The 72,089-nt window shown below is 44.5% G+C and overlaps 1 protein-coding gene across 1 annotated transcript; it reads left to right on the top strand.

The window, feature by feature from the left end:
• The first annotated feature begins 16,066 nt into the window (after positions 1-16,066).
• On the top strand, positions 16,067-66,773 carry SLC22A18 (solute carrier family 22 member 18). Its single transcript, XM_040410659.1, is given in 11 exon segments — positions 16,067-16,262; positions 20,270-20,367; positions 24,079-24,224; positions 34,177-34,197; positions 34,200-34,308; positions 50,482-50,597; positions 50,695-50,796; positions 53,166-53,266; positions 62,031-62,132; positions 63,784-63,904; positions 66,301-66,773. Coding segments are annotated over 11 exon segments (1,215 nt in total). The 5' UTR covers positions 16,067-16,151; the 3' UTR covers positions 66,489-66,773.
• The last annotated feature ends 5,316 nt before the right edge of the window (positions 66,774-72,089 follow it).

Raw genomic sequence — 72,089 nt, 5'->3', positions numbered from 1 at the left:
AACAAGTGTGTAGTGAATTTTTTTTCTTTTTATTGTCCCTTAAAATCCTATATATATCAGAAAGTGGGATTTTTCGTTCTTTTTGTTCCAGGAGATCTCTTTTCACACATCTCTTCGTCTCGATTTGCAAAATGCTATAATCTGGTAGTATTTAATTTCCTGCAAAGAGACGTATCTAGCTTCCGTGCTATGTAACATGTGTTTTAAGGTATATACAGTACAGACCAAAAGTTTGGACATACCTTCTCATTCAAAGAGTTTTCTTTATTTTCATGACTATGAAGGCATCAAAACTATGAATTAACACATGTGGAATTATATACATAACAAACAAGTGTGAAACAACTGAAAATATGTCATATTCTAGGTTCTTCAAAGTAGCCACCTTTTGCTTTGATTACTGATTTGCACACTCTTGGCATTCTCTTGATGAGATTCAAGAGGTAGTCCCCTGAAATGGTCTTCCAACAGTCTTGAAGGAGTTCCCAGAGATGCTTAGCACTTGTTGGCCCTTTTGCCTTCACTGCGGTCCAGCTCACCCCAAACCATCTCGATTGGGTTCAGGTCCAGTGACTGTGGAGGTCAGGTCATCTGGCGCAGCACCCCATCACTCTCCTTCATGGTCAAATAGCCCTTACTTTCAAAGTTTTCCCAATTTTTCTGCTGACTGACTGACCTTCATTTCTTAAAGTAATGATGGCCACTCGTTTTTCTTTACTTAGCTGCTTTTTTCTTGCCATAATACAAATTCTAACAGTCTATTCAGTAGGACTATCAGCTGTGTATCCACCTGACTTCTCCTCAGCGCAACTGATGGTCCCAACCCCATTTATAAGGCAAGAAATCCCACTTATTAAACCTGACAGGGCACACCTGTGAAGTGAAGACCATTTCAGGGGACTACCTCTTGAAGCTCATCAAGAGAATGCCAAGAGTGTTCAAAGCAGTAATCAAAGCAAAAGGTGGCTACTTTGAAGAACCTAGAATATGACATATTTTCAGTTGTTTCACACTTGTTTGTTATGTATATAATTCCACATGTGTTAATTCATAGTTTTGATGCCTTCATAGTCATGAAAACAAAGAAAACTCTTTGAATGAGAAGGTGTGTGCAAACTTTTGGTCTGTACTGTATACCCAGTGACCTCCATGTTTGAAATAATGTATTTGTTTTCCCCATGCTAAACTCAGGATGATTCCATAGGGGCATGTGTTTAGATGCTAAAAAGGTTAGCCCAAACATCTTCCTCACTTCTTTCCATGCTACTACCGTGTCTCTGATCACCACCGATCATCTCACTTCCGGACTCAGTTGGGCCAACTTGGAATGTAAAAGGGCTCCCAGGTCCCATCCCTCCGCTAATTCTTTTTCCAGTATAATGTTTGAATAGTGTGATGTCTGACCCAGCCAGTCTGTACAATGCCGAAATAGGCTCGCTAGGTTGTACCTCCTTATATCTGGTAACTTTATTCCCCCTTTATCCAATGAGTTCCGGGGAGTCTTCATGGTAATTCTTGGTCTTTTCCCTGACCATATAAAATCAGAAAAGGCTGAGTTCAAAGATTTAATGTTTAATATAGGTATGGTTTACAACGGGTAAAGTAATTTTGGAAAACTGATCATCTTTAGGGTACTTTCACACTTGCATTTTTCTTTCCCGGCATAGAGTTCCGTCCTAGGGGCTCAATACCGGAAAAGAACTGATCAGTTTTATCCCCATGCATTCTGAATGGAGAGAAATCCGTTCAGGATGCATCAGGATGTCTTCAGTTCAGTCTATTTGACTGATCAGGACAGAGATAAAACCGCAGCATGCTACGTTCTTATCTCCAGCCAAAGAAAAAAGGGAGACTTGCCTGAATGCCGGCATTTTTTTTCCATAGGAATGTATTAGTGCAGGATCTGGCATTCAAAATTCCGGAATGCCGGATCCGTCATTCCGAAAGAAATCGAAACATATGACAAACGGACAGACGGATCCGTTCTTGCAATGCATTTGTAAGACAGATCAGGATCCTGATCAGTCTTAAAATGCAATCAGTTGGCATACATTTTGCCAGATCAGTTCCAGAGGCAGAACTGCTTGCCGGATCACTCTGCCGCAAATGTGAAAGTAGCCTTAGTAAGTGACCTCTAGCTAATAGTGATAATGGTAGCTTTTGCCATCGAGTCAGTTCCTGTTATGTACAGGGCTGTGGAGTCGGTAGATAAATGTTCCGACTCCGACTCCTCAGTTTTATGTACTTCCGACTCCGACTCCCCGACTCCGACTCCTCTGTATTAATATGCGAATGTATTTTATACATTCCTTGAGGGAAAGAAACGCAACCTACCACAGGACTACTGGCTGGGAAGCTGCTTTCTCCTTTGTGTGCTGATCTTCTGCTGAAGATAGGGCAGTGGGAGGATCCAGGAAGGGGCATTTATTCTAAAACATGATTTTCCTAGGAGAATCCCATAGTCATGTTTAAAGTTTAAGCTAACAATCGGAGTTTACAAGTTTTTATAGCCTTAGCTAAATGACAGCAGTTTTTCCAATGGTTTACAGCTTCAGTCTTGAACTATTGGCCCTCCATTCCCTTCACTTATACAAGTGTCTCACTCTCTAGTCCTGCAAAAAAACATATTTTTTTAATCCCTTATCAGGGAGAGGCTAGGTTACACATGGACGCTGCGTTCCCTGTAAAAGCAGAACACAACACTATGGAAAGTATAAGTATTGCAGCTCCTAATTGTGCGTTGCGTGCCATATAGTGAAGCACATGAAAAGCATGCTTCTTCACGGTCACTTAACGTGTTCGTTTTGCGGTTACGTGAGGCACTGCATGCATTGGTCTTTATTCTTACAGTAGAGAAGTCATTAATTATAACTTTTTTATTCCAATCTAAATTTAGTAGGAGTCGGAGTCGGAGTCGGAGTCGGTGCATTGTTTGCCGACTCCGACTCCAGGTACCCAAAATTTCCCCCGACTCCGACTTCTCGACTCCGACTCCACAGCCCTGGTTATGTATCAGCGGTATATAATTGAGGGAGTATAACGAATGAGGTGTGCACCCTATCTTAATCCCCAAGTATGTAATGTGGGTTTTAACCAATGAGACTGCACAACCCCGCAGACTGGTCTCCTTCACCCGATTTCCCGGTCTTATATGTAGTAACTCACATTTTCCAGGGTTAACTTTAAATCCAGAATATTCTCCAAATTCCTGTAAAGCCTCAAATATCTTGCTTATATCTCTAGATGGGTTGGCTAGGAACAAAATTATATCATCTGCAAAAAGGGACATGAGCCCCCATGGATTCCCCCAAAGCTATCTGAGGTTTCCAGATAACGTGCCAGAGGTTCGATCGCAAGACTAAAGAGTAGGGGAGACAATGGTAGAACTATCTGCACCTGCGGGGAATTGTATAATGCTCCGAGGTATGTCCTGAAATCTCCGGTGATATGCATTTTGTCCGGTACATCTCCCAACCAATTCCAAAAATAGTTAGGCGCGCGCGCGCCGGTGATCCTCCATCTGTCTTTGCTCTGTTCACATAATCTAGTACAGTAAGGACTTTGCTGAGCTTCCTTTCACAAATCCCACCTGGGGTGGCCCTATTAAAATGGGCAGCATATCTGCCATTATTTGGGAGAGAATTTAGAGATTTACATTTATGAGAGATATTGGGCGGTAAGATGCTGGTTGGGATGGGTCTTTCCCCGGTTTCGGCAATAATTTGATGTACGCCATGTTATTTGCTTGACCTTTCAGGATTTTATTATAACTATCTGTTTTGAGCTATGTCCTAGCTATGAGTATTTTTATAAAACTCACCCGTATATCCGTCCGGTCCCGGAAGCTTTTCCAAGTTTCAGTGATCTTATATTAGGGATACTTCTTCTATTGTGATTGGTTTATTAAGGTTTGCCAGTTGAGTGACTTGCACTTTTGGGAGAGGCACGTGATCTAGATTATTTTGGGGGAGCCCCGGGCCGGTGGGTCTCTGGAGTATAGGTTTTGATAAAAGGTCCTGAAGATTTCTAAAACTTTTTCAGGTTTATTGTGAAGGTGCCCTTGAGAGTCCTTTAGTGATGGTAAGGTAATTGGTCCCCTTATACCTTTGGCCAGTTCCCGAATCTGAATAAATTGGATTCTTTCTGTGACCTGTACATGTTTTCCCTTTTTAGCCAAGACCCAATGTTGCTTATGTGCAGCTGTACTGGCGCTTTGTGTATGATTTCCTGAGTTTCTCCGTGACCTCGTCTAGTTTTAAGTTTTAAGGAGTGTCCATACGAAATTACCCTACCTCGTATCATGGTAGAGAGGGATCATCTGTGTGTTGCACATTATCATTAAGATACTCCATGTACCACCCCTTCAACAACTTCTAAAGGAATGATGGACACCGCCATATATAATCCGATCCCCTTTGGATCCTTTCTCTAATATTGTCTGATCAGCTCCTAGGGATGAGCTAAGATTATTGAAGAACGTTTCGTTGTCCCCGTTTGGGCCATAGACATTTACTATGCATAATTCGCCTGCCGGGGATTTAATATGAGCTTTGTGCCATCTGCCTTCCGTGTCAGTCTCATGTTTGAGTAATGTATAATCAAAACCTTTATTAAAGAGTATTAAGGGGCCCGCCTTTCCTAGCCATCAACGGCGACCCTATCACCTTTCCAACCCACATCTTCTCCATGCGATAGAAGTCTCCTTCCATCAGATGTGTCTCCTGCAACATAGCCATGTCTGGTTTAAGACGACGGAAGCCAAGGTCCTTCCTGCGATTATACTTACCTGGTTTGTTGGTCTCCTGCTCGTGTTGTGACTTCCCGTCCGTCTCATCCCTTGGTCTTGGCGTTCCCTCCTGGTTTTGACTTCGGCTTCTTCCTGACGATCCTCCGCTTGCTCCTCTGGTAATTTGCTGCTCTCCTGGTTACAGACTCGGCTTGTTTGACTGCTCTGTTGTGTGTTTTGTCCGTCTTCCCTGCACTTATCCTAGTTGAGGGTTTTGTCGACCAGTTGTTCCTTGCCACTAGGACTTGCGAGGCAAGTAGCCAGGAACAGGGGTGCGGGTTGAGCTCAGTGGTCACTTCCCCACTCCCTGTGTGTGTGTGACAGCAACCCCTTAACTTTCCATGAAACAATCCGCATAAAGGATGTCCACACTGAGAAGATATGGGGAGGAACGGCCAGAACACATCCAGATATCAGTAATATCCCAAACCCCTGCAAACATAAAATAGTTGAACAATAGAACAATAAACTTCAAACATCTATTCAATGCAATCAGTGGAGAAAGAAGGTTCATCCCCTGCGTCGAACCTCCATTCATTTCCATATTGACTTCACTTTTTTCCCACACGAGGGCGCTATTGCGCTCGTATCGCCCTTACCTTCTATTTCCCCATTTCCTGACCTGTGTTATGTATTACCGCCATTTTAACAGAAGCTTTAAAAGTCTAACTCTTTACCTATATTCGGTATTAACGTAAAATAAAAAATAATATGGAGAGGAAAGCGTATTACGGTATGTTATGCTGCGCATACTACGTTAGGTCTATTTAGTCTGACAGGAGCTCTGTGGACATGACACTTGACATATATTCGGCGTTAATATAATAATTAATATAATAATTCAAAAAATTAAAAATAAATTGGAAAGCATATTATGTTGTGTTGCACATATTACGCTAGGTCTGTCCTTAAGATCACAAATCTCAAAGTTCACCCCTCATCAAGGTTATAAATGAATACTTATGATGCATAAGTAAGCTCGGGTCAGTCCGGCCATCTAGAAGCTCTCGTTGCACGCTGCGTCTTTGGGCCTTCTTGCTGCTCATGGCGGCGTTTCGGGGCGTGATTCGGTTCCTCTGGCTCCGAGCTTGTATTTGCTCCACGTGGAGGGTTGTTCGGCGGGAAAATCGGTCTGCGCCTTATTTCTTATTTTTTTGCCCATGGCAAATACAAAACCGTCCATTCGATGCCCCAGGACCTACGGAACGTGATGGAGCCAGTAAAGGCTCCAGTTGCCAGAATTTGTCGCTGATTTCGGTCAGGGATCCGGGAGCTGCTGTGCACCGCTGCCTCACACGGAGGCGCCGGAACCGGAAGTCGAAGCACCACTTTTAGGAAGTTCCACTTTTTCTGACCTAGAAGTTGGGTGAGGTGGAGCTTGATTTTTTTTTACTATCTACACTAAGTTTTGCCATGGCTGCCAATGAGATCTGTGCAGACCCCTCAATCTTAAGCGCCACGTACTTTTCCTGACACATGTGAATGTTTTAGAAAGACAAACATTGCAGAACAGATCTATGTCAAGATCATGGACTTGGATTCAGGATGGGAGCCTGCGGGGTCAAGCCGGACCTCACTCATCCGAAACTCATCAATCTTGGCTGCCACCACTCGTAATATCAGGCTGACGAGACACCTTGTATTAAATAACGCCCAAGTACCCTCCACAACTGCTAGCATTCACAGGTTAATACCACACTATAGGAGACGCTTCTTCTAAGGCCATGGAATCGTTAGAACACAAGAAGGCTCTTATTAAAGTGCAGTTTTAATATCAAAAAAGGTCAGTGCGTGTAAACAATGGGGTTATCATAGAAAATACTACATAAAATATACAGACATATAAACAGTGTAAAATAACAGTTTGGAAAATAAAAGTGATAAAAATAGAACTTAATACGTTACGGGACGGTTACGTCCGGTTGCCCGGGGAAGCAGAAATATTGGTCAGTCCATCAAGCTAGTGATCCCCAAAGAACTGACAGTTTTCTTTTCTCCATACATGTGTTAAAAAGGGTCTGTCGATTCCCCCATAACCCCCCAGGAATGTGATGTCAGAGGAGGCCAGAGAGTATGGTAATGACCATTTACGATAACTTGCTTATCTTTTGGGGTATTTATCCTACCAATTTCATATTACCTCCATCCACCCCGTCCTAATGCCCCGCACACATGGCGGAGGTAATGGCAGGATAGCTGGAGTTATCTAATTGCTCCCTGTCACTTAGCCGGGATCTATTTGACTTTGATACCATGAAGCATATACATGAGATCTCAGGAGGAAGCACATGGACCAAATATGGATTAGGCCACGTATTTCTTTGATGTATATTGCAAGATACAGGGTTTCATGTGTGACCTCGGCTGGAAAGGACCATAGCCTTTTCCTGACCCCCTCTAACGGTACTGATCTGTATAAAGCTTATATATAACATCTTCTCATTTTATAATAGGGTCTCTGTGAAGTTGTTCCATCTTACTGATTTTGTGGCTATGTAATTCACATAACCAAAGTACCAATGGCCATTAGGATATCAAATCTTGGGCAACCCAATTAAATCACTATGAAAAGAAACCTTATTACTACATTGCTCCCTGGGCAGCATTATTAGCTCAGGTCAAGTAGGCTAAGAGACCCAGCACACGGGTCCATAAGACCCCCTAGTAGGTACCACCATATGACCCTATGGTAAGCCGTTCTGTTTACCTCTGCACTGTGAACCATTGCACCAGCGAGCGTCATCTTCATCTATATGTTTACCTGCTTATGGGCTTTCATTTTATCTGCAAACTATATTAAAAGTTAAGTATTAATAAGGTCACCCTTTGCATTTCTATGGCTACAATCTCCTGACCTGGCTTTGGGGAAGGGAACATGGACGAGGTTATGACCCAATCCTGGAATGCAAAGGAAGGGGTTGACTACTCCTAATGATAATTTTGATATCTGGATACCTCTATTACCACAATCTATATTCAGCTCCAAATCCCATGCAGCCCTTCATGCCATGAGTGATAAAACTCTGTCTGTCTGTAGCCACCAGTAGAGGGCGCTCAGTACCTATGTGTTTATACAACTTACTGAACTGTAAAGAGTTCTATGCAGTGAGCTCCCCCTGGTGGTGGCTGCAGGAATCACACCATGGCTATGTGTCAGGAAGCAGAAGAGTAGTTCAGTCCTGGAGCAGGCCTGCCCTTATAGAAGGTACTGGTGTAGGACAGCTGACTGGTTTTGCCCTGTATTACGCTGAGACTTTAATGCTCATCTCATGTTGTTATCTCATCTGACACAATGTATCACATGTCGTGTAGTTATTGTATGTTCTGCACAGACATGATATGTCATTATTGCAGATGATTTATTGATCATAGATGATATTATACGTCATATTGCATCTATAGCCTGGGTGGAAACGTTGCATACAGGCAAATAAAATGTTACATTTGTTTGCATTACAAGTCTTTGGAGCACTGCCATTCCTTACTGCGCTGGATCTGGAGATTGGCACCCACAATATAGTGCTGCTCTCTCAATGTGCCCCTTGGTTGGAAGGATGATGACGAGGACTGGCACTGGGCGAACAATGGTGTGCGTGCCAATCTCATGATCATAGACAACCCGGGATGGACCTCAGGAAAATTCTATATCACCAATACCTAATGGAAACATCGCCTTCTGGAGTCCATTGGAAGCTATTCAGCAGGGATTTAAAGGACTTGTATCATCTCAGAGAGGCCGCCCTCCATTCACTTCTATGGGACTGGCTGGCTCGGCCAAGTCCGTAAGCCCCAAAGAAGTGAATAGAGTGGTGGCTGCACTTGCGCGGTGCGCTCTCCATTCATTTCTATGGGACCGCCGAAAATAGCCGAGTGGAGCAGAGGAATGAATGGAGGATGGCCATGCATGCGCGGTACGCCCTCCTTCAGTTTGCGGGCTCCATTCTAAGGATAGGTGTGGGCCCCAGAGGTGGTACCCCCGCCTATCAGACATTGGGAACATATCCTCCCATTGACTATAATGGGGGCGGGCCGGAGTTCCACACATGCCGAATAGGCGGCCGGAATAAAACTACGACATGTGAATGGGGCTGGAGCGGACCTCCGGCGGCATGCGTGCACTAACGGCAGCACGGATCCGGCAGGCTGTTCACCCGCCGGACCAGCCTGCCGGAGAAGACTGCCGCTAATGTGAAAGTAGCCTAATAACATCATTTATTTTAGTTATCCATTAAGGGTACATGCACACGCACAGGATTCATGTGCGGAGAATCCGCACTGAAATCCGCAGGTGTTCGCAGGCAAATCCGTGCAGTCAATCTGCATCAATTGGTGTGGATTGGCATGCGAGTGAATGGAGAATGGAGAAAGTCCGGTCAGGAAAATTCAAATAAATTGACATGCTGCAGATTTTAACCACTTAAGGACCACAGGTTTATACCCCCCTAGTGACCAGGCTCTTTTTTACAAATCGGCACTCCACAAATTTAGCGGTTTATTGCTCGGTCATGCAACTTACCACCCAAATGAATTTTACCTCCTTTTCTTCTCACTAATAGAGCTTTCATTTGGTGGTATTTCATTGCTGCTGACATTTTTACTTTTTTTGTTATTAATCGAAATTTAACAAAGTTTTTGCAAAAAAATGACATTTTTCACTTTCAGTTGTAAAATTTTTCAAAAAAAACGACATCTATATATACATTTTTCTCTAAATTTATTGTTCTACATGTCTTTGATAAAAAAAAAAATGTTTGGGGATAAAATAAATGGTTTGAGTGAAAGTTATAGCGTTTACAAACTATGGTACAAAAATGTGAATTTCCGCTTTTTGAAGCAGCTCTGACTTTCTGAGCACCTGTCATGTTTCCTGAGGTTCTACAATGCCCAGACAGTACAAACACCCCACAAATGACCCCATTTCGGAAAGTAGACACCCTAAGGTATTCGCTGATGGGCATAGTGAGTTCATAGAACTTTTTATTTTTTGTCACAAGTTAGCGGAAAATGATGAATTTTATTTTATTTATTTTTTCCTTACAAAGTCTCATATTCCACTAACTTGTGACAAAAAATAAAAACTTCCATGAACTCACTATGCCCATCACGAAATACCTTGGGGTGTCTTCTTTCCAAAATGGGGTCACTTGTGGGGTAGTTATACTGCCCTGGCATTCTAGGGGCTCCAAATGTGTGCTAAGTAGTTTGAAATCAAAATCTGTAAAAAATGGCCGGTGAAATCCGACAGGTGCTCTTTGGAATGTGGGCCCCTTTGCCCACCTAGGCTGCAAAAAAGTGTCACACATGTGGTATCGCCGTACTCAGAAGAAGTTGGGGAATGTGTTTTGGGGTGTCTTTTTACATATACCCATGCTGGGTGAGAGAAATATCTCGGCAAAAGACAACTTTTCCCATTTTTTTATACAAAGTTGGCATTTGACCAAGATATTTATCTCACCCAGCATGGGTATATGTAAAATGACACCCCAAAACACATTCCCCAACTTCTCCTGAGTACGGCGATACCACATGTGTGACACTTTTTTGCAGCCTAGGTGGGCAAAGGGGCCCACATTCCAAAGAGCACCTTTCAGATTTCACAGGCCATTTTTTACACATTTTGATTTCAAACTACTTTGCACACATTTGGGCCCCTAAAATGCCAGGGAAGTATAACTACCCCACAATTGACCCCATTTTGGAAAGAAGACACCCCAAGGTATTTCATGATGGGCATAGTGAGTTCATGGAAGTTTTTATTTTTTGTCACAAGTTAGTGGAATATGAGACTTTGCAAGAAAAAAAAACAAAAAAAACCCCATAATTTTCCGCTAACTTGTGACAAAAAAAAAAAAATTCTAGGAACTCTCCATGCCCCTCACGGAATACCTTGGGGTGTCTTCTTTCTAAAATGGGGTCACTTGTGGGGTAGTTATACTGCCCTGGCATTTTAGGGGCCCAAATGCGTGCAAATTAGTTTGAAATCAAAATCTGTAAAAAATGCCCTGTTAAATCCGAAAGGTGCTCTTTGGAATATGGGCCCCTTTGCCCACCTTGGCTGCAAAAAAGTGTCACACATGTGGTATCTCCGTACTCAGAAGAAGTTGGGCAATGTGTATTGGGGTGTCTTTTTACATATACCCATGCTGGGTGAAAGAAATATCTTGGCAAAAGACAACTTTTCCCATTTTTTTATCCAAAGTTGGCATTCGACCAAGATATTTATCTCACCCAGCATGGGTATATGTAAAATGACACCACAAAACACATTCCCCAACTTCTCCTGAGTACGGCGATACCACATGTGTGACACTTTTTTGCAGCCTAGATGCGCAAAGGGGCCCATATTCCTTTTAGGAGGGCATTTTTAGACATTTGGATCCCTGTCACGGAACCATGAACCAGACGTACAACAAGAGATAAGAGAAAATAAGAAGGCTTTATTGAAAATGAAGCTGTAAAGCAAAAGTCCAAACGGATGGTGAAACCGAGCAGAGTCTTTGCGAAGCCAGAGGTCAGGAACCAGAAGGGTAGTCAGACGAAGCCAGGATCAGGAACCAGCAGGGTAGTCAGACGAAGCCAGGATCAGGAACCAGCAGGGTAGTCAGACGAAGCCAGGATCAGGAACCAGCAGGGTAGTCAGACGAAGCCAGGATCAGGAACCAGAAGCAGCAGCAGTCTTAGAAGCATGTGTACACAAGAGGACCAAGCAAGGAACTGAAGCCACAGACCTCCTATATATATGAGCTAGGGCATCCAGCTCCTCCCAGTGGGAAGGAGGAGCCGCAGGGTGGAAGGCTACAAGAAACCAAGATGGCCGCCAGCACATGTCAAACGAAGGAGAACAGCAAGAAGGTAAGACCATGACAATCCCAGACTTCTTCTCACGCTTTACGGCCCCTAAAATGCCAGGGCAGTATAAATACCCCACATGTGACCCCATTTTGGAAAGAAGACACCCCAAGGTATTCAATGAGGGGCATGGCGAGTTCATAGAAATTATTTTTTTTTGGCACAAGTTAGCGGAAATTGATTTTTTTTGTTTTTTCTCACAAAGTCTCCCTTTCCGCTAACTTGGGACAAAAATTTCAATCTTTCATGGACTCAATATGCCGCTCAGCGAATACCTTGGGGCGTCTTCTTTCCAAAATGGGTTCATTTGTGGGGTGTTTGTACTGCCCTGGCATTTGAGGGTCTCCACAATCATTACATGTATGGCCAGCATTAGGAGTTTCTGCTATTCTCCTTATATTGAGCATACGGGTAATGAGATTTTTTTTTTCCGTTCAGCCTCTGGGCTGAAAGAAAAAATGAACGGCACAGATTTCTTCATTCACATCGATCAATGTGGATGAAAAAATCTCTGCCAAAAAAAAAAAAGAGGGGAAAGGCGTCTGCCAGGACATAGGAGCTCCGCCCAACATCCATACCCACTTAGCTCGTATGCCCTGGCAAACCAGATTTCTCCATTCACATCAATCGATGTGGATGAATAAATCATTGCCGGGATTATTATTTATTTTTATATATACAAAGTGTTTGCCAAAGTATATGAACACCGCCGCCTCCTCAGCTCATATGCCTCGGCAAACGTATCTTTTACTGCAGAGGAGAAATCTCGTCTTGCAGCGCCGCATACACCGACTTTTGTGCAATCTGACAGCAGCGCAATGCTTCTGTCCGAATGCACATCAGTGCTGCAGCTGCTTGATCGCTTGGTCCACCTAGAAGGTAAAAAAAAAAAAAAAAAAAAAGGCCGCAACGCAATAAATTTATTAACATTAACTTTAGAGAACATTAACTTTTATAAACTTTTGAAACAGAACAATAACTTTTTTGCTTACTGGTGTTTTTTTTTTTTTGTTTTTTTTTTACCTTTAGAGGACAAACCTCTCTTTCCCCATGGGACAATGTGCAAAGCGCAAATCGCCCAGAGATGTGGCGAAGTACATTATGCACTTTGTCCCAGCTGAAAGGAGAGGTTTGTGGCAGCTCTGTGTGAAAGGGCCCTAAAACCCCTGTGTGCCTGTCCTGTGTGACGCGATCCCTACACTAATAGTGTACCTGAGTGTGGAACTTGTGGAAACACTCCCCTATGCATAGGGCAGGCTGGTCAGGACAGTCAGGACAAAAAAAGGTGGTGTCACGCCTTATTCCAGCCCTGCTGCAGACACAACATCTTTTTCTTGGGGAACGTTGAGTTGGGGTACCAGGATAGACAGACGGGAAGTGTCTGCCATGTAGCCGGCTCACTACATCAGGGACTTGGGGCACGGACCCTTCTGGATACAGGAGGTTCTCGATGATCTCTTCCTGGAATTTTAGGAAGGATCCTGTTCTCCCAGCCTTACTGTAGAGAACAAAACTATTATACATCGCCAATTGAATTAAATATACAGACACCTTCTTATACCAGCGTCTGGTGCGTCGGGAAACTAAATAGGGAGCCAACATCTGGTCATTGAAGTCCACCCCTCCCATGTGAAGGTTATAGTCGTGGACAGAGAGGGGTTTCACAATGACTCCAGTTGCCCTTTCAATTTGTACAGTCGTGTCTGCGTGAATGGTGGACAGAAGGTAAACGTCCCTCTTGTCCCTCCACTTCACCGCGAGCAGTTCTTGGTCACACAAGGCAGCCCTCTCCCCCCGTGCAAGTCGGGTACTAACGAGCCGTTGGGGGAAGCCCCGGCGACTAGGTCGCGCGGTGCCACAGCATTGAATTCCGACTAGATGTAAGTGCCGAAAGAGGGCCACGCTTGTGTAAAAATTGTCCACGTATAAGTGGTACCCCTTGTGAAGTAAGGGTGACACCAAGTCCCAGACAATCTTGCCACTGCTCCCCAGGTAGTCAGGACATCCGACCGGCTCCAGTTTTGAGTCTTTTCCCTCATAGACCCTAAAACGATATGTATAGCCTGTGGCCCTTTCACAGAGCTTATACAGTTTGACCCCATACCGGGCGCACTTGCTGGGGATGTACTGTTTTATGCCAAGGTAAAATGTACTAGGGACTCGTCTATGCAGATGTTTTGATTAGGGGTATACGCATCTGGTGGAACGTATACAATATATCAGTTATACCAGTGAAGTATACGCATCTGCAAATCTGGAGGACAAATGGTCTATGAGGGGCCGAATTTTGTGGAGCCGGTCATGAGCAGGTTGGCCTCTTGGATGACAGGTGCTATTGTCAGTAAAATGCATAAAGCACATGATGGCCTCAAAACGTGCCCTAGACATTGCAGCAGAGAACATGGGCATGTAATGTATTGGGTCTTTAGACCAATATGACCGCAATACATTTTTTTTAGTTAGACCCATGCTGAGGAGAAGGCCCAAAAAAAATTTGAACTCAGAAACTGTGACTGGTTTCCACCGGAAAGGCTGGGCATAGAAGCTTTCCGGATTGGCGGTAATAAACTGTGTGGCGTAGCTTTGGTTTCTGCCACAACTAGGTCATAGAGATCCGCGGTGAAGAACAGCTCAAAAAACTGAAGGGCCGATCCTAAATGAGCCGTCTCCACGCGAACTCCAGACTGGGCGGTGAAAGGGGGCAATACGGGTGCGGCGGAAGCAGGGGAGTGCCAATTGGGATTTGCCAGCACCTCTGGGAGACTAAGGGTTCTAAGGGCCTGTGAACGCGGTGGCTGCGACAGGGGAGTTACTGCACGTGCCACCGTACCAGCTGGAACTGCCCTTCTGGTGCTCGCCACTTCACCAGGGAATACGGCAGTGCTGGTAGAAGGTCCAGGGTGTGCTGCGCTGCTGGTGTATGCCGCACCATAAACAAGATCAGCGCTAGCACCACTCTGCTGCAAATGAGGCTCATCATGCGGGGTATGCAGAACCCTGACATGGGATCGGGTACGCCTGACTGTAGCAGGGACCTCTACCTCGTCATCTTCGCTAGCGGTTAGAGTGCCACTGCTGTCTACAGGTTCATATTCTGAACCACTGGATTCAGCGGATGAGGCGTCCCCATCGCTTTCATCCATCACGGCCAGAATCCTGTAGGCCTCTTCAGCGGAATACCCCTTGTTTGACATTTTGGGTTCACTAAATTTAGGGGGTATTCCTCTGAGACTACCCGGGAAAAAGAGCAAACCTACCTAGCAAAAAGGAGTGCTTGCGAAGTAAAGCTGCGTTCGCTAATAAAGATCCAGAAAGCTAAAAAGTGATCTTTATAGCGCTGCAGCGATTTTACGGTGTTTTTGCAGTGATCAGAAAAAAACAATTCTGTCACTGCGGTGGGGCGGACTGAACGCAAGTGTGCGCACAAGATCAGGCCTGATCGGGCGAACACTGCGTTTTTTGTAGAGCTTAAGGTGACCCTAATGTACTGATATAGATCTGATTGCGATCAGTATTGATCACTTACAGATACTATATAGTACTAAGGCTGATTAGCGACAGCGATGGCGCTAATCAGCGACTAATCAGTGACTGCGGTGCGGTGGGCTGGGCGCTAAACTACCTAGCAAGTAGCTAACTAACTGGCAGGGATGAGGGACCCTTACAGGGGGGGTGATCAGTGACAGGGGGTGGACAAGGGGGTGATCAGGGTGATCAGGTGCTAAATAAGGGGTTAATAAATGACAGGGTAATGTGTAATGTGTAGTGTGGTGATTTGGTGCTACTTACAGAGCTGCCTGTGTCCTCTGGTGGTCGATCCAAGCAAAAGGGACCACCAGAGGAGCAGGTAGCAGTTATATCAGACGCTATTTTCAAAATAGCGTCTGACATGCCTCTTTCATTGGTCGATTCAAAAATCCACAGCCTGCCAGCCAACGATCGCGGCCGGCAGGCTGCAGTTGAACCTGTGCACTACGCGCTCCTGTGTGCGCGCGTTCACAGGAAATCTCGGCTCACGCGAGATGACGCCAATCGGCGTTAGTGTAGCCTGAGAGCGCCGCAGCAATGACGCCTTTCGGCGTTAGTGTGGCGGGAAGTGGTTAAAATCCGCGCGGAAAAAAATCTGCATCGTGTGCATTAAGAATTTCTAATTCTCATAGAATACAATGTACATGACCTACGGTGCGTATTTTCCGCACGCAAATCTGCACGCAATCCTGATCGTGTGCATTTAGCCTAAAAGTTATCAAGTTACAATCTTGTATATTGTTTCTCACTACTGGATAAAAGGGCACCAAACCTTTTTCTTCCTGCACAGCAAAACAACTGCAGCATTAGGAAGACAGGGTTAAAATTCTGCGCGGCTCCGCACTGTAATCCTGTCATGGAGGGCGGAGTCAGCTCTGAACTTTGCACTTAATGTGCAGGAACCGAAGTAAGAAACAGCGAGAGCCTGATGTATTCTCAGGAGTCACCGTCCAGCACAGCGGCTGCACCGTAAGACTGATAATCAGCAATGGCTGCTGATCCGGGGACCTCCAAGTCACAAGGCCGGGTCATCACGGTCACCTACCTACTGACTGCCATCGATGTCTCTTGTCTGTTTATGCAGTTTGCAGTGACCCCGGTAAGTGGTGGTGACTGTAGTGTGTGTAATCTGATGGAAAACCCTCTGGTCACTTGTAAAAAGCTGAATAAAATTATACAGTGTATACATTACATCCTGTATTATACTCCAGAGCTGCACTCACTATTCTTCTGGTGGAGTCACTGTGTACATACATTACTTATCCTGTACTGATCCTGAGTTACATCCTGTGTTATACTCCAGAGCTGCACTCACTATTCTGCTGGTGCAGTCACTGTGTACATACATTACTTATCCTGTACTGATCCTGAGTTACATCCTGTATTATACTGCAGAGCTGCACTCACTATTCTGCTGGTGGAGTCACTGTGTACATACATTACTTATCCTGTACTGATCCTTAGTTACATCCTGTATTATACTGCAGAGCTGCACTCACTATTCTTCTGGTGCAGTCACTGTGTACATACATTACTTATCCTGTACTGATCCTGAGTTACATCCTGTGTTATACTCCAGAGCTGCACTCACTATTCTGCTGGTGGAGTCACTGTGTACATACATTATATTACTTATCTTGTACTGATCCTGAGTTATATCTTGTATTGTACTCCAGAGCTGCACTCACTATTCTGCTGGTGCAGTCACTGTGTACATACATTATTTATCCTGTACTGATCCTGAGTTACATCCTGTATTATACTCCAGAGCTGCACTACTATTCTTCTGGTGGAGTCACTGTGTACATACATTACTTATCCTGTACTGATCCTGAGTTACATCCTGTGTTATACTCCAGAGCTGCACTCACTATTCTGCTGGTGGAGTCACTGTGTACATACATTACATTACTTATCCTGTACTGATCCTGAGTTATATCTTGTATTGTACTCCAGAGCTGCACTCGCTATTCTGCTGGTGCAGTCACTATGTACATACATTACTTATCCTGTACTACTCCTTAGTTACATCCTGTATTATACTGCAGAGCTGCACTCACTATTCTTCTGGTGCAGTCACTGTGTACATACATTACTTATCCTGTACTGATCCTGAGTTACATCCTGTGTTATACTCCAGAGCTGCACTCACTATTCTGCTGGTGGAGTCACTGTGTACATACATTATATTACTTATCTTGTACTGATCCTGAGTTATATCTTGTATTGTACTCCAGAGCTGCACTCACTATTCTGCTGGTGGAGTCACTGTGTACATACATTACATTACTTATCCTGTACTGATCCTGAGTTACATCCTGTGTTATACTCCAGAGCTGCACTCACTATTCTGCTGGTGCAGTCACTGTGTACATACATTACATTACTTATCTTGTACTGATCCTGAGTTATATCTTGTATTGTACTCCAGAGCTGCACTCGCTATTCTGCTGGTGCAGTCACTGTCTACATTACATTACTTATCCTGTACTGATCCTGAGTTATATCTTGTATTATACTCCAGAGCTGCACTCAATATTCTGCTGGTGGAGTCACTGTGTACATACATTACATTACTTATCCTGTACTGATCCTGAGTTATATATTGTATTATACTCCAGAGCTGCACTCAATAGCTACATTACATTACTTATCCTGTACTGATCCTGAGATACATCCTGTATTATACTCCAGAGCTGCACTCACTATTCTGCTGGTGCAGTCACTGTGTACATACATTACTTATCCTGTACTGATCCTGAGTTACATCCTGTAACATCCTGTCCCGCTGTTTGCGGGCTGCATTATGGGCACGGCCGGCACACGGTCATGTGCATGGGGCCTAGAGTTAGTGCCTGCCATTCTCTTCTTAGCTCCAAAATTCTGTGCTAATAAAGGTCAGGGAGAGATCTGATGTTCTGATAAATGACATAAATACACCACTAGGGGGAGCTAACTGCCTATAGATTTGTACAGCACATATTGAACTCAATGTGAGCTGTATACGTTTATAGGTACTGGGCTCCCCCTAGTGGTGGCTGAAGTTAGCCATAATTTCACTGTCAAGCTTTATTCACATTCAGTGTGTGGATCCTTCGCCAAGATAAGGTATAATGGAAAGACTTGCACAGGTTCTGTGTCTCAGGCTTGCTCCTGGTTTTGGATAACATTTGCTGATGCAAAATGCTGAGTGTGAATAAGGACTAAGGGAACGTTGGAGAATGTTTAGAGCTCACGCATTGTTGTAACGGCCAAGACCTATAAATGAGACGAGGGCAGAGGGGAGCGGGGACTGGTCGCCTGTGGAAAAGGATCTCCTGGATTTAAGAACCGCTAAAAAGTTTTGCACCTTTTGCAGATGTTTTTCAGTTGCTCAGTATTTTCAAGATCTCTGCTTGCTGTCTAAATGGGAATGTTCTGGTTCACATCAAGAGGCTAAGAACCTGTACAGATCTAATACATGGACTCCTCGCCTATGTCTTCTCCCTTCTCCAGCATTAGCAATGATCTTCCCGTTTACTGCATTCCAGTCACCGGCTTCAGCCATCATGTGCCGTATACCGCTGAGACCAGTCATTGGCTGCAGTTGTGTCCAGGGTATATAGGATCGCCATGGCTGTAGTGACAGGGAGGATCAGAAAGGTGGCGCTGGAAGCGGCTGGGAGTCTGTGTTCTGCCATTGTTTTCTGCCTTTACTTTTATAAGTCGGACATTCCCTTTAAGACTAAGATCGGTAGATTGCTCACAGCATTCTGTTATTTTTCCTGTTGTCAGCCATTTTGAATGAGGAGAGGTTGATGGAGGGGAAACGCCCCCCATGATCAGTTCTTGATGTGATATGGGTAGATTGGGGGCTGCAATATTATGTCAGATTAGCAGATGACTCCTCCCTCCCACCACAGGTGACTCCTCTCTCCCCCACAGGTGACTCCTCACTCCCCCCACAGGTGACTCCTTCCTCTCCCCACAGGTGACTCCTCCCTCTCCCCACAGGTGACTCCTCCCTCCCCCCACAGGTGACTCCTCCCTCCCCCACAGGTGACTCCTCTCTTCCACCCCAGGTGACTCCTCCCACCCACCACATGTGACTACTCGCTCTCCCCACAGGTAACTCCTCCCCCCACCACAGATGACCCCTCCCTCTCCCCATAGGTGACTCCTCCCCCATGGGTGACTCCTCCCTCTCCCTACAGGTTTCTCCCCCTCCCACCACAAATGACTCCTCCCCCACATGTGACACTTCCCTCCCACCACAGGTGACTCCTCCCACCACAGGTGGCTCCTCCCGCTCACCACAAGTGACTCCTCCCTCCCACCACAGGTGACTCCTCACTCCTCCCACATGTGACTCCTCCCACCACAGGTGACTCCTCCCTCTCCCCACAGGTGACTCCTTCCTCCCACCACAGGTGACTCCTCCCCCACAGGTGACTCCTCCCTCTACCCACAGGTGAATCCTTCCTCTCCCCATAGGTGACTCCTCCCTCCCCCCACAGGTGACTCCTCCCTCTCCCCACAAGTGACTCCTCTCTTCCACCACAGGTGACTCCTCCCACCCACCACAGGTGACTCCTCCCTCTCCCCACAGGTGACTCCTCCCTCCCACCATAGGTGACTCCTCCCTCTCCCCACATGTGACTCCTCCCCCCACCACAGATGACCCCTCCCTCTCCCCATAGGTGACTCCTCCCTCCCCCTATGGGTGACTCCTCCCTCTTCCTACAGGTAACTCCTTCCTACCACCACAAATGACTCCTCCCCCATAGGTGACCCCTCCCTTCCACTGCAGGAAAATCCTCCATTCCTCCCATAGGTGACCCCTCCCCTCCACATATACACAAGTGATTCTCTTCCCCCTAATCTCTTACTATCCACAGGTGACTCCTCCCTTCCACTACAGGAAACTCCTCCATTCCTTCCATAGTGGACTCCTCCCCCACCATTGACTCCTCCCTTCCACTACAGGAAACTCCTCCATTCCTTCCATAGCGGACTCCTCCCCCACAGTTGACTCCTCCCTTCCATCCCTGATGTGTCTATTATTATTTATTCTACTATGTATTTTTGCTTCCTTTACATGATACATCCCTTCTCTCTTCCCTGCAGTATCTGGCTAGGAGTCTGGGCTTGGATACGGTCGGATTCGGATACCTGCAGACGGTCTTCGGCGTCCTTCAGCTTGTGGGAGGCCCTGTTTTTGGAAGGTGAAAGAGAAAAAAATAGATAAATATATTTGCGCTTTATTTTTATCACAGGCAAAGCATGATTGTTCTGTTATAGACCTCACTTTATGCCCCCAGTCATACAACACAACTTTTGTATGCAGCACAGAGTATTTCAGGTTATGATATTGTGGGGTTAGTGACCTGTCCATTCAAGTGATGATGTTATTGACAGAAAGTTTGTATGTAACAGCGAAAAATGTGTATGTGGGGGGGGGGGGTGTTGGGGCAAAACTCCACCTCTATGATTGTCGGGGTTCCAACTGAAGTTTTGTTTATGAGCGCTCGGAGAGCTGACACAGACACACTGCTGAATCAGACAAATCTGGCCCACCACCAGAGGGTGGAAATCAAAACTAATGATTTAATTTGTTACTCATAAAAGGCAATACTTCCGCACCATACTAAGGGTATTTTCACACTTGCGGCAGAGGATTCTGTCAGGCAGTTCCGTCGCCAGAACTGCCTGCCGGATCCGGCAATCCGGACGCAAACGGATGCATTTGTGAGACAGATCCGGATGCGGATCCGTTTGACAAATGCATTACAATACTGGATCCGTTTCTCCGGTGTCATCCGGAAAAATGGATCCGGTAATTATTATTTTTTTGCATTTTTAAAGGTCTGCGCATGCGCAGACCAGAAAGCCTGATCCGTTTTGCCGGAACACTTAATGCTGGATCCGGCACTAATACACTTCAATGTAAATTAATGCGGATCCGGCATTCCGGCAAGTGCTCAGTATTTTTGGCCGGAAGAGAAACTGCAGCATGGAGCGGTATTTTCTCCATCCAAAAAACGTAAGAGGGACTGAACTGATGCATCCTGAACGGATCGCTCTCCATTCAGAATGCATTAGTATAAAACTGATCAGTTTTTTTCCGGTATTGAGCCCCTAGGACGGAAACTCAATACCGGAAAACCAAACGCTTGTGTGAAAGTATCCTAACAGAATTCTAATAATTAATTTAAAAGTTTCTGCAGCATCTTATCTTAAAGTTGACATTCTTCAGCAGTACATTCCAAACTCAGAAGGAACATAGCTCTCTCTTGTATGTCAGACTAGGGAGAAGCGAGGGAGCCGCTTACCTTGGCCTTGTAGCTAGAACACATTTTAACTATATACACAGACACAGAGACTCCCGACATATGCACAAGATGGAGGACATGTTTAGATATGTAGTCCCCAGCAGCACAGAGTATTTCAGGAGGTGTGTGTTAATCTTGTTGGAGGCGGGTGTCATGATAGGACGAGGGAAATGGAGACAAGTGGGAGGTTCTATATGAGAGATAGCTACCTAATAGAAGGAGCAGGATTAACAGCAGCACAGAGTATTTCAGTGTATGAGGGTTCTTTTCATGTGGGAGGCAGTGGTCTGTCAGTGTCATGTGATAAGTGGTAAGAAGAGGGCTCAGCCTCATCGTGTCATTTAGTGGGCACCCTGAATGGGGGATCAGGACTTTTAGGTGAGAAAAGGCACCCACTAAATTATATGAGGGAATTTAAAGGGGTGTGTCCCGATGGTAGTCAGCCATATCTTGGCTGCGTCTTTTATGATACTTCCGAGGCCGGAAAGAGATCGGACGGTGTGAGCGGCTTGTGGGTCGTTGCCCTGACTGAGATTTAATGAGGTGTTTCACTTCTGACCTAGAGTCTTGTGTAAAGGGTCAGCAGCCTCATCCTTCACCCAGTCAAATCATTCATTTATTTAGAATGTCACTGTCAGGTGCAACAATGTTTCAGCTGGTTACAGGTAATAAACCAAAAGGAAACATTGTTTCAAGGAGCAGATTCTATGGCAGAAGTAGATTATACAGCCACGCTGATACAGACACAGCAAAGATATAGCTATACACAGGCTCGGACTGGCCCACAGGGGGTCCCCTAGTCTCCCCCCCAGGTAGTACATGGCACAGTAGAATGATACACTACATACAGGTAGGTAACAAACAGCACCTCAACCAGTCTATGATCATATAAAAAAACACCTGGGTAGATTATTTAGCTAACTTCCCAGTTTATTATTATAGATGCATTAGGACTCAGGCATGCTCAACCTGTGGCCCTCCAGCTGTTGCAAAACTACAACTCCCAGCATACCTAGACAGCCTAGAGCTATCATCCCACAGCAGGGCATTGTGGGAGTTGTAGTTTTACAACAGCTGGAGGGCCGCAGGTTGAGCATGCCTGCATTAGGTGGTAAGATGACTTCTAGGTACAGACGGGGGTGCACCTAGCCTTCCTGCTGCCTGAGGTGAAAACTGAAACAGCGCCCCCCTCCAGCCCTACTGTTAAAAGCATACCTGGATACAGTTGACTATAGAGAGATGAGCCCTTCCACAGTACAGGCGCTCATTTCCCATGGCCCTGCCACCACCGCCGCTGGTCTCTAGGTTTCGCTGCCTGAGGCAACCGCCTCACCTGGCCTCATCGGAGGTGCATCCTCGTTCCCCAGAAACTTGCCTTCCTGAAGCCGCTGCAGGGACCCTCTATAATTAGTCGTCTTCTAGCGTTTTCCTGCTGCCCGATGCTGTGTGAGCAGGTAAACTTTGCATGTAGCTTTACAGTGGGCCCCGCAGTCTGACGCTGGCTATATACAGGTATACCTGGAAGTGTGTGACTACTTGATATCGCAGGTCTCCTGGTCTGCTTCTCAGCTTACAAGTCTGTGTGATTATATCCTGTGTAGCAGTGACTACAACCCCCACCCCAGAGATTGCAGGGAATTGTAGGGGGGCAGCAGGTGGATATCTCCAATCGAAATGACTGCAGAGATTACAGCATGGCATAAAAGTGCCAAGGAAAGAGGTCGTCCAGGATTAGGGATCATGCACACAACTGTATGTATGTCCACAAAACACGTCTGTGTTACATCCGTTTTTTTTTTTTTTTGCGGATCCATTGTAGCAATGCCTGTCCTTGTCTGCAAAACGGACAGGAATAGGACATGTTCTATTTTTTTGCACAACGGACTTGCGGACATACGGATACGGAATGCACACACAGTCATTTCCATTTTTTTGCGGCCCCATGGAAATGAATGCTTCTGCATACAAAAAAAACCTGAATGGACATGGACAAAAAATACGCATGTGTGCATGCGCCCTTAGAAAAACATGCCTTCTTCCAAAAACAGCACCACCCTTGTCCACAGTTTGCGTGCAGTATTGCAGCTCTGCAGTGCTGTAATACCAGACACAATCCTTGGACGGCGGTGGTGCTGTTTTTTGGAAGAAAGCAGACACGTTTTTCTAATTCTGGACAACCCCTTGCTGGGGCGTAGCTATAGTGGAAGCAGGGGAAGCGACTGCTACGGGGCCCAAGCTCAGAAGGGGCCCACCAGGGACTAAAATATTTTACTGTCAGGACCCCCTCAACAGCATTATACAATGACATTATATACACTGACATGACATACAGTATATACATGTAGGAAATGGATAGATGAATAGCTACAGAAGTAGGGATTGCAGGGGAGGAGGGAGTTTCAAAGAAGTTGCTTGGCATTAAAAATTTTTGCTGTGGCGCCCAGTCATTTCTAGTTACGCCACTGACCCCTTGAAGACTTTTCCAACATATCCTGCAATATACTGTACATCTATCTGGATTTGAGCGGTAATTTCACAGGATGACCAGCAGAGGTCACTGGTTACTGCTTCTATAATTTTCTATGTGCTGCTTCTCTCTTCCAGGTTTTCGGATCAGTATGGCCCTCGTGCAGCTCTGACGCTTTCCTTCCTTTCTGCATCTCTCTATTATTTGATCCTCGCCTTTACCACCAGCATCCCCTTCTTGTTCCTGTCCCGGGTTCCATCCATCTTCATGCATGGTCTACCAGGTACTGAGCTTGTATGTGACTCCCATTAGCAATGCCATTCAATGTTACCAGCATAGCCCCTTACATAACAGTGCCAGCTCAGCGCTTCCATTCACACCGCCATAGAAACAAATGCTAAGATTCTGGTTACCTGCAGCCACCACAAGGGGGAGCTCACTGCAAATATATTTATATGGATATTAGGAGCAGTGTGAATACAAAAGGAAGGGAAGACCCTATATATCATAAGATATCCAATACCCGTCAATACCGTGGTAACTCGGGAGTTAATGATATCCCCGGGGTATTATCACAAACACAATCCCCCTGGGGATAAATCCTTAAATTTGTTGCGAGAAACCGGGTGACAGAGTAATTACCATCGGCTGAACCGAACAGTCGACCATGTGATGCTGTATATCATTTGTTCACTACAACAATGTTGGACAATTGAATAATCAGCCATTATTCTGTGTCAGAGTTCAGCTGTGGAAACTTCTAAATTGTTGCCACCCTAGCGCCTCGAGGCGGTTGGCGCGCATGTTGTTTATCTGTGAGTCTGTATGTATCCGTCACTCCTGAAAACGCGTAGAGTGCACGAGAGGAGACAATTAGCCGCTCACAGTTAGAATTACACTGAACAAAAATATAAACGCAACACTTTCGGTTTTGCTCCCATTTTGCATGAGCCGAACTCAAACATCTGAAACATTTTCTTCATACACAAAAGACCCATTACTCTCAAATATTGTTTACAAATCTGTCCGAATCTGTGTCAGTGAGCGCTTCTCCTTTGCCGAGATCCATCCATCCCACCTCACCGGTGTGGCATATCAAGGTGCTGATTAGACAGCATGAATATTGCACAGTTGTGCCTTAGACTGCCCACAATAAAAGGCCACTCTGAAATGTGCACAGTTTTGCCTTACTGGGGGTGGGGGTCAGAAAACCAGTCAGTATCTGGTGTTGCCACCATTTGCCTCACGCAGTGCAACCCATCTCCGTCGCATAGAGTTGATCAGGTTGTTGATTGTGGCCTGTGGAAGGTTGGTCGACTCCTCTTCAATAGCTGTGCGAAGTTACAGAATATTGGCAGGAACTGGACCCGGTGTCGTATACGACGATCCAGAGCATCCCAAACATGCTCAATGGGTGACATGTCCGGTGAGTATACTGGCCATGCAAGATCTGGGATGTTTTCATCCTCCAGGAATTGTGTACAGATCCCTGCACTATGGGGCCGTGCATTATCATGCTGCAACATGAGGTGATGGTCGTGGATGAACGGCACAACAATGGGCCTCAGGATCTCCTCACGGTATCTCTGTGCATTCAAAATGCCATCAATAAAATGCACCTGTGTCCATTGTCCATAACATACGCCTGCCCATACCATAACCCCTCCGCCACCATGGGCCACTCGACCCACAACGTTGATATCAGCAAACCGCTCACCACACAATGCCACACACGCTGTCTGCCATCTGCCCTGAACAGTGAAAACCGGGACTCCTCCGTGAACAGAACGCCTCTCCAACGTGCCAGACGCCATCGAATGTGAGCATTTGCCCACTCAAGTTTGTTACGACGACGAACTGCAGTCAGCTCCAGACCCCGATGAGGACGACGATCATGCAGATGAGCTTCCCTGAGATCGTTTCTGACAGTTTGTGCAGAAATTCTTTGGTTATACAAACCGATTGCTGCTGCAGCTGTCCGGGTGGCTGGTCTCAGACGATCATGGAGGTGAACATGCTGGATGTGGAGGTCCCTGGCTGGTGTGGTTACACGTGGTCTGCGGTTGTGAGGCCGGTTGGATGTACTGACAAATTCTCTGAAACACCTTTGGAGACGGCTTATGGTAGAGAAATGAACATTCATTGCACGGTCAACAGCTCTGGTAGACATTCCTGCAGTCAGCATGCCAATTGCACGCTCCCTCAAACGTTGCGACATCTGTGGCATTGTACTGTGTGATCAAACGGCACATTTCAGAGTGGCCTTTTATTGTGGGCATTCACAGCACACCTGTGCAATATTTATGCTGTCTAATCAGCACCTTGATATGCCACACCTGTGAGGTGGGACGGATTATCTTGGAAGTTTCCACATCTGAACTCTGACACAGAATAATGGCTGATTATTCAATTGTCCACCATTGTTGTAGTGAACAAATGATATACAGCATCACATGGTCGACTGTTCTGTGCAGACGTAAGGTTCAACTGATGGCAATTACTCTGTCACCCGATTTCTCGCAAAAAAATATAAGGAGTTATCCCCAGGGGGATTGTGTTTGTGATAATACCCCGGGGATATCATTAACTCCCGAGTTACCACTGGTTTCGACGGGTATTGGATATCTTATGATCTATAGGGTCTTCCCTTCCTTTTGATTTTAAGCTAGACACTCAGTAAAGATTAACGGTTTTAGTTTTCCAACGTTCCTTTTGGCAGTGATTAGTGACTTTTTTTTGTAGGGTAAATTTTTGCAGTGATTTGCAGTGTGAATACAGCATGTGGTGTCCCCCCCCCCCCCCCACTCCAGAGAGTTCTGGAAACTCCCATGTAAATCAGGGGAGGCCCCAGTGGCCTACTAAGGGGCACACAGAATGGTGAAGCAGGAAGACTTCTCCCCGCTCCACCATTCAGCCTGCAGGCACAGATCGCGCTGCTGGCATGTGTGGGCAGGGCCTGCAGCCCAGTAATCTGCATAAGCTCCACCCACACCATGCTGCAGAGCGATCTGTGCCTGCAGGAAAGAGAGAACTGTCAGCTTCAGGAACGGGACAAGGTGAGTAGTTACTGTGTTGTTGTTTTTTTTTTTTAATACAGAGGAGGCACAGAGGTCTTTATTACTATGGAGGGGGCACAGAGGTCTTTATTACTATGGAGGGGGCACAGAGGACTTTATTACTATGGAGGGGGCACAGAGGACTTTATTACTATGGAGGGGGCACAGAGGACTTTATTACTATGGAGGGGGACAGAGGGCATTACTACTATGGAGGGGACACAGAGCCAGAGGTCATTACTACAATGAAGGGGGCACAGTGGGCATTATTACTGTGAAGGGGGCACAATGGGGATTTCTACTATGGAGGGGGCACAAAGGGCATTATTACTGTGAAGGGGGAACAATGGGGATTATTACTGTGAAGGGGCACAATGGGGATTATTACTGTGAAGGGGCACAATGGGGATTATTACTGTGAAGGGGGTACAATAGGGATTATTACTATGAAGGGGGTACAATGGGGATTATTACTGTGAAGGGGGCACAGTGGGGATTATTACTGTGAAGGGGGCACAGTGGGGATTATTACTGTGAAGGTGGTACAATGGGGATTATTACTGTGAAGGGGGCACAATGGAGATTATTATTATTATGAAGGGGGTACAATGGGGATTATTACTGTGAAGGGGTCACAATGGGGATTATTACTGTGAGGGGGGCACAGTGGGGATTATTACTGTGAAGGGAGTACAATGGGGATTATTACTATGAAGTAGACACAGTGGGGATTATTACTGTGAAGGGGGCACAGTGGGGATTATTACTGTGAAGGGGGCACAATGGGAATTATTACTATGAAGGGGGCACAATGGGGATTATTACTGTGAAGGGGGTACAATGGGGATCATTACTGTGAAGGGGGTACAATGGGGATTATTACTGTGAAGGGGGTACAATGGGGATTATTACTGTGAAGGGGGTACAATAGGGATTATTACTATGAAGGGGGCACAGTGGGGATTATTACTGTGAAGGGGGCACAGTGGGGATTATTACTGTGAAGGGGGCACAATGGGGATTATTACTGTGAAGGTGGTACAATGGGGATTATTACTGTGAAGGGGGCACAATGGAGATTATTATTATTATGAAGGGGGTACAATGGGGATTATTACTATGAAGGGGGCACAATGGGGATTATTACTGTGAGGGGGGCACAGTGGGGATTATTACTGTGAAGGGGGCACAATGGGAATTATTACTATGAAGGGGGCACAATGGGGATTATTACTATGAAGGGGGCACAATCGGGATTATTACTATGAAGGGGGTACAATGGGGATTATTACTGTGAAGGGGGCACAATGGGGATTATAAAAATATATAGAAAGACTGAGCACTCACCAGCTGGACCAATTGAAGACCAAGAACAAGTACATATGTTATATAACAATATAATTTATTTATAGAATATTTATAAATGGCCCTAAATCTATAATGCAATAAAATCTATAGTACAATGGCAGAATAATACCTAAAAAACAATTGGATTGTAATAAATACACCTATATTAATGCAGTGGTATGACATAGACAATGCTAAAAGAGCTAAAAAGGGCAAATGTTAACAGTATATAAAACCAGATATATAGGTGGTTAGAATATTCAGTGAATATTCGATAAATATTCGGTAAACCACTGATCGATCCAGTGAAGAAATACGCCAGGTATAGTGTCCGATAATTAAAGCGGATAAATGTCCCTGTGTTTGAAGAAATCAGTTCGCTTATGCAGGATATGACCAAATGAGCATACAGTCAATGGAAAAAATGCACCTGTTATTTGCCGTCTGATGTGAGTGTAACCGTGGCGTCCCACGAGGCTCACTATATCAGATTAGGCAGTACCTGGGTCTGGTCGCTTGCTTAAGGTGATTCGGATGATGATGTAGCTCTCAGCATGAGAGATCTCCTGGTAGTATTCACCGAAGCTGCAAGCCTGGACCTGGTTAGTGATTAACAAGGCATTTTCCTCCGCATTAGCAAGAAGTCGCTGTTCCGGCAAAGTTAAAGTCCAATTGTCGGGATGTTGGGGTCTCGTAAATGTTCATCAGCTGATGTCCGAGGTGTGCAGAAACCAAACGCGTTTCGGGGTCCTTTCCTGGCCCCTTCCTCAGTGGTGGTCTGTAAGAGGGGTTTGATCCTCCTTTTATACCCAACATCCCTTAAGGTAAGATGGAACAAAAGTGTGGTTTTGGATCTGGTCATACAGAAACTCTGGCATGGAGCAATCTGAATAATTGTTCTTTTTATAAAGAAGAGTATTTTCAAATGTTATACTGACAATCAATTTTAGCGATCCTATTGTCTGGCGTTTCTCAAACTTATTATGCAATAATTTTCATATGCGTTATCGATGCGGTTTTATAAGTTATAAAATGCATTTTATAGAAGTAATGACATACATATTTTAACCTATTGTATATTGAACATTTTATATTTCTTATAATAAAAATCTATAATTGTTTTTATATATTTTTATTTTTATTTTTTAGTAATTATATACTGCATTTTAAGATGTAAAACCAATGAAAACTAATAATAATTTGCACCTATATATATATAAAGGACAACAAAACGCATATGCACTGAAAAGAACCGCATCTGCGTTTTATAACTTATAAAACCGCATCGATAACGCATATGAAAATTATTGCATAATAAGTTTGAGAAACGCCAGACAATAGGATCGCTAAAAATTGATGTCAGTATAACATTTGAAAATACTCTTCTTTATAAAAAGAACAATTATTCAGAGTGCTCCATGCCAGAGTTTCTGTATGACCAGACCAAAACCACACTTTGTTCCATCTTAACCTTAAGGATGTTGGGTATAAAAGGAGGATCAAACCCCTCGTACAGACCACCACTGAGGAAGGGGCCAGGAAAGGACCCCGAAACGCGTTTGGTTTCTGCACACCTCGGACATCAGCTGATGAACATTACGAGACCCCAACATCCCGACAATTGGACTTTAACTTTGCCGGAACAGCGACTTCTTGCTAATGCGGAGGAAAAGCCTTGTTAATCACTAACCAGGTCCAGGCTTGCAGCTTCGGTGAATACTACCAGGAGATCTCTCATGCTGAGAGCTACATCATCATCCGAATCACCTTAAGCAAGCGACCAGACCCAGGTACTGCCTAATCTGATATAGTGAGCCTCGTGGGACGCCACGGTTTACACTCACATCAGACGGCAAATAACAGGTGCATTTTTCCATTGACTGTATGCTCATTTAGTCATATCCTGCATAAGCGAACTGATTTCTTCAAACCCAGGGACATTTATCCGCTTTAATTATCGGACACTATACCTGGCGTATTTCTTCACTGGATCGATCAGTGGTTTACCGAATATTTATCAAATATTCACCGAATATTCTAACCACCTATATATCTGGTTTTATATACTGTTAACATTTGCCCTTTTTAGCTCTTTTAGCATTGTCTATGTCATACCACTGCATTAATATAGGTGTATTTATTACATCCAATTGTTTTTTAGGTATTATTCTGCCATGGTACTATAGATTTTATTGCATTATAGATTTAGGGCCATTTATAAATATTCTATAAATAAATTATATTGTTATATAACATATGTACTTGTTCTTGGTCCTTCAATTGGTCCAGCTGGTGAGTGCTCAGTCCTTTCTATATATTTTTATACTATACTCTATGACTGGGTGAGTCCATTTCAGACTTAGCAGCACCCATTTCCATAACCACATACAGAGTGAGCCACCATACCTTGATTATACAATGGGGATTATTACTGTGAAGGGGAACAGTGGGGATTATTACTGTGAAGGGGAACAGTGGGGATTATTACTGTGATGGGGGCACAATGGGAATTATTACTATGAAGGGAGTACAATGGGAATTATTACTATGAAGGGGTAACAATGGGGATTATACTGTGAAGGGGGCCACAATGGGGATTATTACTGTGAAGGGGCACAGTGGGGATTATACTGTGAGGGGGGCACAGTGGGGATTATTACTGTGAAGGGAGTACAATGGGGATTATTACTATGAAGTAGACACAATGGGATTATTACTGTGAAGGGGCACAATGGGGATTATTACTGTGAAGGGGCACAATGGGGATTATTACTGTGAAGGGGACACAGTGGGGATTATTACTGTGAAGGGAGTACAATGGGGATTATTACAGTGAGAGGGGGCACAGTGGGGATTATTACTGTGAGGGGGGCACAATGGGAATTATTACTATGAAGGGAGTACAATATGGATTATTACTGTGAAGGGGGGAACAGAGGTGATTATACTGTGAAGGGGGCACAATGGGGATTATTACTATGAAGTAGACACAATGGGGATCATTACTGTGAAGGGGGCACAATGGGGATAATTAAGGGAGCACAGTGGGCATTATTACTGTGAAGGGGCAAAATGGGGATTATTACTGTGATAGGGAGTACCAATGGGAATTATTACTATGAAAGGGGGCACAATAGGGATTATTACTGTGAAGGGGAAACAGTGGGGATTATTACTGGAGAAGGGGGCACAATGGGATTATTACAATGAAGTAGACACAATGGGGAATTATTACTGTGAAGGGGCACAATGGGGATTATACCTGTGAAGGGGCACAATGGGGATTATTACTATGAAGGGGAGTACAATGGGAATTATTACTAGAAGGGGGCACAATAGGGATTCTTACTGTGAAGGGGGAACAGTGGTGATTATTACTGTGAAGGGGCACAATGGGGATTAATTACTATGAAGTAGACACAAAGGGGATTATTACTGTGAAAGGGCACAATGGGGATTATTACTGTGAAGGGGGCACAATGGGGATTTATTACTGTGAAGGGGGCACAGTGGGGATTATTACTGTGAAGGGGGCACAATGGGATTATACTGTGAAGGGAAACAGGTGGGGATTATTACTCTGAAGGGGGCACAATGGGGATTATTACTATGAAGTAGACACAATGGGGATTATTACTGTGAAGGGGGGCACAATGGGGATTATTACTGTGAAGGGGGCCAGTGGGGATTATTACTGTGATGGGGGCACAATGGGGATTATTACTGTGAAAGGGGCACAGAGAGGGAATAACTACTGTGAGAGGGCACAATGTGGGCATAACTATTGTAAGGGGGGCACACATCTGTACAAAAATACTGTGAAGGTTGTACAATGAGGGCAATACTACTGTGAGTGGGGTACAATTATTTTAGTATTAGGGGGGTGCCAGAAAAAGGACCCGCCCCGGGTGCCAAACACCCTAGGCACGCCACTGGGAGGCACCAAATGTCCTCAGGCTAGTCATGTAGTGGTGGGACCCTAGCACCAAGTTCAGAAGATGAATAAAAATGTGTGAAGACAAGTTTTGAATAAAACGATATGCATTTTGGTTACATTGTATAATTTTCAATATTACAAAAACTCAAGTAGAAAAGAAGTGCATGGCGATGTGGAAGGAGATATGCAATATTAGGTTGTGTCCACTAGATGGAGACACTGCACCATTGTTTGCTTAGGCTAGGTCTGTCTGCTTGTAGAGCACAGATCCTGAAATTCTGTTATCAGTTTCTCACAGTTTTCAAGATCTCTGCTTGCTGTCATGCAGTAATCTGCATTGTTTACATTCCAGTGGGTAAAAATCCATGAACAATCCATACATTCACAGCTACTTATAGTTAGACCGCAAAATGGACAAGAATTGCAACACGGACTCCGTTCAATATTTTTTCAACCCCAATTGAAATGAATAGAAACGAAAACGGAAGAAAAATACGTTGTGCATAAGCCCTTACATGCAGATTCTTTCCTCCTTCCATCCATGCTGCGGATTTCAAATACTGATGGAACTTATACGCCTATGTGAATACTCTATTCATTAACATTAGCAGTGGATTCCGGTACATAAAAATCCAGCCATATACGGATTGCAAATGCACTTGTATGAACGCGGCCTTACTGTGCAGATATCACAGGGGAGTGACAAAGCAATCGTGGGCCCCGTGGCAAAAAATGGAAGGGGGCCCCTAGTCTACTGTAACCACCTTTTGTGGCAAGTTCAGAAAATGAAGAGCTTGTGATTATTTTTGTCCTCCCTATTGCGCACAGAAAATATATGAACACACTAAATAATACAGAAAATAAATCGGAAACTTTTATTCACTTTTATTGCAACAAAAAACAAACAAACACGTATTTACTGAAACATTACTTAAAAGGGGTCGTCCAAGTGTTTCACACAAGCGTTTTTGTTTTCCCCGGCATAAGTTCCGTCCTAGGGGCTCAATACCGGAAAATAACTGATCAGTTTTATCCTAATGCATTCTGAATGGAGAGCGATCCGTTCAGGATGCTTCAGTTCAGTCCCTCTTTACGTTTTTTTGGATGGAGAAAATACCGCTCCATGCTGCAGTTTTCTCTCCGGTGGCCAAAAAATACTGATCACTTGCCGGAATGCCGGATTCCGGCATTAATTTACATTGAAGTGTATTAGTGCCGGATCCGCCATTAAGTGTACCGGCAAAACGGATCCGGCTTTCCCGGTCTGCGCATGCCAAAAAAAAAAAATATACTACCGATTCCATTTTTTCCGGATGACACCGGAGAGACAGATCCGGTATTTTAAATGCATTTGTCAGACGATCCGTCTGACAAATGCCATCAGTTGGGCGTCCGGATTGCTGGATCCTGACGGAATCCTCTGGCCGCAAGTGTGAAAGTACCCGTACTGAGATGACCTATCTTCAGGATCGGTGGGGGTCTGACCTCCCAGTACTCTCCCGGTGATCAGCTGTTTTGGGGAGACCATGGCATTCCGTGAGAACGCTGCGGCCTCTTTTCCTTGGCCAGTGACTTCACAATCGTGGGTCACATTGCCTAGGCAGAGTTCTGCCCATTCAAGTGGATGGCGTGGAGGGTCCAATACCAAGCACCGCCACTACCCAATGGACGGCACTGCGCTTAGGTAAGTTGTGCGGGGGGCCGCAGCGCTTCACCAGGACAGCCCAGCCTGATGAGTGGGGGTGCCCGGTGTCGGACCCCAGCAAAATTTGATATCGATGACCGATCCTAAGGATAGGTCTGCAATATCAGACAACCAGGAAAACCCCTTTAAGAACACCTGTCACCTGACTTGTAACTATATGCTATATAGATAATTCTTCTCTGTTTGATAGGAGCCCAGATGATTGTAACTGACCTACCACGGCCCAGGAACGCGCCGGTGCCTTAGGGAAGCTCGGCCTCTGCTTTGGATTAGGAATCATTGTTGGATCTTCAGTCGGAGGCTACCTGGCTACCAGATTTGGGTGAGGACTAGTTAATGTGATCAGTAAATGTGTCTGATATCAAGTACAGACCTCAGTGAACGGGAACCTGCTCAAAGCTGGCTTTGCTACAGTTGTATACAGTCTGGACTGCAGATACATTCTACCAGCGCTGAAACATTGTAGCAAAGTATCAGAACAGTAGAGAGATTTGCGCTGATTCGTTTACCTCCACAGAAGATTTTATGGACTTGATACAGTGGTAGCAAACCCTCAGCTGTGAGCAGGACTGGTTTTTCAGACTCTGGATAGACTTAAAGGGGTTGTTTAGGATTAGAAAAACATGGGCCGCTTTCTTCAAAAACAGCACCGCCCCTGCGTGGTATTGCAGCCTCCGCCCCATTGGATTCAATGGAGAGGGATGGTGCTGTTAAGGTAAGAAAGCAGCCATGTGTTTTCCAACCTTGACAACCCCTTTAAGAGTCATCCTTTCTGTTGACATGATGCAGAGATGGTGCAAAATCGAAACACAAACTGGGTTAGAAGTTACAGAACTTTTCTCTGCACATTGGTTAACTACCAGACCAGCCACCATGACACAGCTTTCCTTGAATCCAGGATGGTGGATCCCCTGAGTTATATTGTAGCCATCACTGGGGAATGTATCAGCCCTGAAAGGTCTGTGTGAGCTCAGTGACAACCTGAGGAGAAAGGTAGGTGTGCGTGATGTGGGAGCGGGGTCAGGGGGAGACGAGGGGGTGACCGTCCTATTGGATTTCACCCAGCTTTTCCAGAATGAGACAGGACTGTAGAAATGGCTAAATAGAATAGAATGGAATATTATACACACAATATAAAAGTAGCCCAAGTTCTAAACAAAAGGTAACATTTTCAGTGCAAGATGTACTGACCTCTAGTGTCACATAGGTAACTGCATCACATGACAGATTAGGTGGCCAGCTCATCTGTACGACCTGGGCTTTGTTAAAGAGGTAGCTCGCAGCTTCGGCTCTTAAAGGGGTTGTCCAGATCAAAACGGCATAGCCGCTTTCTTCCAGAAACAGCACCACAAACTGGTCCCATGGAATGTGTCTGGTTTTACTGTTCAGCTCCATTGAGGTGAATGAGGCTGAGCTGCCACATCCGCACATAACCTGTGGACAGTACATGGTGCTGATTCCAAGAGAGCCGTCATATTTTACTCATCCTGGACAACTCCTTTATTCCCTATCAAGGTGACAACAGGCATCAGTGTTACAGCTCCTTCTAGGAATGAGACATTCCTAAAAACCCACATCGGCCTAAGGGGTTTTATGCTGCCAATTCCTATACAATTTATAGGAGCTCGGTACATATGGAGAGCTATAGTACTGAACTGAATGGGAAAATCTGTATGCAATGAGCTCCCCCTAGTGGTAACTACAGGAGACTACTATTAATGTAATATCCTAGAGCAGGCATGCAGGGGGATCTCTAATACAGGCTGCCACAAACAGTACAGGTTCACAAGGCGATGCTATGTACAGTACGTATATATAGAGTCAGGCATGCTCAAACTGGGGACCTCCAGTTGTTGCAAAACTACAACTCCCAGCATGCCCGAACAGCCTACAGGTATCAGCCTACAGCTGTCACAGCCAGACAGCTGAGAAGCGCTCACAGGAGCTTCTCAGATCCTCCTCCTTGAATTTCTTTGTTTTGGTTTAGTTTCTCATCTCGTTAGTCTATCTCAGCTGTCATGCAGTTAGACTGATCGCTACCCTTTAAGTTCCTCCCCATAATGCAGTAGTGTGCGGCTGATACAACTTCCTGGAGTGTGTGCATGCTGTTCCCAGTTCCCAGTTCCCAGTTCCCAGTTCCCAGTTCCCAGTTCCCAGTTCCCAGTTCCCAGTTCCCAGTTGTCAGTCGTCTGCAAGATAAGTGCTGTTTATGTATTTATGATTTTGTCTTTTCTGGATCCAGGTGACCCTGACTCCCTCCGTGTCAGTGTAGGGAGCCGGTGTCGTGTCCCTTCACTATTGTAGGGTCTTCAGGTAATAGATAGCCGAGGAACGTGGATATGCGGGCCATCCACCTTTGGGGGTGTTCGCATAGGCTGAGCAGTGAGGGAGAGCGGCAGGTCTATTGCAGGGGTCTCCCTTTGTTCCTTAGTTGTGATCCAGAGAGACATTGTTATATGGTATTGTCTTGTTTCCTGTACACCAATCCGTGACATTATCAGCCGCCAAAACCGTCTCAAGCATGGATCCGGTTTCACTTTTGGCTGAACGCCTCCAGGGGTCTTTCTTTGGAGGTAGCTGATCTCCGTAAGACTTTTTCTCAGTTTCAAGTGACCGGTTCAGCTTGCGTTCATGGAGTTTGTGCTGAGCCTAAGATCTCGCTCCCGGATACGTTCTCCGGGGGTAGTGAGAATTTTGTGCGTTTTAGAGAGGCTTGCAAACTCCATTTTCGCCTTCTTCCCCATTCTTCTGGTGATGAAGAACGGAGGGTGGGGATCATTATATCGCTGCTCAGGGTAACGCTCAGTCCTGGGCCTTTCGCTGCCGGAGGGGGCACGGCCCCTTCGTTCAGTGGATGAATTCTTTTAGCCCTGGGTCAGATATATGATCCGGATCGTATTGCTCTGGCTGAGTCTAGACTACGTCTGTTATGCCAGGGTAAACAATCCGCAGAGATATACTGTTCAGAATTTCGGAGATGGGCAGCAGATACGGGTTGGAATGATGCTGCACTCCGAAGTCAATTTTGCTATGGTCTTTCAGAGGGATTGAAAGATGCTTTGCCTTTCATGAAAGACCTACCTCCTTGGATTCTGCTATGTCTCAGGCTGTTCGTATTGACAGGCGTCTTAGAGAGAGAGGAGAGATCTCTCCTTCCTGTCATACTCAGTCCCGGACAGTGCAGCGGTCTCATTCTGTGCACAGGGGTCTCAGTCGCTGTCAGCCCCTTCTGAGCAGGAGTCCATGCAGCTGGGGTTGATTGCCTCTGACAATAGAAGATTCAGCCCGCATGGGAGGGTTTGTTTTTGTTGTGGAGGTATAAATCATTTGGCAAATGTTTGTCCCTCTAGGAGATTCAGGCAGTTTTCTGGGAGTAATAAAGAGACAAAAAGGAAAAAATCTTTTAAAAAGTTCCGTCTGTTACTATTGGCAGGGTTGAGGCGGAAATTGAAGGTTTTCCGTTTGCTTGTAGTTCCCGTTTTGTCCTGCCTGCTAGGGTGGCGCTAGAGAGCAAGAGCATTTTTTGTGAGATTTTTGTGGATAGTGGAGCAGCTGTCAACCTCATTGATAATCAATTTGCAATAACTCATGGTTTCCAGGTATGCACTTTGGGAAAGGATATTGATTTGCTATTGATTCAGCTCCACTTTCTCAGAAATCATTAAAGGGCATAGTTCACAATATCCGTTTAATTGTGAGTGATGCTCATGTTGAGGATGTGTCATGTTTCGTCCTTAGCGGTTTGCCTACTCCTCTAGTGTTGGGGCTACCCTGGCTCACTAAACATAACCCCACCATTGATTGGCAAGCGAGGCAAATAAATGTTTGGAGTAACTTTTGCAGAGAGAATTGCCTCATAACATCTGTTTCTGAGGTTTCTACTAAGGCTACTTTCACACTAGCGTTCGGAGCGGATCCGTCTGATGTTTCATCAGACGGATCCGCTCCGATAATGCAGACGTTCGCATCCGTTCAGAACGGATCCGTCTGCATTAAAACTTAGAAAATTTTCTAAGTATGAAAGTACTCTGAGCGGATCCGTTCAGACTTTACATTGTAAGTCAATGGGGAACGGATCCGCTTGAAGATTGAGCCATTTGGTGTCATCTTCAAGCGGATCCGTCCCCATTGACTTACATTGTAAGTCTGGACGGATCCGCTCGCCTCCGCACGGCCAGGCGGACACCCGAACGCTGCAAGCAGCGTTCAGGTGTCCGCTCACTGAGCGGAGCGGAGGCTGAGCTTTGGCAGGCGGATGCATTCTCAGTGGATCCGCCTCCATTGAGAATGCATTGCGGCTGGGCGGCTGCGTTCAGGACGGCTCGTGAGCTCCTTCAAACGGAGCTCACGAGCGGACACCTGAACGCAGGTGTGAAAGTAGCCTAAGACTGTACCACCTTTCCTCTCTGAATTTTTGGATGTCTTCTCTGAGAGTGGAGTTCAGGGTTTGCCTCCGCACAGGGAGTATGATTGCCCTATTAATCTCATCCCAGGCGCCAAGCTGCCTAAATCTCGTTTATACAATCTCTCCCAACCTGAGAGGGTCGCTATGCGGGCTTATATCTCTGAGAGTCTGAGAAAAGGACACATACGACCCTCGAAGTCACCTGTTGCCGCTCGTTTTTTCTTTGTTAAGAAAAAAGATGGTTCTTTAAGACCTTGTCTGGATTTCAGGGAGCTGAACAATATCACTATTCGTGACCCTTATCCGCTTCCTCTGATCCCGGACCTGTTTAAACCAGGTTGTTGGGGCTAAAGTCTTTTCCAAATTAGACCTAAGAGGGGCATACAACCTGGTTAGTGTCAGAGAAGGAGACGAATGGAAGACGGCTTTCAATACCCCTGAGGGCCATTTTGAGAATTTGGTTATGCCTTTGGTTTGATGAATGCCCCAGCCGTTTTTCAGCATTTCGTCAACAGCATTTTTTATCATTTAATGGGAAAATTTGTATTAGTGTATTTGATGACATTTTGATTTTTTCTCCTGATTTCAAGACTCATAAGGAACACTTACGTCAGGTCTTACTCATCCTGCGGGAGAATAAATTATACGCGAAACTGGAAAAATGTGTGTTTGCGGTTCCAGAAATCCAATTTCTGGGGTTTCTTGTCTCCGCTTCTGGTTTTCGCATGGACCCCGAGAAGGTCCGCGCTGTGCTTGAGTGGGAGCTTCCTGAGAATCAGAAGGCGCTGATGCGTTTTTTGGGCTTTGCCAATTATTACAGGAAATTTTTTTTGAATTATTCCTCTGTTGTTAAACCACTCACTGATATGACCAGAAAGGGGGCGGATTTTTCTTCCTGGTCGGTAGAGGCGCGTAAGGCCTTTTCTAATATCAAGGAGAGTTTTGTTTCCGCTCCCATCCTGGTACAACCTGATATTTCGTTACCCTTCATAGTTGAGGTTGATGCTTCTGAGGTAGGGGTGGGTGCGGTCTTGTCTCAGGGTTCCTCTCCTGCCAAATGGCAACCGTGTGCCTTTTTCTCAAAGAAACTCTCCTCCGCAGAGAGAAATTATGATGTGGGAGATAGGGAATTGTTGGCCATCAAGTTGGCTTTTGAGGAATGGCGCCATTGGCTAGAGGGAGCCAGACACCCTATTACCGTGTTTACTGACCATAAAAATCTGGCCTACTTGGAGTCAGCCAAGCGTCTGAACCCGAGACAGGCCAGATGGTCTTTGTTCTTTTCAAGGTTTAATTTTGTTGTTACGTTCCGCCCTGGGGTTAAGAATGTGAAGGCAGATGCCCTGTCACGTTGTTTTCCGGGAGGTGGGAATTTTGAAGACCCGGGTCCCATTTTGGCTGAAGGTGTGGTGGTCTCTGCTCTTTTTCCTGAATTGGAGGCAGAGGTGCAGGCAGCCCAGTCAGAAGCTCCTGATCTTTGTCCTCCTGGGAGGTTGTTTGTGCCTCTCGCTTTGAGACACAAGATTTTAAAGAACACCACGACACGGTCCTTGCTGGGCACCCGGGGGCAAGAGCCACACTGGATCTCATCGCTCGGAGATTCTGGTGGCCTGCGCTTCGTAAGTCGGTTGAGGGTTTCGTGGCAGCCTGCGAGACTTGCGCTCGTGCCAAGGTCCCTCATTCACAGCCATCAGGTCCTCTCCTTCCTTTGCCCATTCCTTCCCGTCCTTGGACACATCTGTCCATGGACTTCATAACGGACTTGCCTCGTTCCTCGGGGAAGTCTGTGATTCTGGTGGTGGTGGACCGTTTTAGCAAAATGTGCATTTTATCCCTTTTCCTGGTTTGCCCAATGCTAAGACGCTGGCGCAGGCATTTATTGACCACATTGTCAAATTGCATGGGATTCCTTCAGACATAGTCTCTGATAGGGGCACGCAGTTTGTTTCCAGATTCTGGAAGCTTTCTGTTCTCGCTTGGGGGTTCGGTTGTCATTCTCTTCTGCTTTCCATCCGCAGTCGAATGGCCAGACAGAGCGTGTCAATCAGAATCTGGAGACATATCTGCGCTGTTTTGTGGCGGAGAATCAGGAGGATTGGTGTTCTTTTTTGTCCCTTGCTGAGTTTGCTTTAAATAACCGTCGTCAGGAGTCCTCTGATAAGTCACCATTTTTTGGTGCATATGGGTTTCATCCGCAGTTTGGGACTTTCTCGGGAGAGGGGTCTTCTGGTTTACCTGATGAGGACAGATTCTCCTCGTCTTTGTCATCTATTTGGCAAAAGATTCAGGATAATCTAAAGAGCATGAGTGAGAGATATAAGCGTGTGGCAGATAAGAGACGTGTGCCTGGTCCGGACCTGAATGTTGGTGATCTGGTGTGGTTGTCTACCAAGAATATCAAATTGAAGGTTCCCTCCTGGAAGTTGGGTCCTAGGTTTATTGGGCCTTACAAGATCCTGTCTGTCATCAATCCTGTTGCCTACCGTCTTGATCTTCCTCAGACTTGGAAGATCCATAATGTTTTTCATAAGTCCTTATTGAAACCTTATGTTCAACCTATTGTACCCTCGCCTTTGCCTCCTCCTCCGATTATGGTTGATGGAAATCTTGAATTTCAGGTCTCTAGGATTGTGGATTCTCGTCTTGTCCGCGGTTCCCTCCAGTACCTCGTTCATTGGGAGGGTTATGGTCCTGAGGAGAGGATGTGGGTCCCAGTGACGGACATTAAGGCCTCTCGTCTCATCAGGGCTTTCCATAGGTCCCATCCTGAGAAGGTGGGCCCTGAGTGTCCGGAGTCCACTCCTAGAGGGAGGGGTACTGTCACAGCCAGACAGCTGAGAAGCGCTCACAGGAGCTTCTCAGATCCTCCTCCTTGAATTTCTTTGTTTTGGTTTAGTTCTCATCTCGTTAGTCTATCTCAGCTGTCATGCAGTTGGACTGATTGCTACCCTTTAAGTTCCTCCCCATAATGCAGTAGTGTGCGGCTGATACAACTTCCTGGAGTGTGTGTGCATGCTGTTCCCAGTTCCCAGTTCCCAGTTCCCAGTTCCCAGTTGTCAGTTGTCAGTCGTCATTCGTCTGCAAGATAAGTGCTGTTTATGTATTTATGATTTTGTCTTTTCTGGATCCAGGTGACCCTGACTCCCTCCGTGTCAGTGTAGGGAGCCGGTGGTCGTGTCCCCTCACTATTGTAGGGTCTTCAGGTAATAGATAGCCGAGGAACGTGGATATGCGGCCATCCACCTTTGGGGTGTTCGCATAGGCTGAGCAGTGAGGGAGAGCGGCAGGTCTATTGCAGGGGTCTCCCTTTGTTCCTTAGTTGTGGATCCAGAGAGACATTGTTTATATGGTATTGTCTTGTTTCCTGTACACCATCCGTGACAACAGCAGGGCATTGTGGGAGTTGTAGTGTTACAATAGCTGGAGGGTCGCAGGTTGAGGATGCCTGTCCTAGAGGATTCATTCCCTGAACCTTGTGATCTACAGGAGCTGCCTACATCGTGGCTTATGTTATACAGTGCGTTGCTGTTTTATGTCAATTCATTTGGGATGATTGTTCTCATTTTGATGGAACGCCCTGTTTGGGTGATTTGGTGTCTATTAATTTCCTAGCAGACATATAACGCGTTTCAGAGCCTGTCAGAACGGCCATTCAGGATTCTGGAAAAGCTGGGTGGCAACCCCTGTAATAGCAGCCATATTGGTTATCACTCCGTTCTGCACGGTGCACGTTTCCCTTTAATAAATATACATTCGTGGAATGGTTTTTCTGATTCTATGAATCATTCTATAGTGAAAGGGTGCCTGTGCTTGCTGTCAGTGAATGGAAAACGTTTTTATTTTGCATACAGAGGTCAAAAACCTTTACAGACGTACCACTTCACACTGCTGAAGGTCTGGCACAGTTGTTTCCAGCCCAGACCATCCTCTGTGGGCTAAACAGGATGCAGTCTAGGCTGATCCTTTTGTCCTGCACTGATGCGATGGTAACAAAACCTCAGCTGTGAGGAGTTTCAGTTCTGTACAGGTTTTAATCCAATTTGATTGTTTTAGGGGAATCTCTAATACAGGCTGCCACAAACAGTGCAGATTCACAAGGCGATGCTATGTACAGTACGTATATAGAGCAGGGATCGGCAACGTTCGGCAATCCAGCTGTGGTGAAACTACGACTCCCAGCATGCACACTGCCACGGGGCAGGAGGAGACAGCAGGGTCCTGGATTTTAGGCCTCATGCACACGGCCGTTGTTCTGGTCCGCATCCGAGCTGCAGTTTTTGCGGCTCAGGGGCGGACCCTTTCACTTCAATGGGGCCGCAAAAGATGCGGACAGCACTCAGTGTGTTGTCCGCATCCGTTGCTCCGTTCCGTGGCCCCGCAAAAAAAATATAACCTGTCCTATTCTTGTTCACGCTTTGCGGACAAGAATAGGCAGTTATATTAAAGGCTGTCCGTGCCGTTCCGCAAATTGCGGAACGCGCACAGACGCCATCCGTGTTTTGCGGATCCGCGATTTGCGGACTGCAAAACACACCACGGTCGTGTGCATTTAGCCTTAAAGGGCTGTTCCATCTGGACATGTATGGCCTTTTTGTACAACATATGGCAAAAATCTCAAGTAGGTGTGAGTCCCACCTTTGGGACCTGCTACCTTCTCAAGATCAGGGCCTTGATACGCGCTCTTATTTTCGGAAGCCCAGTGAATGGAGCGCAATCTTCAGATAGGAGTGGGTGCCAGAAGTGGGACCCATACATGTCGGACATTTATGGCATATCCTGCGGGTGCTCCATTGATGTTCAGATAGGAATAACCCTTTTGTTCTCCACTTTCAAGATGTCTGCTTGCTGTCAGAGAATGGTAACATTCTTATTTGTATCCAGAGGCTGTACACTTGTCCAGATCTGATACTTTTCACAGCTCAGGGTTTGTTACAATTGTATCCATTCTAGAGAATCCTTTGTGAGCAGCCGGCAGCAGCACAGATCTGTCTGCTGTCCTCGTGGATTGCTACAATGTATCAGCTAAAATGAATCAGGCTAGCCTAGAAGATTGCTGAGACTGGACACAATTGTAACAAACCATCAGCTTTAGAAAGCCTTCATTTAGAATGTCAGAATGTGGACATATACAAGAATATTTCCACCCACTTACAGCAAGCAGAGATACTGTATATATGTTACTGAAACAGAAACTATTGTAGAACTTTCCATTATACGGTGAATAAGCTCCATTTTCATAAAACTGAAATACTCCACATTATACCCCATGAATACAGGGGGGCAAATATAGGGGTGAAGATTTTGTCTCCATACCCCAAGACTCCTTTTTCACATAGGAGGGCAGCAGTGCTGTGTGACAGATGATGGCTGGCGGAGGGGGTCGTGGGCAGATTTCACTTTCCCATGGAAAATGGTATCGTGTGAACAGGGCCTCGGTCTTCTGTGCAGAGCGGATGTGGTCAGACATGTCCTGGCAAGCTCTCTGCAAGCGTCACTGAGTGACCCCCGGACCCCCACTATGAATGAGCATCCACCGGGCCTGTGACCTTGTACAATAACCCACATTCAGCTCTGCTATCTTCTGGTCATTCAGTGTTATGGCGCCTTAAAGGGACACTAACCCCAATGTGTAAAGTTCTAATAGCATGCAGCAGAGCCTATAGTCTACTAATTATATAGTATCTATCTATCTATCTATTATCTATTATCTATCTATCTATCTATCTATCTATCTATCTATCTATCTATCTATTATCTATCTATTATCTATCTATTATCTATCTATCTATTATCTATCTATCTATTATCTATTATCTATCTATTATCTATTATCTATCTATCTATCTATCTCATATCTATCTATTATCTATCTATCTATCTATTATCTATTATCTATCTATTATCTATTATCTATCTATCTATCTATCTCATATCTATCTATTATCTATCTATCTATCTATTATCTATTATCTATCTATCTATCTAACTCATATCTATCTATCTCATATCTATCTATCTATCTATTATCTATCTATCTCTCTCTCTCTCTCTCTCTCTATCTCTCTCTATCTATCTATCTATCTATCTATCTATCTATCTATCTATTATCTATCTATCTATTATCTATCTCTCTCTATCTCTCTGTAGATGGCCGTCGGTCCCTGGCTTGTTGTCATTCTTTATTTAGCTGTAACAGTCCACTATTGTTGGTGGCGTCTTATTCACCCGTGCACATCAGAAGGCGTATTATTCTGCGGCCAACATGATCGCATTTTCTTCTGATTTCTGCATAGAATAGGGAGATTATTTCCTGATGTCATGCAAGAAAAATGTAACTCCACTGGTCGGCCCACGCCGCGTTACTGTAACTGGCGGACCTGGGTCTAGGACCGATAACCAGCCGGGGACATCTTGTTTGCTCAGTCTGTATAGATTACAGGGCTTTTCCCCTCAGCTATACTTCGTTGTGGGAAAGCTGGGTATCAGCAAATATGACCGTCATTTTGGCTCCTAAAAGACGTGTTACCCAGTTTTCCCAGGGTCCTAAATGTCAAATATGTCAAGTTGTGCAATAATATTTCCCTTCACAGGGATTTAAAGCAGTGGTTGTACCCAGGTCCAGGTGAGTCAGGGGTCCAAATGCCCTTCTGCCCACTAATTGGCATATGGTAGGTGGGGACCCTGGTACTGGTTTTGTACTGGGCCCAGGGGCTTCCAGCTTCGTTCTTCTTTAGTGAGGTCTCAGGCCCCAGCTTTAGGGCCCCACCCTACAAATGGCTGCTAATTAACACAATTAACCACAATAACATGAGCCTATGAAGCTCTGCAGTCATTATATGCTGGGATAATAAGGATGCTAGACAATCGCTGGGCAGAGTAACATCATTTGGTGACACCATCTGCCCAATTACCAGGGGTTACTTCCTGAAGATTATGGGGGGGGATGGCTGACAAGCAGCAGCCTCTGACCCCACGTCCCGCTTGTCTGACCCCATAACTTATTCATGAGGGGGACATTGTTCACTCTTTGATCTATATAACAATCAGGAGAGAGTTTTACCCTGCAACAGATTGTAGTGCAGTGGAGTGATTGGACAAGCCAAAACCTCGAGTTCAAGGCCCACATCCCACTCATACTGAGCCGAGATTGGGGCCTGGAATATCTGCATTTTTACAGCTCATTAATGCAAGAAAGCAGATTACATCATAGAAATTTCATAGGCAAGAATATAGTTGCTATTATACTATCCCAATATAAAAGAAAATAGTCACTATAATTCTGTCACAGTGTGCAAGAGTATAACTACTATAATACCTCTCCTATGTACAGGAATATCTCTACTATAATACCGCTCCTATGTACAAGAATATAACTACTATAATACTGCTCCTATGTACAAGAATATAACTACTATAATACTGCCTCCTATGTACAAGAATATAACTACTATAATACTGCCTCCTATGTACAAGAATATAAATACTATAATACTGCTCCTATGTACAAGAATATAACTGCTATAATACTGTTCCTATGTACAAGAATATAACTACTATAATACTGCCTCCTATGTACAAGAATATAACTACTATAATACTGCTCCTATGTACAAGAATATAACTACTATAATACTGCTCCTATGTACAAGAATATAACTACTATAATACTGCCTCCTATGTACAAGAATATAACTACTATAATACTGCCTCCTATGTACAAGGATATAACTACTATAATACTGCTCCTATGTACAAGAGTATAACTACTATAATACTGCCTCCTATGTACAAGAATATAACTACTATAATACTGCTCCTATGTACAAGAGTATAACTACTATAATACTGCCTCCTATGTACAAGAATATAACTACTATAATACTGCTCCTATGTATAAGAATATAACTACTATAATACTGCCTCCTATGTACAAGAATATAACTACTATAATACTGCTCCTATGTACAAGAGTATAACTACTATAATACTGCCTCCTATGTACAAGAATATAACTACTATAATACTGCTCCTATGTACAAGAATATAACTACTATAATACTGCTCCTATGTACAAGAATATAACTACTATAATACTGCCTCCTATAACTACTATAATACTGCCCCCTATATACAAGAATATAACTACTATAATACTGCTCCTATGTACAAGAATATAACTACTATAATACTGCTCCTATGTACAGGAATATAATTACTATAATACCGCTCCTATGTACAATATAACTACTATAATACTGCTCCTATGTACAAGAATATAACTACTATAATACTGCCCCCTATATACAAGAATATAACTACTATAATACTGCTCCTATGTACAAGAATATAACTACTATAATACTGCTCCTATGTACAAGAATATAACTACTATAATACTGCTCCTATGTACAAGAATATAACTACTATAATACTGCTCCTATGTACAAGATTATAACTACTATAATACTGCCTCCTATGTACAAGATTATAACTACTATAATACTACTCCTATGTACAAGAATATAACTGCTATAATACTGCTCCTATGTACAAGATTATAACTACTATAATACTGCCTCCTATGTACAAGAATATAACTACTATAGTACTTCTCCTATGTACAAGAATATAACTACTATAATACTGCTCCTATGTACAAGAATATAACTACTATAATACTGCTCCTATGTACAAGAATATAACTACTATAATACTGCCTCCTATGTACAAGAATATAACTACTATAATACTGCTCCTATGTACAAGAATATAACTACTATAATACTGCTCCTATGTACAAGAATATAACTACTATAATACTGCCTCCTATAACTACTATAATACTGCCCCCTATATACAAGAATATAACTACTATAATACTGCTCCTATGTACAAGAATATAACTACTATAATACTGCTCCTATGTACAGGAATATAATTACTATAATACCGCTCCTATGTACAATATAACTACTATAATACTGCTCCTATGTACAAGAATATAACTACTATAATACTGCTCCTATGTACAAGAATATAACTACTATAATACTGCTCCTATGTACAAGAATATAACTACTATAATACTGCTCCTATGTACAAGATTATAACTACTATAATACTGCCTCCTATGTACATGATTATAACTACTATAATACTGCTCCTATGTACAAGAATATAACTACTATAATACTGCTCCTATGTACAAGAATATAACTACTATAATACTGCTCCTACGTACAAGAATATAACTACTATAATACTGCTCCTATGTACAAGAATATAACTACTATAATACTGCTCCTATGTACAAGAATATAACTACTATAATACTGCTCCTATGTACAAGAATATAACTACTATAATACTGCTCCTACGTACAAGAATATAACTACTATAATACTGCTCCTATGTACAAGAATATAACTACTATAATACTGCTCCTATGTACAAGAATATAACTACTATAATACTGCCTCCTATGTACAAGAATATAACTACTATAATACTGCCTCCTATGTACAAGAATATAACTACTATAATACTGCTCCTATGTACAAGAATATAACTACTATAATACTGCTCCTATGTACAAGAATATAACTACTATAATACTGCTCCTATGTACAGGAATATAACTACTATAATACTGCTCCTATGTACAAGAATATAACTACTATAATACTGCTCCTATGTACAAGAATATAACTACTATAATACTGCTCCTATGTACAAGAATATAACTACTATAATACTGCTCCTATGTACAAGAATATAACTACTATAATACTGCTCCTATGTACAAGGATATAACTACTAATACTGCCTCCTATGTACAAGAATATAACTACTATAATACTGCCTCCTATGTACAAGAATATAACTACTATAATACTGCTCCTATGTACAAGAATATAACTACTATAATACTGCTCCTATGTACAAGGATATAACTACTAATACTGCCTCCTATGTACAAGAATATAACTACTATAATACTGCCTCCTATGTACAGGAATATAACTACTATAATACTGCTCCTATGTATAGTCTCTAAATGGAGGCAATAAATAAACACTATAATGTTCCCTCTACATTATGGGATGTGCGCTGCTTCTGTAGGACACATGGTATATTTCGGCTCTTGCGTTGCGTTGTCACCTCCTCCTGTGACTTTCGGTATAAATATGTCGCTGCTGCCTGCAGTCTTGAGATTTCGCAGACCTCGTTGTCACATTGTGGCCTTTTCTTTCCTTTACAGTAAGTGTCTTATTATCAGTCAGGAAGAGACACAACGTTCTCATTCTGACTCCAGGAATCAAAGCTTCTTCTTGTCTGTCACAAATATCTGCAACAATCCCCCCCATTGTCCCTGGTGAAATAGTTTGTGGGGTGAACCTCCAGTCTGTGCCAAGATACCAGTAGCACCCAGCGGGGGAGACTTTATGCTTTCGTCCGGGGAAAGCCCTCTCCTCAGGGACCGGCAATAATTGCCGCACTGAAATGGATAACTTCCGTCCCAGCAGCCGCTTTGGCCTAAGGGCTGAGAGCGCTGGGGTCCTGGGACGTGGCCCCCACATAAAGGAGTCTTAGTTCTGGCACCGCAAGAGGCCGCCAATGTATTTTTAAATCTGACTTGTATTCCGGTGACCCTCTATTCACAAATCCGTGATCCTACTTTAATCTGTGTGAACCTCGCTCAGACTGTTGTAATAAGCGTATGTGCCTTTAAGAACACCCCCACCCCGTCCTCTCCGAAATCATGTCGTTTATTCTGACATTTCTTAGTTTATCTGTTCCTGAGAAAGCTGAGTTAGGGCTCATGTTGTGTTGCGGTCTGCAAATTGCAGATCCACAAAACACGGATATCGGCCGTGTGCGTTCCGCATTTTGCAGAACGGAACGGCTGGCCCCTGATAGAACAGTCCTATCCTTGTCCGTAATGTGGACAACAATAGGACATGTTCTATTTTTTTGAAGAATAGCCACGCGGACATACAGACACGAAACGCACATGGAGTCATTTCCGTTTTTTTAGCGGCCTCATTGAAGTGAAAAAAACGGAACGGACACAGAAAAAAAATAAGTTTGTGTGCATGAGCCCTTACAGTCAATATGGCCATCATTTCACTTCCTACAGAGGTTGTCACCCAGCTTTCCCGGGATCCTGTATTATTGAATAATTATGTTTAGAAGTCTGACAACCTCATTAATAGCAGCTGTAAAGATATGGTTGTCAGCTCCCATTATCTGATCACACAGCTATGATCAGAGACTTCAGCTTTGCGGCATAGCCACCTGGAGTCTGAAGTACTCTGGAATCCACCTCCTGTCTCATCAGACATTCAGGTTCCTATTTTCGCTCCCCCATGCTTGATACTGCAGCATTGCTTGTTCAGATTGGCAGCTGCATATAAGCGTAAACCCAGCATGCTGGTATTCATTTGTTGAGTTCTCCATTTTCTATGCTTTAGGCCTCATGCACACGGCCGTTGTTTTGGTCCGCATCCGAGACGCAGTTTTGGCGGCTCGGATGCGGACCCATTCACTTCAACGGGTTCGCAAAAGATGCGGACAGCACTTCGTGTGCTGTCCGCATCCGCTGCTCCGTTCCGTGGCCCCGCAAAAAAAAAAATAACCTGTCGTATTTTTGTCCGTTTTGCGGACAAGAATAGGCAGTTATAGCAATGGCTGTCCGTGCCGTTCCGGCGAATTGTGGAACGCACACGGACGCCATCCGTGTTTTGCGGACCGCAAAACAAACAACGGCCGTGTGCATGAGGCCTTACACTCCAGTACAGCTTGTTCAGATTGCATGAACCCAGCAAGAAGTCTGTCATGTTGATTTCCTGGTCTTCTTGATTTGTTGCATTCTCCATCTTCCATGCTTTACACTGCAGCCCTGCTTGTTCAGATTGTTCAAACCCAGCATGAAGTCAGCCATGTTGATCTCTTTTTGGGTTATTCATTCCTCCTCCATGCTTTGAAGACATCTCCTCCGCCCTTTATGATGACTAGCGTTTATGTTCTGTGATATTATTACTAATAATATTTAGTCTTGGCACTGATGCCCGCTTCTTGTGTTGGCAGACTGTACACCCCGACCCTGATCGCGCTGGCTGCCAGTCTCATTAGCTGTGTCATCGTTATGATCTATATACCGGCACAAACAAAAGTGAAGGAAGAAGGGCGTGCCCCTGAGCGAGGTAAGAGCAGGCCCCTGTGGAAACTGCCGCAGACCTAATACGTAACGACCAACGTATCCACTGTATCCACGTCTCAATGTGACCAATTGTCTTCCAGGCAAACCCAGCGTCTTCAACTTCGGAGAACTCGTCCGGCTTTTGAAGTATCCAGGCGTCATGGTGATTTTAATAATAAAAGTTCTTTTCGGGTTTCCAATAGGTAACAGCGTCACTTTTCGAGGTGCTCCGTGTGTTTATAGGGGAGGTGGGGAACATTGTAACATTGTGGTCAGTCAGATGGCAGCCATTGGAATTGTAAGACCAGTATAGGTCCTACTGTTAAAGGGGTTGTCCTCTTTTTACTACTGACGACCTATCATAAAGATAGGTCATTAATATCAGACCGGCGGGGGTGCTGGGAGATCCGCTGTTTGAAGAGAGGGCAGTGCTGATATGAGCGCTGCTTTCTCTGCTCACCGCGGCGCTCGTCCGAAAAATAAAGCGGACAACCCCTTTAAAGACATACATGTAAAACATTACATACAGCGCTACAGAACATACAGGGTCATACAGCCCCACATATCTCTTCCATCCAGTGATGTCTCCTCTGATGTAGATATTCTCTTTCCTCATCTTCTCCTTCAGACCAGACCGCCATGGTGACTTCTTTCGGCCGCGCCTCGTCTCTGCAGAGTTTAACAAACAGACATCTTACTTTCCTACTTTTCCATCCTCCTCCTCACCTTTTCCACACCCCATTCTGCCCCCCCCCCCCCAATACTATACTGTAGAAACAGTCCCCCTGAAAATACTGGTGCCAGTACAAAAAATACCCCCTTACCTTTCAGATCAGACCCCTATATCAAACCCCATATGAGACCCCCCTATCTCAGAGCAGACCCCCTTTAGACCTCTGTCAGACCCCATATCAGACCCCCATTAGACCTCAATTTCAGACCCCGTCTCAATATCAGACCTCAGATAAGACCCCCATTAGACCTCCAGACCCCCATATAAGACCCTCATTAAACCTCCAGACCCCCATTAGACCTCAATTTCAGACCCCGCTTCAATATCAGACCTCAGATAAGACCCCCATTAGACCTCTAGACCCCCATATAAGACCCTCATTAAACCTCCAGACCCCCATTAGACCTTAGACCAGACGTCCATACCCCCATTTGACCTCTAACCTCCGATATCTGACCCCTATTAGACCTTTAGACCCCCCAATCAGACCCCCATTAGACCTCCAGACCCCCAATCAGACCCCTATTAGACCTCCAGATCCGCGATCAGACCCCCCATTAGACCTCCAGACCCCCAATCAGACCCCCATTAGACCTCCAGATCTGCAATCAGACCCCCCATTAGACCTCCAGACCCCCAATCAGACCCCTATTAGACCTCCAGATCCGCGATCAGACCCCCCATTAGACCTCCAGACCCCCAATCATACCCCCATTAGACCTCCAGATCCGCAATCAGACCCCCCATTAGACCTCCAGATCCGCAATCAGACCCCCATTAGACCTCCAGATCCGCAATCTGACCCCCATTAGACCTCCAGACCCCCATTAGACTTCTCTAGGCCCCCATTAGACTTCTCTAGACCCCCAATCAGACCCTTTAGACCCCCAATCAGACACTTCAGACCCCCAATCAGACCCTTTAGGCTCCTACCTAATCAGACCCTTCAGACCCCTAATCAGACTCTTCAGACCCCCAATCAGACCCTTTAGACCCGCAATCAGACCCTTTAGACCCCAATTAGCACTGGCGTAACTATAGGGGTCGACCAGGCCCATCTGGCTTACGGGCCCGGACGCAATTGCGACCCCTGCGACCCCTATAGTTACGCCAGTGCTTATGAAATTTAGGGAGTCATGGTTCAGCTCTGATCAGTGCCTCTGACTCAGCTGCATTGTCCAATGGGGTCCTGTGGTAGTCAGAATTATTATTTTTTCTTCTGAACCATTATACAAGTTTGTTCATTTCCTAACAAAAAATGATGTCACATGATATGAAGCAAAGGGAATCTGTCAGGAGGACACACCCCTTTAATGAAGGAGTTTTCTAGGAGGTGCTGAACCCATCCCCTGGTCCTCATTGGTGGTGCTAACCTAAGCCCATACATACAAGTTTGGGTCCGCGCTGAAAATTCACATGTGGAGAATGGTGCATAAATTATGCACATTTTATGTGTGATACTGAAATAAGAAATTTTGTAGGTACAATAAATTATTGCGAATATCCCGTCTCGCGGCTCTGCCCTATGTTCAGCTCTGCATGCTGGTCGGTTCAGAGATCGTGGGGGTCGGAGCCAAAGACTGAGAGAAACAACTCCGGAAAGACCACTGCTTTTAAACCATTCTGTACATGTGAATTTTCAGCGCGGACCCAAACTTGTATGTACAGGCTTTTATAATCTAGGGAGATTGGACCTACTGCCTTTAATTGTAGCTTTCCTAAATATTCCACTGGCTTTCAAGGCAGCTGACTGGCATTGTGCACTGTACGATCCCATGCCGAGTCCTCCATCCCACATGATAAGTAATTCCTTTCACTGGCCCCTTCATGTCTCTTCAGGTGTCTTCATGCTCATGTTTCCTATCGTTTCTGTCGACTTCTTTGGCCTTAACGCAGCCACGGCGGGATACCTGATGTCCTATTTTGGGATTCTCCAGTTGGTAAGTTCCTTCTGTTGATAGAAAGATAAAATATATTTTGGCCTCTGTAATTTAACAGGAAAATGCTGGAATGCTGATTAGGCAGCTCAGCAATCCCCCTTCTATGCTTTACAGTGCAGCACTGCTTCTTTCGTGAGCTTCTGTCTGTGTTGCTCTTTTGGAAGGTTTCGGCTCGTTACTCTTCTACCTCAACTATTTGCTTTTAACTTTTCCCCAAAGCAAACGGATCTATATTTGGACTTTTGATCTTCTCGTCTTTGTTTATGTTGTTACCTCGGAAATAATGAGGAGGAAAAAGAAGAAAAATTATCTGTGTTTACCTTAAACTCACCAATGTTTGGACATAAAACACTAAAATCTGTGAAGAGCGGAAGCAGCGGAGGGCGTGATGTCCTCCTGCAAAAACACAAACAGATCTGTCCGCCCAATAAAATCCTATGGGGGCTTTCACCTGTCAGGAATATACATGGATGGCCTATCCTTAGGATCTATGGGGGCCTTTGTCTGCCAGGAATATACATGGATGGCCTATCCTTAGGATCTATGGGGGCCTTTGTCTGCCAGGAATATACATGGATGGCCTATCCTTAGGCTCTATGGGGGCCTTTGTCTGCCAGGAATATACATGGATGGCCTATCTTTAGTATCTATGGGGGCCTTTGTCTGCCAGGAATATACATGGATGGCCTATCCTTAGGCTCTATGGGGGCCTTTGTCTGCCAGGAATATACATGGATGGCCTATCTTTAGTATCTATGGGGGCCTTTGTCTGCCAGGAATATACATGGATGGCCTATCCTTAGGATCTATGGGGAGGTTTCACCTGTCAGGAATATACATGGATGGCCTATCCTTAGGCTCTATGGGGGCCTTCATCTGCCAGGAATATACATGGATGGCCTATCCTTAGGATCTATGGGGAGCTTTCACCTGTCAGGAATATACATGGATGGCCTATCCTTAGGCTCTATGGGGGCCTTTGTCTGCCAGGAATATACATGGATGGCCTATCTTTAGTATCTATGGGGGCCTTTGTCTGCCAGGAATATACATGGATGGCCTATCCTTAGGATCTATGGGGAGGTTTCACCTGTCAGGAATATACATGGATGGCCTATCCTTAGGCTCTATGGGGGCCTTCATCTGCCAGGAATATACATGGATGGCCTATCCTTAGGATCTATGGGGAGCTTTCACCTGTCAGGAATATACATGGATGGCCTATCCTTAGGCTCTATGGGGGCCTTCATCTGCCAGGAATATACATGGATGGCCTATCCTTAGGCTCTATGGGGGCCTTCATCTGCCAGGAATATACATGGATGGCCTATCTTTAGTATCTATGGGGAGCTTTCACCTGTCAGGAATATACATGGATGGCCTATCCTTAGGCTCTATGGGGGCATTTGTCTGCCAGGAATATACATGGATGGCCTATCCTTAGGATCTATGGGGGCTTTCACCTGTCAGGGATATACATGGATGGCCTATCCTTAGGCTCTATGGGGGCCTTTGTCTGCCAGGAATATACATGGATGGCCTATCTTTAGTATCTACGGGGAGCTTTCACCTGTCAGGAATATACATGGATGGCCTATCCTTAGGCTCTATGGGGGCCTTTGTCTGCCAGGAATATACATGGATGGCCTATCTTTAGTATCTATGGGGGCCTTTGTCTGCCAGGAATATACATGGATGGCCTATCCTTAGGATCTATGGGGAGCTTTCACCTGTCAGGAATATACATGGATGGCCTATCCTTAGGCTCTATGGGGGCCTTCATCTGCCAGGAATATACATGGATGGCCTATCTTTAGTATCTATGGGGAGCTTTCACCTGTCAGGAATATACATGGATGGCCTATCCTTAGGCTCTATGGGGGCATTTGTCTGCCAGGAATATACATGGATGGCCTATCCTTAGGATCTATGGGGGCTTTCACCTGTCAGGGATATACATGGATGGCCTATCCTTAGGCTCTATGGGGGCCTTTGTCTGCCAGGAATATACATGGATGGCCTATCTTTAGTATCTATGGGGAGCTTTAACCTGTCAGGAATATACATGGATGGCCTATCTTTAGTATCTATGGGGAGCTTTCACCTGTCAGGAATATGCATGGATGGCCTATCCTTAGGCTCTATGGGGGCATTTGTCTGCCAGGAATATACATGGATGGCCTATCCTTAGGATCTATGGGGGCTTTCACCTGTCAGGGATATACATGGATGGCCTATCCTTAGGCTCTATGGGGGCCTTTGTCTGCCAGGAATATACATGGATGGCCTATCTTTAGTATCTATGGGGAGCTTTAACCTGTCAGGAATATACATGGATGGCCTATCTTTAGTATCTATGGGGAGCTTTCACCTGTCAGGAATATGCATGGATGGCCTATCCTTAGGCTCTATGGGGGCCTTTGTCTGCCAGGAATATACATGGATGGCCTATCTTTAGTATCTATGGGGAGCTTTCACCTGTCAGGAATATACATGGATGGCCTATCCTTAGGATCTATGGGGGCTTTCACCTGTCAGGAATATACATGGATGGCCTATCCTTAGGATCTATCAGGGCCTTCATCTGCCAGGAATATACATGGATGGCCAATCCTTAGGATCTATGGGGGGCTTTCATCTGCCAGGAATATACATGGATGGCCTATCCTTAGGATCTATGGGGGCTTTCACCTGTCAGGAATATACATGGATGGCCTATCCTTAGGATCTATGGGGGCTTTCACCTGTCAGGAATATACATGGATGGCCTATCCTTAGGATCTATGGGGGCCTTCATCTGTCAGGAATATACATAGATGGCCAATACTTAGGATCTATGGGGGCTTTCACCTGTTAGGAATATACATGGATGGCCTATCCTTAGGATCTATGGGGGCTTTCACCTACCAGGAATATACATGGATGGCCTATCCTTAGGATCTTTGGGGGGGGGAAGCATTCACCTGCCAGGAATATACATGGATGGCCAATCATTAGGATCTATGGGGGCTTTCACCTGTCAGGAATATACATGGATGGCCTATCCTTAGGATCTTTGGGGGGGGGGGAAGCTTTCATCTGCCAGGAATATACATGGATGGCCAATCCTTAGGATCTATGGGGGGCTTTCATCTGCTAGGAATATACATGGATGGCCTATCCTTAGGATCTATGGGGGCCTTCATCTGATAGGAATATACATGGATGGCCTATCCTTAGTATCTATGGGAGGCTTTCACCTGCCAGGAATATACATGGATGGCCTATCCTTAGAATCTACAGGGGTTTCACCTGTCAGGAATATAAATGGATGACCTATCCTTAGTAACGGATGAAAATTCGATGGGGGCATTACACTAATGGCATATCCTATGCTATGTACACAGTCCTGTGACAACTAAGCTTTTCCCATGGCCAGAAACTGTAGAAACTGAATGCCGCAGACATCTTTAAAATGATGAAAATAAGGTATACATTTCCGGTTGACAATTTCAGTTTCCTTCCTCACTAGTCTTTGACAGGAGATCATTGCTGTAACATAAGAGGATATGTGGAGCAGCCCTTTAACTAAGTCATTAGTTCCCAAGAAATCCAATATCCCGTGCATTGGTCACGTCTGGATTTATTTTTACAGATCTTAAAGGTGTAATCTGGTCTCAGCATTTACCTTCTGTGTCAGTTTTATACAAAATGTATCCACTGGAACGAAACAAGGAAATTTCCTATAATATGACAGCAAGCAAAGATCTTGAAAACACAATTAATACAGAAAGCAGAATTGAAACACTGTATCACTTTTCATTATACAAAAGATAACATTTATCTGCTGAATATTCCTTGAATTTTCCAACTGTTCATCCAGCTTGTGCTTTGGTGGGCCATTAGGTTGACCTCCTGTTTTGTAGCTGCGCCCCTTACTGTGCTGTGGGTGTCCTCTTCATCCACGGTCCTCTGAAAGGATCATCTGTTCTGAGAACCATGTTGCCCCCGGCGTATAAACAGACATATGGGTGGCTGTTATTTCACCTGGAAACTATTTCCTTCCTCTTTGGTGCATGAATGACAGGACGGATTCCTACAAGCTGCTGCTTTACTTTGTACTGATCTTCAAAGATGACGAGAGGATAAAGTTCAGAGCTGTCACATAAGACCTCACTGATCGGAGTTGTGTGATCTCAGTATACCGTGACACCGGTCTCTGATCTATATGTATATCTCCATAAGGATGTGGGGGTGAGGCTGTAAGAACTTGTCTAAGCAACTCATGCCTCTGTACATGTGCATGTACAAGAATATAACTACTATAATACTGCTCCTATGTACAAGAATATAACTACTATAATACTGCTCCTATGTACAAGAATATAACTACTATAATACTGCTCCTATGTACAAGAATATAACTACTATAATACTGCTCCTATGTACAAGAATATAACTACTATAATACTGCTCCTATGTACAAGAATATAACTACTATAATACTGCTCCTATGTACAAGAATATAACTACTATAATACTGCTCCTATGTACAAGAATATAACTACTATAATACTGCTCCTATGTACAAGAATATAACTACTATAATACTGCTCCTATGTACAAGAATATAACTACTATAATACTGCTCCTATGTACAAGAATATAACTACTATAATACTGCTCCTATGTACAAGTATATAACTGCTATAATACTGCTACTATGTACAAGAATATAACTACTATAATACTGCTCCTATGTACAGGAATATAACTACTATAATACTGCCTCCTATGTACAGGAATATAACTACTATAATACTGCCTCCCATGTACAAGAATATAACTACTATAATACTGACTCCTATGTACAATAATATAACTGCTATAATACCGCTCCTATGTACAAGAATATAACTACTATAATACTGCTCCTATGTACAAGAATATAACTACTATAATACTGCTCCTATTTACAAGAATATAACTACTATAATACTGCTCCTATGTACAAGAATATAACTACTATAATACTGCCTCCTATGTACAAGAATATAACTACTATAATACTGCTCCTATGTACAAGAATATAACTACTATAATACTGCCTCCTATGTACAGGAATATAACTACTATAATACTGCTCCTATGTATAGGAATATAACTACTATAATACTGCTCCTATGTACAAGAATATAACTGCTATAATACTGCTCCTATGTACAAGAATATAACTGCTATAATACTGCTCCTATGTACAAGAATATAACTGCTATAATACTGCTCCTATGTACAAGAATATAACTGCTATAATACTGCTCCTATGTACAAGAATATAACTACTATAATACTGCCTCCTATGTATAAGAATATAACTACTATAATACTGCTCCTATGTACAAGAATATAACTACTATAATACTGCTCCTATGTACAGGAATATAACTACTATAATACTGCTCCTATGTACAAGAATATAACTACTATAATACTGCTCCTATGTACAAGAATATAACTACTATAATACTGCTCCCATGTACAAGAATATAACTACTATAATACTGCTCCTATGTATAGGAATATATCTATTGTCCTACTACCCTCCTGTGAGATGAAGATGTCTTCTCAGCTCTCAGGACTAGCACACCCTCATCTACAGACCATGGATATGGTATTTTAGACCAGAGAAATCTGGACTGGAATGCTGTCCTATTATCTTACCTCATTGTGTTTCTACAGCCACAAGGTTTCCTATAGGCTTTTAGGCTTTTTGTGTGACAGGAGTGGCCTATAGTCACCTTCTACGGGTGGTATTACGTAGGTTTTATTTTCTGAGCGTGCACGCTGTCTCCTGTTCTCAGGGCTGGTTTTATGATGTGCTCAGACCTGTCATTGAGGTGGGGTTCCCCGGCCACTCATTGTTTCGCTTTTTTTTCTCTCGCTTTTTTTTTCTCACGCTTTTTTTTTTTTTTTTACATTGGAGACTCTGAGAAAAGGTTAACATTTCATATTAGTAGTGGAGAACCGAACCTGATATCTAGGATTGTGGCGGTATTTTATTTCATGGCAGCCTCTAATGATGCCGGGGATATTGTAAGAGCAAATAAGAAAGGTACTTACCTTTACATATGTGGAACAATGAGGAGGACATTCCCAAGCGGAGGGGATTTCGGAGAGCCTGAGAAGGAGCTCTCCTCCTTTAATGTCCCTTAACATTTTTATGGAAACTCAATATGGCACCTATAGGTGACTGTACCGTAGAACCAGCTTGGACATGGGACTCAGGCAGCTGGTGGGCTCAGGCACTGGTACAATAATGGGCCCCTTAATACAACAGACCCAACAGAAGATAATCCCATTTGGAGTTGACTTTACAGCCAATCATCTTCTACTAGTCTACTGTATACATGAACATGTTCTCGGTCGATGAACTATGAGCTATAAAAATTATCTCTGCTGGGGGGTCCAAGAGCTACCAGTCCAAAACTGGAGGAAACCCCACACAGTTTAGCCCCATAGATGGGGAACATTAATCATGTCTCCTACAAGGGATGGATGGTGAAGGTGGATAAGTGGTCATGCCCTCCTAGTCTGGTGGTTAAGGAAGGTGGGTAATGTCCTTCTAGTCTGGTGGTTAAGGAAGGTGGGTAATGTCCTCCTAGTCTATGTAAGTTCCTGTTGCTTAGGATTAGGGCAGGTCTGGTGGAGGTCCTCTAGATCCTGTTGAATAACTTAACCACCAATAAGGACCCCAACACCCTCTTATCACACAAGTGGACATGCCTTACTCTTATCCTAAGTCCATCACAAGGTCATTATGACCATAATGCCGTCATAGCTGGCAGCCATAGCCTGGTATAGTCACTATGGAAAGCACATATCTGTGCTGTATTTATAACACTTACCCATGGAAACTGGAGCTGAAGGAGCGGGAACTGTATTACAGGGTTTATTTTTGTAACTGAAGGAATTTTTAAACAGTCCCAATAAACGTCTCTCATTGAAATTTGATGATGCCACTGAACCTAGAGGCCTGTTTTGAGGAGTCAAGGATGATGGCTCAAATTTACATTATGGGAGTCAGTCTTAGGTGTGTTCCTTTGTTCCTTCAGCCTTCATGGAAGCAGAACAGACTATAATGCTTGTAAGTGCTAGGTCTTCTGTATTTTCTAGCTTCTATAACTGTTTTGCTTATTAAGTGTTCTTGCATGGCAAGACCACTTACTGTTATCTCACATATATATTCTTATTAAAGCCAAATTTACCACCCTAACTCCTCCCACAGCTTTTACACTACATAGACAGTAATATACCGAAACGTGCGGATTGGTCCCGATTGGTGTGCTATTACTTTGTGGAACATTTCGCCGAATGGTTCACAAAATATCTGTATAGTTTTTGTGGCAAAATTGGTCCCATAGGAATGAATGTTCAAAGCTAGAGTGGGAGCTGACAAAAGCTAGAGTGTGAGCTGAAAAATCAGGACATGATTTCTGAACTGCCACCACTCCCTCATTTTCAAGCCCACCTACACAAATCTTATATCAAAACGTTCAGCTATCCCTGCTGCCACTAAAAATGTCCACGGCTAAGCCATAGTGCTGATAGTTTTCATAATAAGACCATTTGTTTGCAACTTACGCCGCCCATTGACGTACATTGAAACTCCACTCTAGCCACCTCAAATTTGAAGGGCAATTTCTAAACTGCGACTGTGCCTTCATTTTTAATATTTCAGAGACGTGCTATGCATCAAAATGTAGGTCTGGGTCTTGTGATTCTCACACTATAAAGGCCGAATGCACACGGCCGTGTTCCGCGGCCGAGAGCGGTCCGTGGTATGCCGGGCTGGATTCCTGTTCAGACCAGGAGAGCACGGCGTCATTGGTTGCTATCACGCCGTGCGCTTCATGCCACCACTGCACTACAGTAATACACTATACAAGTGTATTACTGTAGTGTAGCGGCGGCATGAAGCGCACGGCATCATAGCAACCAATGACGCCGTGCGCTCCTGCTCTGAACAGGAATCCAGCCCGGCATACCACGGACCGCTCTCGGCCGCGGAACACGGCCGTGTGCATTCGGCCTAAAGCTCTTCGCTGTAGGATTTATAATTTTTAACCGACAACCTTCTGAAGATGGCAACCGCCAGTGAAGTGAGCAAGTTGGAGCAGTTTGTTTTTAACCGCTCTTCTCTGCCCTTGCTGTAGAGTGAGTTGCCATAGGAACCCAGGTGTGTGAGCAGCCAGCAGAGTGACAAAAGCTAGAGTGTGAGCTGAAAAATCAGGACATGGTTTCTAAACTGCCACCACTCCTTCATTTTCAAGCCCACCTACACAAATCGGCTGCTAATGTTTTTACAAATGTATGTTTTAATGTAACTGTGAAGCACTTTGGGCAACAACATTGCAATTAAATGTGCTATATAAATAAATAAAAGTTAAAATGAATTTCTCTCTCTATCACGCTTGCCATGTGCACTTTTTAAATTTGATCAATCAATTGTTTAGTGTAATGTTTACTATCTTTACTCACTCCAAACACTCCACACAGTTACTCTGCCCACTCCATAAAGTTACTCTGCCCAGTCAAACCTTTCCACAGTTACTCAAGCCACTCCATCCAGTTACTCTGCCCACTCCAGTTGTAGACTACTGGTGGAGGCAAGAACACTTCACACAATTTCCCCAGAAATTGTAGCTTTTCTAGTTTTTTTATTCTTTATTATTTTTCCCCCCTCACTAGTTTTACATTGTCTTTCGCATGTCTCTTTATTTTCTAGGTTGTCCAGGGATTCATGGTTGGACGTCTGACCAGCCGTCTCTCAGATGACACCCTGCTCCTGTTAAGTGTGGTGGTTGCTATGATAGTTGGATTGGGCCTGGTAAGAACAGAATCAGTACCGATGACCCTTGGGACCCATTTAGCTGTCTGACATCCTCTATCCCCCGGCTCCTTCGTGAGGAGGAGGCTTGTTTATTTGTGTTCTCCAAATGTTACTAATTATACACAATAAGGAGAAGAATCTCGCTCTTCACCGCCACTTGTGAAAAGAGTCCTAGAAATAACATCCTTTATTATTGCTGTACTGTATGGGGCCTTAATACCGCCCTGTAATAACAAGGCGCAGCACGAAAGCAGATCTGTCGCTTGTGCCGGCGGCTGAATAAATAACGTTTTCTGCAGAATATTTTCTCATGCTTTGTGTCAGTAAGTGTGTTTTATCCTCGGATATCTGTGCACACATGAAGATGCTCCAGCGCATGCCTCGCCTGTTATGTCTAAGACGCCATTTTTCTTGGTAATTAGACTCATGTCCAGACTAATAACAAAAAATAACAATTGAAAAAGTTCAGACATTTAGTTGTATATGTGACATACTGTATATTACGTATTTTATTTCAGGGCTCACTACTTTTCACCCCCATCAGCCATTAAATCATCATACATGAGCCCCATGGTTCAGCATTAATAAAGGGGCACACAACTGTTCCATCCAGGTACCCTCATAACAGCGCCAGTAACTGCCCAGTAACAATTCCATCCAGGTGCCCTCATAACATAACCATCCACAGAGCACCCATAATAACAAAAGATGTAATGACAAAAATACACAGAGCCAACCTGCCCTCATAACAGCACCCCATACAGGTGACCCTATAATGAGAACTAGCCATAGTGCCCCCATAACAGCACCAGAATTAATATCTCCTTGACAGGTGCCCCTTTAATGGAAATGGCTATTAATACCCTCATAACAGTTCCAGATACAGTGCCCCCTTAACTGTACCATCCAGATACACCTATATCAGAGCCAACCTGCCCTCATAACAGCACCAGATACAGTGCCCCCTTAACTGTACCATCCAAATACACCTATATCAGAGTCAACCTGCCCTCATAACAGCACCAGATACAATGCCCCCTTAACTGTACCATCCAGATACACCTATATCAGACCCAGCCTGCCCTCATAACAGCACCATATACAGTGCCCCCTTAACTGTACCATCCAGTTACACCTATATCAGAGCCAACCTGCCCTCATAACAGCACCAGATACAGTGCCCCCTTAACTATTCCATCCAGATACTTCTACATCCAAGCCAACCTGCCCTCATAACAGTACCAGATACAGTGCCCCCTTAATTATCCCATCCAGATACTCCTACATCAGAGGTACCCTGTCCTTATAACAGCACCATATTTAATCTCTCCTTGACAGGTGCCCCTTTAATGGAAATGGCTATTAATACCCTCATAACAGCACAGAGACAGTGCCCCCTTAACTGTACCATCCAGATACACCTATATGAGACCCAGCCTGCCCTCATAATAACAGCACAGAGACAGTGCCCCCTTAACTGTTCCACCCGGTTACCCTATAAACAGAGCCAGACACATCCCTGTGCCCCTATAACAGAACTACTCTCTGTGCCCCGATAACCGTACCGCCGTCATGTACTAATGCCCCCTCAGTCCAGCTGCCTTCACCTGACTCCTTGTGACACGACTTTCTGTATTTCCTCCTTTAGGTTGTGATGACCAATGTCTACCACTTCTGCATCATTGCTGTCCCGATGGTTTTCACCCTGTGCGTCTCAGGAGTCATCACTGACAGCATCTTAACCAAAGCCGTCCCTCCATCAGAAACTGGTATGTAATGAGGAAAGGTTATGACACTATTAGACACCAGACAGGTGTTTTAATTCATTTACAGCAAGCAGCAATATTGAAATTTGCAAAGAAATGAAACAATCAAAAGTTTCATCACTTTTCATCCTACAATAGTTTTTATTTACCCCAGAAATGCCTCCGTTTCCACTTTCCAGCTCGATACCTGTCTGGACCTTCAGATTTTGGATTCGCAGGATGTTTCTGGCGTACGTTGCGCACATCCGGATCTGTAGTTACTCACGTTTTCTCTGGGGGATATCTCATTGCAGGGGTCTCAGGTGTCAGACATGAAACCGCACATTCCAACATTTTTGTCAAGTTTTGAATTACTTTTAGTAGGAGTTTTAAATTCTCGACCTTCCCAGAACCCAAGGAGCAGAGACGGAGCCCCCGGCACCTGTAAGGAGATACACGGAGGCTTACAACTAAGAATAGATTAGGAGAATCTGCCCTCGTTCCTTCCCCAACTTTCACATCAGTCAGATGGAGGGAATTTTCCTAAATTTTCTGTGTGGGAAATTTTATATCAGCCACGATTCTTCTAACATGATCAGCACACTGCTGTTCTGCCACAGTCATGTGCAGCCTTGTCCTCGTTAACATCACCCCACGAGTACACAGGTCATTGCCCCTCAATGTCACCTCTCCTCTAACACTCTGTGCTGCTGGATGACCCTTTAATTTCTATCTTGCCTAAGTCCCCCTCCTCACATTATGAAACCTCCCCTGTGACTTGCAGCCTTGCCCTCATTAGCATCATCATGTGAGTGAACAGGTTGGCGCCTCCAATATGATTAGCATATTGCGGTACTGAAATACTCTGTGCTGCAGGAGCAGCCTGTTCCTTTCACCTTGTCTGAATCCCCTCCTCACTAAGGGCTCATGCACATGAACGTATTTTTATTTTCCGTGTCCGTTTTTTTTTGTGGACCGTGTGCGGAACCATTCATTTCAACGATTCATTTCGTTTCCTTATGTCCTATTATTGTCCGCATTATGGACAAGGGTAATACTGTTCTATTAGGGGACAGCTCTTCCGTTCTTCAAAACACGGAATGCACACAGACGTCATCCGTATTTTTTCTGCGGACCGGAAAATGCATATGGTCCTGTGCATGAGCCCTAAGTCACTGCCCCTGTGACGTGCAGCCCCCTCCTCACTAGCATCATATTGTGAGTGGACAGGTCACTGCCTCCAACAAGATCAGCATACGGCTGTACTGAAATACTCTGTGCTGCAGGAGGACCCTGATCCTTTCACCCTGTCTCAATCCCCTCCTCACACCCTGCCCTCATTAACATCACCCTATAGGCCTCTTTCACACGACCGTATGGCTTTTTCAGTGTTTTGCGGGCCGCTTTTTCCGGATCCGTTGTTCCATTTTTTGTTTCCGTTGTGTTTCTGTTTCAGTTCCGTTTTTCCGTTCCGTTTTTTCTGCATGGCATATATAGTATACAGTAATTACATAGAAAAAATTGGGCTGGGCATAACATTTTCAATAGATGGTTCCGCAAAAGACGGAACGGATACTGAAGACATACGGATGCATTTCCATATGTGTTCCGTTTTTTTGGCGGACCCATTGACTTGGATGGAGCCACGGAACGTGATTTGTGGGCAATAATAGGACATGTTCTATCTTTCAACGGAACGTAAAAATGGAAATACGGAAACTGAATGCATATGGAGTACATTCCGTTATTTTTTGCGGAACCATTGAAATGAATGGTTCCGTATACGGAACGCAAAAAACGGCCCGTAAACAGAAAAAAAAAACGGTTGTGTGAAAGAGGCTTAAGTATATGCTGCTCCATATAATATCACCTCTCATGAAATACTCTGTGCTGCTCGGGGAACCTGCTCCTTTCACCTCGGTCATATGTAGATTTTGCTCCTGGGCCCCAGTGCAGGCTCTATAATAGGACCCAAAAATTCCCATGTGCCATTTATAATATTATGCGATAGATGGGCCTTCGGGTCCCCTCAGTCCATAGGGCCCAGGTGTGACTGCATGACCTTTCACTAGTTCTCATTAACCTTATCACACTGCCTTGTCCTTGGTATCATCATCCCTTAAGAGGACAGGTCACTGCCTTGTATCCCTCTCCTGAAATGCTCTGTGCTGCTGGATCACTGTCCCTTCCACTAGGTAACTCTCAGTCTGAATGGAGCTATTATCTCCATCCCCCTCCCTCCCCACATTATAACACTGCCCCCCCCCCCCCAGGTCACGGCCCCCCTCTGGACCATCACACTCCTCTCTCTCTGCTTTCATCCTTCCCTGGATTTTGGCTGAAGGGTGATCTCCGGGGGTGTCTTCTATAGGTGCTGCTGCTACAAAAAGCTGATTTTGTCTTTTTTTTTTCTCTTGTAGGAGCGATGCTGGGGATCTGCGCATCTATCCAGCCCCTCACAAGGACCGTAGGACCCACCATCGGGGGATATCTATATAAACACTACGGGGTGCCGTCCTTCGGCCTCTTTGATATTATAGTTAGTCTGCTTTTATTAATCTTCCTTGTAAATAGACAAACAAAGCAAAATGCGGCGAAGAACAACTAGAGCTTCACATCCCAGGACTTTTATCGAGATTTTTACTATATATATATATATATATTAAATTAATGATTGTTAATCTAGACAGTCTTAAAAGAGACCCCCGTTATCTCATGAGAAGCCAATATATTATATTGCTTCACCTCTGGAAATCTCAACCGAAGAGAAGAGCGTAAAGCCTCATTCACACGACCGTCTTTTGGTCAGTCATTTCCATCAGTATTTATAAAAATATCTATTCTTGTCCGCAAAATGGACAAGAATAAGACATGATTTATAATTTTTGCAGGGCCACGGAACGGAGCAACGGATGCGGACAGCACGTGGAGTGCTGTCCGCATCTTTTGTGGCCCCATTGAAGTGAATGGGTCCGCCCCCCGAGCCGCAAAAATTGTGGCTCGGATGCGGAACAAAACCACGGTAGTGTGAATGAGCCCTAAGGATTAAGACGAAAATTGTGTGCCCGTAGCTCGCATACGGCAGGTCCGCAATACACGGTCACCGGCCCGTATGCACTTCCCATAACGGATGCGGACACATTCAATTGAATGGGTCCACAATTACGGAGATGCGGAACGGAAGCACGGATTGGAACCCCACGGAAGAGTGCTTCCGTGGTGTTTCTGTCCGTTCCTCCGCACCGCAAAAAAATAGAACTTGTTCTATTTTCTTTTCGGTGTGGACGAATCACTTTAAGTTGAATGGGTCTCGATCCGGACCAGCAGCCGAACGGACTTTGCCCGTGCATTGGGGACCGCAAATTGCATTCCATAATGCACCGAACAAATGCACAACGTTCATGTGCAAGAGGCCTAAGACTGAGGTCTCCAAGCTGCAGCTCTCCATCTTTTGAGAAACTACCACTGACAGCCACAGATTAGTAGTCTACAAGCGGTGGCTCTCCAGTTCTTGTGGAACCACAACTCCCAGCTTTGACAGCCAAAGGTCACAGCTACAGGACCCTTCCGCTACCTTAGTGGTCCCCAGTTCTGCTGGTTGTCATTGGAAGCTGTCGATAACCTTGTTGTCGGACACTCCCCCGAGCTCCTATAAAGTAATCTACCTCGATACAGACACTTTACCTTTCATCCAGCAATCCCCACAGGGGTCCTTTAAGCAGAATGCAGATTTTAGAATTGTGTTATGATTGTGTCATATTTGTGCCTAAACAATAAACGTTTACATAATAAAACGTGTCTGTTTGTGTGAGAGTTTATAACATAGAACTGCCCTGACTGGATACAATTGTAACAATCAACGGTAACAATCATTTTGCACAGGTTTTAGCCTTGGAACCTGCATAGAAACAAGCATGTATTCATTGACAACAAGCAGGGATCTTGAAGATGGTGAGGAAATGAAATTCAAAATGTAGTAATGTATAATATATAACTTGTACAATACTTTCAAATAATGTATAAATTGTAGAATCGTATACAGCGATTAATCTTGCACCAGATATTTAAAGGGATGGACCATCTCGGACATTGATGGCATATCGCTAGGATATGCCACTAATGTAAGATAGGTGCAGGTGCCACCTCTCCAGAATGGGGCCCCCCAAAGTGAAGGAGAGAACACTACCCATGCGCAGCATGCTCTCCGGGAGTTGCGAAAATAGTGAGCACGCTTGGCTATTTTCAGAAGTCTCATAGAGATGAATGGAGAGCGCATGGCTGCAGCGCCATTCATTGGATAGGACTGCTGGAAATCCCAGTGCTTGGCTATTTTCAGAACGCCCATGGTGGCTGTGCATGTGCAGCTGCTCTCTGTCCAATTTAGGGGTGCTGGTCCCAGAGGTGGGACACACTCTTACCTGACATTGCGATATGCAATCAATGTCTGAGACCCCTTTAATTGGGTTCCTATGGATTTGGCCCAAGGGGATTTGCTATGATTTTTGTGATGCAGTTTTTACTGAAGCGCATTACCCAAATATTTCCATTTGCAATAAACCAGTGGGTTCTTCCCGCACTGATTTTGGTGATGTGCCACCAACCACTGAGTGGTATCCTTAGCATACTGAGACATATACACAGGGACATAGCTATAGGGGTGCAGAGGTAGCAGTCGTTACCAGGGCCTATAACCTGAGGAGGCCCAGAGGTCCCTTTGCCACAATATTGGTAGATGGGTGTGGGCTGTTACAGCTTTTGCATTGGGTCAGTTTACACCTGGAATGAGGCGACTTTCACCTTATTTACAAGGTCGTATAGATTTTATTGTTTGCTGAACCTGAGGTTGCTCATCCTCAACAAAGAGAACGCCACATCTGCTGCAAATGCTGTAAACGCTGCATGAAAGGCCGCGACCAAATTTATGGAACTTGCCACCTGTATCATACAAGTGAATCACACAACGAAACTACGACCCACAACTCCCAGTTTATTTTATATGTTGTCCGTGTGCCTAGTTGTAAGAAGAAAGCAAATGTAATAGTCGTGTAATACTTCACTTGTCCTGCGGGGGTGCTGAAGGGAAAATGAGTATTTATATTGTACGTCTCTGAACAAAAGCAGCCAGATCCTCATCAGCTGTACCCATATACACTGTAACATGGTGGCTGGTAAAGTACTGGAGGGGCTGTGTATCTCACCCAGAATGCTTAGATGGGTGAGGTAAAAAGCACCCAGGAAAGGTGGGTTGTTTCAGAAAAGTGTAGTTTGCTGAGGCACTTTTCTTATGGGCTTGAATTTTTATGGATTGGCGGGTAGGTTGATAGAAGGACCTGCAATTCCCTTCCACTCCAGTACAAGATGTTCCCCTAGCCTGAAGTAATCCCAGGTGTAGATGATGAGCTCGTTACTGTGTCGCTGAAATGCTCATTCAGTGTCAGAGCCTGGAAGCGGCTCGACCTGGTGGCTGTGGGAAGCCTGATCTCCCTGTATTGGTGGAAGTACCTAGGTGAGGTAAACCTCTGTATCGTTAGCGCCCACGCAGGCCGGTTTTTGCTTTCTGTGTGTGTGCCTGTGAACCGGTTCCCAAAGTGAGTGTTCAACCTTTACTGTTTAGAGAGAAATAAAGGGGGTCAGTTATTAAGACTGGCGTTTTAATAACCCCTATATGGGAGGTGCCGGCCTCTTCATAACTTTGGCGCATCCAACGCCAGTCTAAATGTAAGACGGCTTTCTACCATTTTGTACATCTAAAACAGACGTAGAAAATGATGAAGGGACGAGCCGGCTTCCCTGCCCAAAACACACACTTTTTTTTTAGACCGCTGTGCCGTAATCTGCGCCTGAAATATGCCAAATATAGGCGTATTTCAGGATAATAAATGACCCCCAAAGTTGTTTTGGACTTTTTACCTTGAAGTCTGTGAAATCTGTCATTGTTGCCCCCTCCACACACACACAAACCCACGACAACCCCCAAAATATGAAATATTTTACCAACCCTAAAAAAGTGAATGTCTGCCTGTAACACTGTCCAACTTTCTGTGCAGATTCATTCTTGATAAATCTTTATAGAGTACAGAGCTCTTTTTTTTAAGAAAGCCCAAAATCTCTGCATAGATATAGTTACATCATAGAATTGAGATTTCCAGCAGTCACCACTGGAGGGAGCTTAGGAGCATGGTGCATACTGGGTTCCTATTGAGTTCAATGCATAAACAGTATTCAGTAAGCTCCTGAGCTCCCTCTAGTGGTGACTACAGACAGCCTGAACTTTAGACTTTAACTCTACGCAAGGAATTGGAAAAATGAAGCTTTGATCATTGTGAAGATATAATAAGAACTTAAATCAGAACAAAATTCTGGACCTACAAATGACATGATTATAGAAGATAGCCATTCCCCTTATGTGGCTACATTAGTCCTTGAAATAAGCCTCTGTACATAGTGTGTAGCTATTTCTATCTACATGGTTACAATTATCAGGAAAGCAATAAACCTCAACGTTATGTAGGCGCTGAATAGAGTTTTCTCATATAAACCTTGGGTTAGAGCGTTTTTTTTTGTTAAAATAAATGTTCTGGGGGTAAAGATCTTTCTATAAATATATCTGAATTATCCTCTCTCCTATTACCTGCCTCATTGGTGGGTCACAGTAGCTTTTGCAATTTTTAAATTTCCGAATTTTATTTATAAAACAGGAGGTGCAGGATGAACAATACAATGCGTTCTCCACCAGAACCTAATGAGTGTACAATGAAGCTCCATCGTCAGGAGCCGGACACACGGCAGCTTCAGTAATGAATACAAGGCCTGGACTGTAGAATGTGTCAACGTTCACTAATCTTAGGCCGCGGCGATGATCGCTCCTGTAGGCTTGGAAATCGCTGATTACATAATACTCGTTCCTGCAATTACTTTATAAGACATGACCAAAGTATTACAGGGCTTTCTACTATTTCCTTGTCATACTGTACAAGATCTGTGAGACCGCAGATGGAGCAGAGTTTATTGCACCATCTTGATGGGTTTGTCATAGGTTTACATCAGATAGCAAGGCCTTTCCACTGATGATCAGATATTTGACTGCAATAGATACTACTCTGTACAGGATTTGTATGATAAAGGTGAGGAGCAGTGTGAATATGCAGTTTTTTGTAGAACTACAAGTGTCAGCATTGTATTCTTTAAAATGAACAGGTAATCATGTAATATATGATCACCTCAAGCCCATAAGAATGGAAGTCACTCTTTCTTGATAGCTCCCTGGCTTATAAATGGTGGTCATAGATGGTGTGTGGGGTGTGTGTGGGGGGGGGGGGGGGCTACCTGTATGATATCCATATGCCCTAAAGGAGCATATGACAAGGGGTTAACCAGGTTGGCCCATGAATAATATGTATCTGCTGCTCATGGGATAGGTGATAAATGTTCGGATCCCCACCAATCACAAGAACAAATAGAGCACTAGTGCACGTGTGTGTAACCACCACTCCATTTACTGCCTATGACACTCAGCTACTTCTGGTTGTCACATAGAAGTGAATGGACTGGTGGTCACACGTGTGCACTACGGACCCATTCACACAGGGGACTCGTGGGGCCCCATGTCTCACTCAGAGGTCAGACTCCCAATGATAATGCATTTATCACTTATCCTGTGGACCAACCCCTTAAGAAAAGTTCTACAATGATACTTTGTGTTGCGCAATCCCTCACTGTTTTTAAGATCTCCAATGGCTGTCAGTGAATTAAGACATTCCTGTTTCTATCCAAAGTCTGATAACCTACTTCTATACTGACCAAATACCTCTCACAGCTGAGGGTTTGCTACATCTGTGAAGTAAGCACATCAGCAGCACAAATCTCTCTATTGTCCTGATTGCCCTGAACGGATCTCACAAACGGAAAGCCAAAACGCCAGTGTGAAAGTAGCCTTAAGTGTATCAGTCTGGAGTCTGGAGCGTTCGCTGCAATGTGTTAATGTATGTAAAGTGTTGGCTACAATGTATCAGAGCAGGTAAAATGTATCAGTCTGGAATCCAGATAGTTTGCCACAATGTATCAGTGCAGGTTGACTCCATACAGTTTGATTCAATGTATCAGTGCAGGTTGGACTTCGGACAGTGTCAGCGCAGGTAAAATTTAACAGTCTGGAATCCAGACTGATGTTACATGTAGCAAAGCTGGAGCTCCAGGGAATCAGACCTCC

Source organism: Bufo bufo, chromosome 10 (genome assembly GCF_905171765.1).
Source record: "Bufo bufo chromosome 10, aBufBuf1.1, whole genome shotgun sequence".
Lineage (NCBI taxonomy): Eukaryota > Metazoa > Chordata > Amphibia > Anura > Bufonidae > Bufo > Bufo bufo.
This window is presented reverse-complemented; position numbering and strand designations above follow the sequence as displayed.